At 36.7% G+C, this 72,089-nt stretch overlaps 3 protein-coding genes across 4 annotated transcripts; 2 read left to right on the top strand and 1 right to left on the bottom strand.

The window, feature by feature from the left end:
• Nucleotides 1-12,811: 12,811 nt before the first annotated feature.
• On the bottom strand, nt 12,812-21,828 carry pcgf5a (polycomb group ring finger 5a). Its single transcript, XM_081347664.1, has 9 exons — nt 21,630-21,828; nt 19,750-20,009; nt 16,933-17,029; nt 16,781-16,836; nt 16,517-16,576; nt 16,255-16,400; nt 16,055-16,153; nt 15,647-15,736; nt 12,812-14,307 (listed from the first exon to the last, which is right to left on the bottom strand). Exons 2-9 carry the CDS (start codon nt 19,859-19,861, stop codon nt 14,260-14,262), a joined length of 708 nt encoding a protein of 235 aa, XP_081203790.1. The 5' UTR covers nt 19,862-20,009; nt 21,630-21,828; the 3' UTR covers nt 12,812-14,259.
• ankrd1a (ankyrin repeat domain 1a (cardiac muscle)) lies at nt 21,364-45,426 on the top strand. Of its 2 annotated transcripts, none has more exons than XM_081347663.1 (9): nt 21,364-21,419; nt 41,166-41,345; nt 41,446-41,571; nt 41,668-41,775; nt 42,599-42,697; nt 42,807-42,905; nt 43,139-43,237; nt 44,344-44,442; nt 44,740-45,426. In XM_081347663.1, exons 1-9 carry the CDS (start codon nt 21,417-21,419, stop codon nt 44,851-44,853), a joined length of 927 nt encoding a protein of 308 aa, XP_081203789.1. In that variant the 5' UTR covers nt 21,364-21,416; the 3' UTR covers nt 44,854-45,426. The 2 variants fall into 2 exon arrangements, with proteins under 2 accessions (XP_081203789.1, XP_081203788.1); XM_081347662.1 differs by lacking the exon at nt 21,364-21,419 and adding an exon at nt 39,874-40,090.
• A 538-nt stretch (nt 45,427-45,964) lies between these two features.
• kif20ba (kinesin family member 20Ba) lies at nt 45,965-71,711 on the top strand. The gene is made up of 34 exons (XM_081347922.1): nt 45,965-46,054; nt 46,360-46,473; nt 46,570-46,659; nt 46,767-46,886; nt 47,072-47,210; nt 48,341-48,525; nt 48,601-48,646; nt 48,751-48,963; nt 49,610-49,721; nt 49,816-49,887; nt 49,977-50,123; nt 50,200-50,356; nt 52,805-53,065; nt 53,749-53,888; nt 53,994-54,123; nt 54,233-54,440; nt 54,845-54,894; nt 55,068-55,187; nt 56,086-56,233; nt 57,005-57,962; nt 59,367-59,505; nt 59,632-59,754; nt 59,854-59,914; nt 60,047-60,172; nt 60,454-60,572; nt 60,660-60,815; nt 60,903-61,079; nt 63,020-63,154; nt 63,678-63,767; nt 65,106-65,318; nt 69,544-69,618; nt 69,921-70,023; nt 70,135-70,271; nt 70,702-71,711. The coding sequence occupies exons 2-34, from the start codon at nt 46,366-46,368 to the stop codon at nt 70,777-70,779; spliced, it is 5,136 nt and encodes a 1,711-aa protein (XP_081204048.1). The 5' UTR covers nt 45,965-46,054; nt 46,360-46,365; the 3' UTR covers nt 70,780-71,711.
• The last annotated feature ends 378 nt before the right edge of the window (nt 71,712-72,089 follow it).

The following is a 72,089-nucleotide window of genomic DNA, read 5'->3' as shown; positions in this document are numbered from 1 at the left end:
CACTACACTACACTACACACTACAGAAGACAGCTGTCTATACCCTCACCAGTCAGCACTTACACTGCAGTACACACTACACTACACACTACAGAAGACAGCATACCCTCACCAGTCAGCACTTACACTGCAGTGCACACTACACACTACAGAAGACAGCTGTCTATACCCTCACCAGTCAGCACTTACACTGCAGTGCACACTACACACTACAGAAGACAGCTGTCTATACCCTCACCAGTCAGCACTTACACTGCAGTACACACTACACACTACAGAAGACAGCTGTCTATACCCTCACCAGTCAGCACTTACACTACACTACACACTACACTACACACTACACGACACAAGACAGCTGTCTATACCCTCACCAGTCAGCACTTACACTGCAGTACACACTACACTACACACTACACACTACAGAAGACAGCTGTCTATACCCTCACCAGTCAGCACTTACACTGCAGTGCACACTACACACTACAGAAGACAGCTGTCTATACCCTCACCAGTCAGCACTTACACTGCAGTACACACTACACACTACAGAAGACAGCTGTCTATACCCTCACCAGTCAGCACTTACACTGCAGTACACACTACACACTACAGAAGACAGCTGTCTATACCCTCACCAGTCAGCACTTACACTGCAGTGCACACTACACACTACAGAAGACAGCTGTCTATACCCTCACCAGTCAGCACTTACACTGCAGTACACACTACACTACACACTACAGAAGACAGGTGTCTATACCCTCACCAGTCAGCACTTACACTGCAGTACACACTACACTACACACTACAGAAGACAGGTGTCTATACCCTCACCAGTCAGCACTTACACTGCAGTACACACTACACACTACAGAAGACAGCTGTCTATACCCTCACCAGTCAGCACTTACACTGCAGTACACACTACACACTACAGAAGACAGCTGTCTATACCCTCACCAGTCAGCACTTACACTGCAGTGCACACTACACACTACAGAAGACAGCTGTCTATACCCTCACCAGTCAGCACTTACACTGCAGTACACACTACACTACACACTACAGAAGACAGGTGTCTATACCCTCACCAGTCAGCACTTACACTGCAGTACACACTACACTACACTACACTACACTACACACTACAGTGTTCAACACAGGTGTTATAGATGTGTAAACGCATGAATAAATCATTTACAACCCTTTCTGCATCCCCTAATCTAAAGTGTAAACTATTCATCACTTGTAAATGTCTTACACATCATTCGTAGATTACCACTTCAAGAATAAAAAAGGCATAAGATCAACGAATGTTATCTACGAATGTATATGTAACACATTTACAAGTGATGAATAGTTTACACTTTAGATTAGGGGATGCAGAATGTGTTATAAATCAGTTACAACACTTTCTGCATCCCCTAATCTAAAGTGTAAACTATTCATCACTCGTAAATATGTTACAAATGATCTGTACATGTATTCAAGGCATTTACAACACTTTCTGCACCATCTAATTGGTACATACATACATACAAAAAATACATTATTTATTAAACATTTGTATATGATTAGTTAATCATTTACTAATCAATTGTAAATGACTTCTAACTGAATCTACAAAACATACATACAATAATGAACATTATTAATCATTTATGAATGCATAGTCATGTTTCGTAAATAATTAAATAATCATTTACTAATCACTAGTAAATGACTTGTAACGGAATTGACAAAACATACATAAAATGTTAGTATATCACTTGCTAATCATTTATGAATGTTCTGTAAATGATTAGTTCATCATTAACTAACCACTTATAAATGACTTACAACTGAACGTTATTATAAAGTGTTACCAAATCGGGTATTTCTGTAAGATTTGTATTTATTTAAACCTCTTTTTATACAATGACATTAATCAGTAAAAAACAGAAAATTTAATTTTCACAAAAAATTTCACATGAATTTATTTCTTCTGCTGAACAGGAAGGAAGGGGGGGTGCAACTGTGATGCAATTATTAATAATTGTAATTTTTGCATCACAATAAGTGTATTGTGATTGTCAAAACATTTTAGTAACTAAACTGAATTTTATTAGGTTTAGTGACAACTTGTTACAATGTTTACATGGTTCAATTTCTGGTAAGCTACGCTTTTTTATTATTTCAGTTCAATTCAATTATTGTGATTTGATTTAATATTGACTCATTTGGATAAATATTAGATAGGCTACACAAGATAGGCATTATTTTTTCTCAAGAAAAAAACAACTCACCTAATGCTGTAAACATACAGAGCCCTTTTAGCTGGCGGTATTATTTAAGGTTAAAAATAGCACAAATTAAATATAATGCGTTTTTTTTATTATAATAACAACTTTATTTAATGATATAAGTAAAAATGTAACAAACATGCAATATAGTACACATATTTAGCAAAATACTCTATAGCTCTTTTTTTCTAGCCAACTAACGTGCCTATATTATGGTCATTAAATGGCTTTCCTGAGGTAAATGTTATGTGACATAATTGTTCTCCAACTATTTTATTGACCCCTTTGATTGATGGGTCGATATTATGTATGAGGAATATACATTTCGGTAAGTTGTATTGTATCTTTCAACAGTGTTCATTCGTGTTTAACGTTATTTACTATCAGCTAGAGATGATCGGTTCACGTGCCGCTTGGGATCTGTCGTCACATTTACAAGCGCCAAAACGGTATTTATTGTCTGAATTTCGTAATAAAAGTGACAGAATCTGAGAGCAGAGATTTTTTTATATCATAAGTAACCTGCTCGTGCTCTGTCTAGTCTGTCGGTCTCCGTGTCCTCTTTGCTTCGCGATTTTTCTGTGCGTGAGAAAATGGATGTGTGGCGTGAGAGCGTGTGAAAGTGTCAATTGCGTGTGTCTCACGGTGAATGCGTGAGAGTTGGCAGCTATAAGGTACATCCAATAAGGTGCTTATTAGCATTCGTTCAAATTCGTAGCATGCGTTGTTGCTTGTTGCTTCATTGGTTGTCTTGCAATGTGCCTGCTTAGATGCTGTCGAATCAAAATAACGTGGGACTACAGTGATTGGATGTCGTGCAGGCAGCGCGCGTGCTCTCTGCATACATACAGGTGGTGCACATTTTTTCACAGATGCAGATAAACTGAGAGCGGCGCGGCCGTGTGAACGTTTTTTCCCCAGTTTTCATGGGAAGTAGCAAGTCTACTCGAGTCAAAAGGCGCAAGTCCAAGTAAAGTCACGAGTCATTGATGTTAAAGTCCAAGTCGAGTTGCAAGTCTTTGTACATTTTGTCGAGTCGAGTCTGAAGTCATCATATTCATGACTCGCGTCTGACTCGAGTCCAAGTCACATGACTCGAGTCCACACCTCTGCTGATAAACAACCTGACGTTTCCTAGCTTCATAATGGCAGTGAATTGCAACCAGATTTAAGCTAAAAAAAGTGCATCCATTGATCATAAAAGAACTCCACATGGCTCCGGGGGGTTAAAAAGGCCTTCTGAAGCAAAGCGGTGAGTTTGTGTATAAAATATTCATATTTAAGTATAAAGTAAAAAAAATAGCTTCTGGCCAAACGAACACAAGCATTTGACTTAAGTGTAAAGCACAACTTATGGAGTAATACACTGCTGATATTTATGCTACGCCATGACGCACTACGCTACTTAGAATTGTACTTTGTAGCTTGTTAAATATGAATGGATGGATGCATTTTTTTTAGCTTCAATCTGATGGTTGCAATCCACTGCCATTATAAAGCTTGGAAGCGTCAGGGTGTTTATTAATATAACTCCGATTGCATTCGTCTGAAAGAAGAAAGTCATATACACCTAGGAGGCCGGGTGAGTAAATCATGGGCTAATTTTCATTTTAAAGTGAACTACTCCTTTAAGGACTCAGGACTGACAACAATATTCTGCTGCTGTGTGAACGGCTTCAGTTCTCATCAATGGAAGAGAGCTACGGGGCGTCGTCCATCTTTTTTTACAGTCTATATGGTGTGAACGTAGACTTATTTTAAACAGCAGGGAGCGCCACACATCACCACACAGACTCCACTCTCTCTGTCTCTCCTAATTAAGATTGTTAAGATTTGTAGGGGTCCAAGCACTAAAGGTTCTGGAACCCTGTTGTGTTTGTACTGATTTTCTTCTTCCTTATTTTTCTGCCCTAAAAGTATATGGTCGCCTGAGGTCGTAAATTGCAGAGAACCCAAACTCAGCAGGATGGTCACCACTCCAATTTCATTTTCTCTTGGAAAATCATTTGGATTCCTTCTTTTTTTAACTCCTCCTTAGCCGTTGGTTGATTTTCACCAAAATAGGCACACAGCAGGGACGGTGCTGGCAAAAAGTTATCAAAAGAATCTTATTTGTCAAAGCATTGCAAAGATATAAGTTAATTAACTGATAAAGCAATGCCCATTTTTACAAGTTGATAGCTGTCTCAGTAAGAATCAATGATACCACAACATTATGAAGCTTCGGATTGAAACCGCCAAGATTTAAATTCCCGAAGAGATGGGATAACCTTTTACTGGTGAGAATGTGTTGGTTTGTGTTTTTATGTATTAACTCAATTACATGTTTTTATATGGTAATTGTAATGTTTTTACTTTTATATGGTAACTTTGTTATGTCAGCTGCTGACGCCTTCGTCTTGCTGTATTATGTTAGTTTAGCTAAATCATCTGCTGAAGTCTATTTCATATTCATACATGCGTCTAACTACGGTTGCAGCAGATGCTCAGTCAACTCGCTCTCTTAATGTTCACGGACCGTTCGAATGTGGCGGACGACTTACGTGTAGCGGCCACTGATCTATATAATGTCATTCTAGATCAGAGGCTAAACTGCCGCTAATGAGACATCTATGTATCTATGGTTGTTCTAACATATCCTCTATGATTTGCACACTTTAAAAAATATGGCCACCAGCAGCCAATAAAATTTCAGTGGCTAATAATATAAAATCTGAATAGCCCACTGTTACAAAAATGTATATATTTGTAGCCAACATCTTATGTGTAGGCTACTATTGTGAAAATCACCCACAAGGTGGCGCTATAATAAGCAATTTTACATTTTAGCTAACTCCATAACCGGTGTGTAACAGAATCAAAATTCTTGTTTCTTCTGAATCCTTGCTTTGAGCCCGAACCATAGAAATTTAAACTTATCAGCCATTTTAATTTGTTAAAAATATGTCTTTTTCGAACTCCAAGGTCGTTTGTCCGCAGTTTCACTGAAAACATTTCATGTAGGCCTATTTAATAAAAAAAAAAGCACAGCAATATTGTGAAATATTACTACAATTTAAAACAATTTAACTGTTTTCTATTTTAATAGCCTATATTTTAAAATGTAATTGTATTTCTCTCATGGCAAAGCTGAATTTTCACAGTCCGCAGTCTTCAGTGTGACATGATCCTTCAGAAATCATTCTAATATGCTCATTATAACCTACTTATAATGCTAAATAAGTTAAAAACAGCTGTGCTGCTTAAAATATTTGTAGAAACTGAGACTTTTTTTAGGATTCTTTGAATATGAAGTTATAATAAATATGTTCCGACCTTTGGCACAGTTGTGATGTCATCAGTGAAATGTAACACACTGGGTGTCCTTCCCAAAAAATAAACTGTAGTGATGTCACTCCTATATATGATCCTATTGGTGCCATGTGGCTTGTTCTTGAGGTCTAAATTTGGAAGGTCAAGATACCACTGACATTAAACTTATGACTTCATGGGAAGAAAAGGTGAGAGAAATAGAGAAAGAAGGTGACTGACAGCAACCTCTTGGATAGAAGTTCAAATTAGATCATCCATGCTAACAAGATCCAAATGAACACAGTGCTACCAGAATACACCCAGTGATCAGCTTATCTGGCCAGTGACAGGTCTAAAAGAGAACAGCTGTGTTATTGAGTCATTGGACAGCACTCAGGAGGGACTATGACTGTGACTCTCATGAATAATGCAATTAGCCAATAGATACTAACAGACTAATACACATGGCAGCAGAATGATGCAACAAAACAGCAAGTGGAGAGGATAACAATCAAACACTATTTTGTGTCTCCCTGCCCTCTCCGTATCCTATTTTTAAACATTTCTTTTTAGAAGGCTTTTTGATTCACTGGCTAATGGTGATGATCAAAGAACAAAAATAGGTATATGAAATAAAGTACTTGTATATATGGAACTAAGAGTACTGTTAGTGCAATATACTGAAATTATAGTTGTTGTAATGGAGAATGAAGATTCTGTCCCAAGAAAGAAAAGTGACTGAATTGAATCATGAACAGTGTTGTATTCGAGCCTGAACTTATGAAGCAATGCTTATATAATCATTATTTACATTTTTTTTTTTAAGTTCCTAATGTCTGTGCCATTAGTTTCTCCAAATGGAATCAAAATAATATGTTTGACTTGAAGGGGCGAAGCGCAGACCAATCAGTGTATGACATCAAAGTACCATGAGTGTGCTCTCTAATTACTATTGCAGTACTTTGATGTCATACATTGGATTGATCTGCAGCGCCGCATCAAGTCGAACACACCTCTCGATGAGTTTTCCCAGAACATCCCCTACGCCTTTTATTGGTTGGATAAAGAGATAGCCCCACCCATTTGGTTCTGTTAAGAAACACCAACTATAAGTTGTCTGGCTTTCACCAGACCAAGCTCAATCTTTTAAGATTGAACATTAGTTTGGGGAGTTCAAATGACTCTGTGCGCAATTGGATAGTCCTTCAACCAATCAGACCAACGATCCGGGTGATGTACTTTACAGCTAAAACTCCAGGCAGAAAACGTGTCAACAGACAACAGACGTTGGAGCATTGATCAGCGGTTTGCAGAAGCAGCAATGGAATTGAGCGATTTTTGCAGGTTGTGCAAAAAAAAAATATATGGAAGTGAGTGTTAGTTACACACACTCGAGCGATTTGTTTGCTAAACTAAAGAAGCCATTGAGCATCGGCGAGAGGTTAAAAGGAATTGGATTGACGGTCGTGCGAGAGACTGCTTGCCGTCGCTTCACTATCGTCATAGTGTTAAACCCATCAATAGCGCCAGGTGGATAAGCCAGTTTGTGATTGGTCCCTGCAGATTTGTAACGGAAGCAGGATAGAAAAATGTACAGGTTTCCAGCCTGAGCAGCAGGGCGAAATCAAATCGCCGGCAGATCGGGCTGGGTTTACCCAGTCTAAAATAGAAGGACAATTATAGGTCAAATGTTTACCAATCAAAAGCCTTAGGCGGCCCTCTGTCCACATCAGCCAATGGTGTGAGGTGTTCGCCTGTTTGAAAACAATCATTAAATTCCATGTTTTGCTGCTAAGGCTTGTTTGAGATGTGCCTTGCCTGGCCTCACCTGAAATGTAGGTGAGAGTAGGCGGCAGCAGTGAGGGGAGGAGTGAAAAAAGTGCAGGCAAGCCGGAGAGTTCTTTCTCCTCGCAGAGGATCAGACATCTGTGAGATAAAAGATGGATCACAGGATTCATGCTCGTGCACGTGTTGCTAATAAACTGGATGTAACTTAAGTTCTGTTGCTTTTATATGAAAATAAATACAGTGCTATGCATAAGTTTAGACACCCATGCTAAAGTTGACTAAAAAGAGGAATAAAAAAATCATCTTTTGGAAATTGAACTTAATGCCTTAATTAAAAAAAATAGGAAAAATCCAACCTTTAAGGACACCAATTTTCTTTGTGAATGAATAATGTATCGTTCGTAAATAAATAAATGTTCTTCCTTAAAATACAGGGTGCATAAGTTTGGACACCCCTATGTTAAATTCCCATAGAGCCAGGCAGATTTTTATTTTTAAGTTTTTTTTTTTTTTTTTTTTTTTTTTTAGGATACTATGCATCCTGATAAAGTTCCCTTGGCCTTTGGAATTAAAATAGCCCCACATCATCACATAGCCTTCACCATACCTAGAGATTGGCATGGGGTACTTTCCATAAGATCATCTCTCAATGCAAATCAAACTAGCTATTAGGCTAACTGAAATAAAACCAAATACGCGTTTATCAATCATTTTTACTTTAATACAGACATGTTTATATATATTATTTTTTTAAATAAAATGACATCACATAATGCATTGATTACACTGTCAGAAAGTTGGGAATATTCGATCATAATTTATACATATAAAACATGATATCAGAGTTTTAAAATCAAACATTTTAAAAGAGAACAATACATCACAGTTGTTTAAACCAATGAGCATTAAAATGTGTCGTCAGCAAGTCGTTTCCCATCATGCTTTTGATCGACTGCAGAATCCGACACGTCCGCCTTGCGCTCGCGAGAGTTTCTGACATACATCAGCATGACATCAGAGCAAGGCACTTGTCTCGGACACATTTCTAACCGGCATGCATCTCGCGCTGATCACCGGTGATCGGTTCTGCGAAGCATGCAAAAACAATGCAAAACCAAGTTTACTTGGACATAGTTGAATAACAGCAGCTCGGTGGGTAAAATGGCGATACACAGAAGTTCACCCAAAACTGAAAATTCTGTTATTACTCACCCTCATGTCTTTCCAAACCTGGCCTTTTGTTCATCTTCGGAACACAAATGAAAATCTTTTTAATAAAATTGGAGAGCTTTCTGTCCTTCCATTGATGCTTCAAAACATTCATAAAGAGATTGTAAATCAAATCTAAATGTATTGAATGGTTTAGTCCAAATTTTCTGGAGAGACACAATTAACAGATTTAATTTCAGCTTTTATTGACATATAAATATTAATCAACTCACACATAGATCTGGTAAACGGAAGCTCAAGTATCTCGCGTGCAGGAACAAATGAGGTCAAGCAGGTTCTGTTGAGCTTCTGTTTACGTTCACTTAGCAATAGTTATATGTGAATAAAAACCTAAATTCAGTCTGTTCATCAAAGCAATCTTCTCTCTTCAGAAAATTTGGACTAAACCACTTAATTCATGTGGATTAGTTTTACGATCTCTTTATGAACGTTTTGAAGCTTCAAAGTGGTAGTTGCAGGCAGCTGTCAATGGAGAGTACAGAACTGGCTCAGATTTTGTTAAAAAGATCTTCATTCGTGTTCCGAAGATGAACGAAAGTCTTACAGGTTTGGAAAGGCATGAGGGCAAGTTATTGATGACAGAATTTTCATTTTTGGGTGAACTATCCCTTTAAACACCAGATATGTATGCTTGTGGATGAAATGGGATTCCTGCTTTAAACCATGTAAATTGAATGAAAACTACAATCTGCTTCCATTCCTTTTTTCTGTAATGGTTTAATGTTGAGGTATTAGCAGGGGGCGGAGGGATTCAGTCTCACTTTCTCTGTTTAACAAATGAGCTGTGAATTCTCCAACTCATCCTGACTAAAAATAGAGTTGTTTGTTACATTCCATGATGAAAGGGAAGACAAAAAAAGAGAGACAGTGGCAGACTTTCTTTGTTTATTTACATTTGTGGGATGAACGTGTGTTTTGAACATATTTATATTCTTGTCTATGTTGACATTAACATCTCATTATGTAGATTTCACGTTTAAAGAATTTTGGGTCACTGATTTATTTCACGGTTTACAAAATCTGCAAACACTTGCAATGTACTGTAAACATCCAAACAAACTTATTGCTGACAGCTCTTCCAAAATCCTACAGCAAACATTTGAACAACTTCAGCTCATAACTACAATAAAATAAGTGTTGCTGCATGGGCATGGACAAATTTGTGATTAAGTGTGTGTTGCCTTTGCCCTACATTAAGTATTTTTGACCTTCTCTTTTGCAAAATGAACGGCAGGGCAAACAGACAGCTGAACAAGTGATGCACAGACTAAAAGAAGAATGCATGTCACATTCCACTTCCTTTTGCATGAGTGGGGGAGAAAGAAAGTGAGCAAGAAAGAGAGAGAGAAGCAGGGAGCTGTGCATAGAAACAGTCTAAAAGAAGGCACATTCTTGTCTTTGTTTTTCATTGTCAGATTTAAACTCTCACACACTAATATCATCACACACTTGAAATGGTGGTTTCGAAGAATGGCTTTCAACAACTTCAAAGGTTTAGCTTCTCTGTTTTTAGGGTCTGCTGCCCTCAGTTTATTTTAATATGAGTATTTAATGCAAAGACTTCTAAAATTCTTCAATCTAATAAGTCTAATAGATCTAACGGCAAGTTATACTCTCATGCAAGTATAATAGGCAGCTTTCAGAATGTTTACAGAAAAAATAAAATGTTTCTGGAATACAGTCGAAGAAAAGCCACTGTTTTTTGTCAAATTTTAATGTTCATTAATTAAATAACAATATGTAATGAACAGCATTAGGTAGCTTTTCATGTACAGTGCCAACATTTACAAGGGGGACACATAGCAGGCGGTGGGACGTATAAAAAAAGAATAAATTACCCCAAGCAGCATCATCTATTAGGAAAAAGACAAGCATTGACAAAATCTTTTGATTATAGGTTCAAGTGCGTCAACATACAAAAATACATTGTATTTATAATCAGAGCTCAAAGACACTTCATATTTGATTTGCATGTTTTCTTAGTGGGGAGGAAATTGGATTTGGGAGTGCAGCCAGTGGCCTTTGTCCTAAACAACAACGTCAAGAATTCCACTGAACTGACAGACAGTGCAAATGATTTTTAAGATTCAGTACAATAGATCATGTTGGTATAACATGTTTTAGCTTGACATAAGAAACATTTGGACAAATATATTTGTACTATTGGTAGACAGGTACAATCCACTTAAAACAGTGTTGCTGAGCAATTCAGAATCATTCTATATTCATCTTTTGATTAACTGTAATGACTTACAGCACTGAAGCGACTCTAATTTCAAACACCCATTGTTAAGATTCCTTGATTCCAAAACTGAACTGGAGAACACAGAACAAACCCTTCATTTCACCCGTTGTCACCCCCTGAGATGATCCAAATCAAAGGTTCACGTAATTATTCACGTAATTCTTTTCTACTTTGAGTACCATCACATAACATTTTTGTGGAATATAATCTGGATTGGCAAAGCTCCATGTTTTGAACCCTTAATTCTCAAAAAGCATTCTGAGAATGTGCATGAAATCGGTTTGGCAACTTTATCAGTTTGGCGATCATTTGCTTGTAATTATGATTTTAAATGATTCCTAGGCCACTACACATACAGTAAAGATTTACACTGTCATGTAAACAAACTTAGAAAGCTAACCTATCACCTTATCTGAACTAATGCTCCAAAAAACACCCTTAATATTTAAAACGTGATGACTGAATTTTAAACTCTCCTTATAATCATGTCCATGACCAGAGCCGGATTAACGCAAAGGCAAACTAGGCACGTGCCTAGGGCTCGATTGGCGGGATGGGGCCCAGACAGAGGGACAAAAAAAAAAAAAAAAAAAAAAAATAAATAAATAAATAAATGTACAAATGTCCTATCTACAATTTATTTCAAAATTTATTAATTAACTAAAAATAGTGACGATGTTTATCTTAACCATAGACTGTTACATTACGTCACATTAACGCCAGCCCATGACTGTACAAAAGTCTACATAGGCACGCAAAGAAGCACAGCTCGTAATGCAGGTCATCGATTTTGGAGTGATTGCAATGTATTTTAAATATAAACGTGTGGGCTACTGTAGATCAGCGTCATTTCTGGAAAAATCATTCACCGCTTTGTTAGTCTACGAGTTTAAAAGAGCGCGAGCGTCATTAACGTGCCCAGACGCGACGCTTTGAATTTGCGCGTACAATGAATAACATCGCGTTGGGAGCTGACTAGTAAAAAAGCTACAAAAGTAAAAGATAAGACGTTTGTATTCAAAGTTAAAAAACCAACACACTGCAACATTTTTAAATGTTTCAAATAAAGGATCTCATATCTATGGGTCTATCTTCTATATTCTGCTGATGATTAGATAATACCCTGACATCATAGCCTATACGAATATTAGTTTAGATTTTTTTCCCTGCTCAGTAGCGATCGTATCTTTCTCTTCCACTTGATTTGTGTATAGCATATTTAAGGTAGCAATGCAATATCTGCCCATAACGCAGCTATGAAAACAATTATAAAAGCACGTTTATGTTCATCTACTGAAGTGGTATTCTGGAACTGTGAATAAACTGAATACACCAGCAAAATAACAACAAGAACAATAACATCTTCATTAAACAAAAAAGAGATTACCTTAGATAAAGTTTGATGTAGTAGGCTACCAGTAAAAAGTCTGGACCCATTACTATTTTTATTGTTTTTGAAAGAAGTTTCTTATTATGCTCTACAAGCCTGCATTTATTTGATCAAAAATACAGAAAAAAAAAACAGGAATATTCAGCGAGGATGTGTTAAATATATAAAAGTGATAGTGAAGACTTTTTTAAAACAACTTTTTAATAATCAAAAAATCCTGAAAAAAAGTATCACATGTTATAAAATAAATATTAAGCACCATTTCTAACATTTGATAATAAATCAGAATATTATAAAGTTTTCTGGAGGATCACGTGACACTAAATTCAGCTTTGCATCACAGAAATATATTTTAAAGTATAGTAAAATAGAAAACCATTATTTTAAATTGTAATAATATTTCACTATATTATTTTTCTGTATTTTTGATAAAATAAAATCCAGGCTTGATGAGCATAAGAGACTTCTTTCAAAAACATTAAAAATAGTAATTTGTCCAAACTTATGTACTGTGTAAGTAAAAATATACTAAATTTAAAATGAAATGTTGTATAAATAAAAAAGTTAGGAATCATATTTGTTTCAAGTGTTTTTTATTGGGGGTGGGGGGCCTCCAACATGAATTTTGCCTAGGGCCTCCAAATGTCTAGAACCGGCCCTGTCCATGACTTGATACAGTGTAGTAGAGGACCACATTGAGAAATATTGGATTTGGACTTTTCTTCCACTTTGTGTAAACAAATGCATTATTGCATGTCCCTTGCGCAGTTGTTTTTCCAGACATCACAAATTTTTAGAAAGTGCATAAAATAAAACACGTTTTGCACTTAATTTTGTTTAACCAAACATTGTTGCATCAGTGTAGCGTTATTTTGCTGCATTACACATTATTGACATTCTGGGTTTTAAAATTCAAACATCTGATGAGGTGGATTTGATTGGAATGTCTCAAATATATTTCTGATTAAACAGGAAACAACAGAATGTTTACAACTGACAGACTGTGAGCCAAAGCAGCTCTTAGAGAGATGCAGCTGGAACCCTTCAGTCATTCCCCATTCAGCTGTTTTTAAAGATGAGAATTTTCAATGAATTAATGCATTAAGCATATCTGGCATCAGTTAATCTTATATCATTTCTATTAAGAAAACAATCTGGTTTGGGTAAATGTAAGACTTGGCCTTCACAGTGTGAAGGAAAAATGCTTACCCAGAGTGCCTTTCAGTGCTGTTATTTTGGGACATATACAGCGCTCTCATTCAATTCCATCTGAATGAGATCCATCAATACTTCAGACTAGAGCCAAAAACACCATTGGAGAAAAATGAGAGTATGAGGGAAGATGGAAATTGGCTGAGAAAGAGGGAGTGAGTGTGCGTGAGCGAAAGAAAGAGAGAGAGAATGATGACATGAAAAAGAGTCACTGAATTTATGAGGGACAATGTGGGCGGTTAGAGCAGGAAAGAAAAGTAACTAAAAGTAAAGAGAGAGAGTGTAAAAGGTAAGACAACAGGAACACTACAGTGAGACATTTGGATTTGCCTCTAGTGCAAAATCTTGGATAAAAACACCTAATAAAACATTCTAAAATCTACCTTCTAGCAAGACTTCATTTTAAAAACGTCTCCATTTTCTCTCTCTCTCCTGTCACCTGGCCAAGACGCAGCTTTGCGACGAGTTTTAGCTTACTTTCTGTGATTGCTAGATTGCTATCAGATAATCCCAACGGGCCGCTGAACGCTAAGGCGTTGTCATAGAGACAACATGCAGAGAAAGCTTTGGAGGAATATAATCATCAAACTTGATACAGTGCCAGTGGGCGGAGCCACAACTGTCAAACAGGAACATGAAGGAGGGAGGAATGGAGGAGTAGAGGCTGAAGCAGTGCACAGGAAGGAGAGTAGTCCTGTCAGTCATGGAGCTTTGTGTTGTTGACTTTCAACAGACGCACAATCATTCAGTTTTTCTGCTTTTTTTTCCATCTCTTGACATCAGTCTGCATGAGATTTCCACTAAAGCTGTAAGTGCTGTTTAACCAAAGTCAATCCTCGGACGGTATTCGAGAACCATGGGATAAGCCTGGGGTGAAAACGAAAGTAAAGAATGACTTCACATTTTCTGATGTAAGCACCATATCATATCCATTATTATCATAGTTCAACTATTGTCATAGTTCTCTCCTATTTTCTTGTGGTGTAAAAGGCAAGGACACAAAACTAGGGGCATCATTGTGTCCTCTGATCTGAATTTGTATCAATCTCTAGTGTGTGTGTGTGTGTGTGTGTGTGTGTGTGTGTGTAACTGGAGAAATATGACTCATAGATGTGTCAGTAGCTGTGAGCAGGGTTTTTTTTTTCTTTTGCCTCTGCCCCCCCACAATCACCACCAACTCAGAGACAGCTGTTCACACTTCTCATGAGCACACACCCACATTTTCAGGGTCAAACTAACTTTTCAATAATTTACCTGTCAATGTTTCTAGTAAAGATTTTCAAACTTTTTAATGCCAAAGATTTCAAATATAATATGATGATCCCTGATCCTAAAATATAAATGCAGCTATATATTTTAATAAAAATAAAAAATAAAAGATTTATACTGTGTGAACAATTAAACAAAAGTAGTAACAGTTTTTCTTATTCCGTATTCATTGTGATGTATATCCAAGTGAAACAGTTAATCGAAAAAGCAAAAAATGTATGGTGGGTCTTGGTTCTATCCATATGTTGTTGATTGGATGGAGGCAGATCTAAATGTAAGCTTGCAGTCGATTGTAAGAAAGGTGCTGGGTTTAAGTAGACTAAATGAGAAAAGATTAAAAATTACAAGTTACAAAAAAAATTAAACATGCATGGATGAATCATTTATAATTAGATCAATAACACCCATTTAGATGTGCAATAGATTTACCATTTCCATTTTATACTGGCTTAAAAAAAATTATCTGGGAGAAAAATATACTTTTTAGTCTGTGTGTTTTGGTGACAAAACAGTTTTGTTTTTGTTCTTGTTCTTACTGGTAAAAACTAGAATACTAGAATAAAATAATCACAATTAATCTCATGATTTATTAGCAGTCTTCAGACAGTAATATTATCAGACTTGGTGAATGTGACTGTAAATGTAAAAATCTGTATCTTAAGTGCACAGTAACTTTGACAGCCCAAAAAATTATTTGAATTTGCTTTTCAATAATAGTGGTGACTTTCCAATAACTTTGATTGTTTTAACACTGAAGTAATGATATTTTTCATCCCCAAACCCTGAAGAAAATATTAAGCATGTTTATGAAGCCATTTTCCTTCTGGGGATGATAAGCTGGTCCATATAATGTAAGTCATTCTGGTTTTACTATCCTTGGGGGGCTTTCAGTCCAAACAATGTTGGTAAAATTTGACCCACACACATACAGACTTACGCTGTCACCCTGAAGTCTCCAGCGAGTGCGGTAGATGAATTCCAGGGTGTGGTCTTTGCCCATGATCTCCCCGTTACACAAAACGTCGAGCTGTAAGAAATACGGACAAGCATCTTTTCTGAGCTTTATGAAATCAAATAATAGGCATGTTTAGACTATGGCATGCTGTGTGTTACACATACACTTAGTCAAACATCATGGAGAACAGTCGAGGCTAAGAAAAACAACCTCAGAAACAATTTTCATTGAATATTAAGTTTCACAACTGATGGGTAAACCCATCAAGAGCTTATTTATTAATATCTGTATTGAACTGTGAAAGAAACCTATTAATTCTAAGTACACTCACACAAATGCAGTTTGCCTGCATTGACAGCCCAGTGATACTGTAATAAAACAGTATTTTACCTCATAAGAGCTTGGCAGCTTCAATTTTACACCAAGGAACTTCTTAATGGTTCCCACCGTAACACGGGTGGAGCAGCGGATGAATTTCTTCATTAAACCCTGTTTCAGAGAGACATGGGGTGCAAATTATAAACACACGCACACAAACATACATCTCAACATATACACACAATATATTAAACTATACTGTCTCTGTGCACCTTAACTGTGCTTTCTCCTGATTGGCCATTGTTACGTAGACAGTCCAAACAAATAGCGATCTGAGGATCACTCCTGTGGTAGTCTCCACCTTTCCCATCATCATCCTCTTCATCACTCAGGCGAGCTTTCTTAGCCCTAGGGCCATCTAGAAGACAAAGGAAACCTGACCTTTAATCTTAAAATATATCTGTATATTCACTGTACGTGTAGTACATGTGACTGTGTGTGAAAGGGGTTGTGTATGGAATGGTTAATTATTACCTTCTCCATTTGCTTTGATTTTATTTTTTCTCCAAAACTCACTTTCCTGTTGTTCCTCCTCTAGTAAATAAACACAATAATTTAAAGAAAGTACATTAAGAAACAATTTACAGATATAGAAACACTTACCAACTAAAGCACAACTACATAACCTACAGAGTGTATCTCTGAAGTGCATTATAAAGCATAAAGTATGTATGTCTGTCTCTCTCTCTCCCTCTCCATACATACACACACATATACATATAAATATGTATATCTCACTCTCTCTTAGTCCAGGCACCAGCTTGAAGATGATCTCCTCCAGGGTTTTATCTAACCTTCAAAAAAGTGCAAAATACCATATAAAACACAGAGGACTTGTGTGTGTACTTAATCTGTGCATGTGAGAAATTAGTGTGGGTGAGTTTGGTTACCTCAGCATCTCTAAAGGGTTGGTTTCATGGACCTGTATCCCACATTCTGGACACTCATTACTCTCCTCAAAGTGCTGAACGATACAACTCTTACAAACTAGAGGAGAATGGAATAAGAAGAAAAGGAGGAACAGAAGAGGGACTTAATGTACTTTCTAAATAAATGAACTGAAATGGACAAGAGAATGAGAGAATCAGGGCAAAGTACTCTAAAACCATAAAGTTTGCTGTTAAAATTATTGTTAAATTTTTTTTTTTTTACCTACTACATAACTATCAGATTATATTTTTTGGTTACACATTATTTTAAGGTGTGATTGTTAGTGTAATTATATATTTAAGTACTGAGTAATTTTATTTAACAACATTGTAATTATGCATAATTACTGTGATAAGTACATGCAACATATGTAACAAGGACAGTGTAAAATAAAGTGTTACTTTTTTCATTTAGAACAGTATTTATCTGACAAAAACAATGAGTGTCTCAATAAAAGTACCAGCATTAAACAGCATTTGAACAGATTAGATTACACTGCCACCAACAAAACTAGAAAAAAACACTATAATTTAGAACATTTAGTAAAAACTCTAACCAAAAGCAGCATTAAATAAGCATAATATATTCTGTATAATTATTATACATTATACATCACTGCATTTAAATTATGTTCAACATACACTACCGTTGAAAAGTTTGGGGTCAGTATGATTTTAAGAAATTCATATTTTTATTCAGCAAGGATGCATTATATTGATCAAAAGTGACATAATGTTAAAAAAGATTTATATTAAAAGTTTCACTGTTTCCACAAAAATATTAAACAGTGATAAGTATAAAGTGTTTACAAAAGTGACAATAATAATAAATAAATAAAAATTTTGAGCACCAAATCAGCATATTAGAATGATTTCTGAAGGATCATGTGACACTGAAGAGTGAAATAATGACTGCTGAAAATTCAGCTTTGGCATCACAGGAATAAATTCATTTGAAAAAAAATTTAATATATTCAAAACGTAATCTTTTTTTCTTTTTTTACAATATTTAAGTTTTTAACTTAAGTTATGAGTACTGTATTTTTACAGCTCTTTCACCCCTAACTTTTAAATAGTAGTGTACAATACAGTTTTCTTAAGACTTTCGAGTCCTATTTAGACACCCAGACACAGCAGCTCTGCCAAAAAAAATCATTCAGGTGGGTCAGACAAAGATGGAAATTTGAATGTTAAGCAGAGTGTGAAACAAATAGGTTTGATATGAGATATGAGACAGCAGGTCAGGCAAGCAGGTATGGGTAGGTCTAAGAGACATCCAGATAGTTGCAATTTTTCCATTACATATTGACAATAATAGCAGCTATTTTTGGTGCTATAGCTGAACCATACACATTTTTTTCACAAATCTTGCTTATAAATAAACTCACCACATAATGAAACAAAACAATTCTAGAAAAAGGCCATTCTTATTTCTGTTAATGAAGATTACAACACAGGGGCGTAGAATTTAGTAGGGACGTAGGGACATGTCCCTACCAATATCCAGTGACACTGATATGTCCCTAGCAATAATTTTGAGCAAAACGTAAAATATATTTATAACCACTGTTGTCCGGTTGTGAAATCCGAAGGAAACCTAGATGCAGTAAGCTAGGGAGAAATCAACAGTTCTGTGCACAAAAATGCGGGGCAAATCAGTTTTTACTACTGTATCACCATCGCGGGATAAGTGGCAAACAATCGTTAGTTTTGTGTGTCTGTGAAAGAGAGAGAGAGAGAGAGAGAGAGAGAGAGAGAGCGAGAGAGAGAGAGAGAGAGAGAGAGAGAGAGAGAGAGAGAGAGAGAGAGAGAAATTGTGTATGCTTAAGTGTGTGTGTGTAACACTACATTACAGGGACAAAATGTCACCACAAAGATGGCAATATCCGAAATACTTGTCCTTGTGGGGATTTTTTTTTGGAAAACAGCTGAAAATGTAAAAATGAAAAAGTTTTCTGTGATAGGCAGGGTTAGTGTAGGGGAATATAATATACAGTTTGTACAGTATTAAATCATTATGTCTGTAAAAAGTCCCCATAAAACATAAAAACACAACATTGCATGGTCTTGTTGAAATGAGAGGACTATTTGATGAAGTTGAAACTCTTGTCATCCCAGTCTCATCAGCTGAGGCTGAAAGAAGTTTCAGTGCTCTTAGGAGACTGAAAACATGGCTCAGAACAATGGCACAATGCCATGTCCAACAGGACAAACTGGACATTATTGATTTGAAACAAATATGCCAACAGTTCATTTCTGTTAAAGGGATAGTTCACTTAAAAATGAAAATTCTGTCATCATTTACTCACCCTCAAGTTGTTTCAAACCTGTATGCATTTCTTTCTTCTGCTGAACACAAAAGAATATATTTTGAAGAATGTCGGTAACCAGTATTGAGTATTTGTTTCTACTATGGAAGTCAATGGGGATACCGACATCAACTGTCTGGTTACCGACATTCTTCAAAATATCTTCTTTTGTGTTCAGAAGAAGAAAGAAATTCATACAGGTTTGAAACAACTTGAGGGTGAGTAAATGATGACAGAATTTTCATTTTTGGGTGAACTGTCACTTTAATGACAGATGCAGCTCAGCTTCTGGGGATGTCCCCATCCCCACCAATTTCAAAATCAAACCTACGCCCTTGTTACAACACCAAAGAAAGAAAAAACTATTTGGGGAGAAGAAGGACCAAAATATTTGGTTTGCTGTTATCATGAGAAAAGAGAGATGGTCATAGAGAACATAATGCGGATTAGCGAGACATGAATGACTTACAAGTGTGCAGACATTCCGTGACAGCGGTGGGCTTGATCAGGTATCCATGGCAAATTGAGCAGGTAATGTGTCGGTTAAAATCTCGGACCAGGTGCTTTCGGTGGGTTGCCATCTCGACTCACAGAGGTCAGGAGATCACAAGCTAGAGTCACAGTGCTGCCTGTGCTCCCACACAGGGTTGCCACGGTGATTTCATCATTGCCTCCGTTTTGAGGCAGTTGTAACACTGATCTGAAGACATTATTGGTGAGAGAGTGATCCTAGAATAAAAAAATAAAAAACATATATAAAGGGTTATTGTAAGAATTTTCAGTTACATATTATGACTCCACACGACAAGCTAAGTATCAAAAATGATTACACCACACATTCTGTTTTGAAACCAGTCCAACTCAAACCAGACTTGAGCTGAGCCTGCTTTCAGTCTGAAAACTTTTAGGAAAGTCCCTGTCGGGAGTGACGGGAAAAGCGAAGGGTGCGTCATTTCAAGAGTTCTTTTGAGTTATCATTGGCTTGGCCACAATATAACCACCAGATCCAGCAGGATATTGAGGCCCTCTTTCTTTTGCATCAAATGCACACACAACAAAGTCTTGCCTATTTAAAACTTAGTCAGTACTGAGCAAAGCTCCCAAAAAGAAGAATATGAATCGATATTTTTAGTGGGCCAGACTCAGTACTAAATATTGTACATTAGCATCATATCAATCGCTTAGAGATTATTAGAAGTGTCGCACCAAGGCATGTAGCCTAGCTAAATTGCAATGCTTGATTAAACAATTTATTAACACCTATTTATTTTAGTTTAGAGTAACACTCTGAACTGTCAAAGCAAATGTTTTGGTGGGGAAAAACTAAAATATCATACAGCTTTCTAGAGTCACACAACAAGCTTACTGCCTATTAACACAATTGTTAACTTTTTTGTAACATATAGCCTATTCATTTTTCAAGTAAACATTTGAACTGTTCTTTCTTAATTATGTTAAGCAAATGAAAAATAGACTGAAAATCAGTAAATCAAAGATAAACTACTCCAAATGATCAGTATAGGCCTCTAAACATGACATGAAAGTATGTCATTGCACACATTGACCCCATTGTGACAACATGCCCCAACAGCATGGCACTATATGAAGTCCTCACAGTACAAGGAGCCTGCCTATGATCGTAAACAGTTGTGAAATTCACATCAAAAACAAAATATGCTTTAAATGAATGATTTTTATAACTAGCAGCTTTTTAAAGCACTTTCAACACGGAAACGATAACATAAAATTGTAAGTAGGCTACTTGGGTCTCTGAGGGTTAAACTTTTTAACAGATTTACACATTTACATGCACTGTTACTGTGTTTCAGAAACAACGCCATCGGTCAATCATTTCTAACGATGACGTACTCCTTACGATGTTCTCTGCCTTTTATGTAATGCATATTTGTATAAGAGGAAAACAGCAACAAACAGGCTGCTTTGTGAATAATAACTTACACGAATGGATTGTTATCGTCCCTTTTAAACGCATTATAAACCAATAACCTGTTCCTATGAAGCTTTTAGTGTGCATCAGAAACGCGCAGTGTGTCAAAGTCCCGTTATCTCATCAGCACAAGCTGCGCGCACGGCGTCAAGGACTGCGTGACGTCATCCCCATGGAAATTATAACACATGGTAAGTTGAGCTCGTCTCGCGCGACGTCGTTTCTACATTCTATAATTATGTATCTGTCTGCTCCACTAGAGCGGACTGGCGGGCACACAGCCTCTGTCTTACCACATGACACAATTTCTCCCCTCCCCAAACTTTACACACATTCGCTGTCCCCAAACCGATAACGTAGCGCAGATTCCCACGTTCAGTGGCCATCCGAAATACACTCACCGTTACGAATCCCCTCGCCTCGCTCTGTGCTGGGCCGTTAATGGAGACTGAAAAGGGGGGGTTCTGGAAGCCAGAGAGAGTCACATCGTTACAGCCCGGCGGTGGATTGAGCGCGTGCAGGCAGTGCGTGGCTGGTAAACTCGCGGCCGACACGGAACTGGCAGCAGCACGCGCAGAGAGAGGAGCGCTCGCGCAGAGAAGGGGCGGGGGATTCACGCGCTTGTTTACGCGGTTCTGTAGATTGATACCAGCGGAGGGAGAGAACAGTTTAGAACAGTTTCCCAGCATTCGTAACATTATTAAGAGAAAAGTCATTGGGCCAAAAGACAGACTTAATTGAAAATTATATAAATGATATAAAGAGAGCACTAATATGTCTATAATTTATCTTATTAATGTGTTATCTGAATTTTCTCTTATGAATGTTTTTTTTTTTCTGTGTAATCTGAATTGGATTTAATGTTTTGGCTACACATCGCAATATGTTACAGAAGCCTGAAATGTAAAAAATATCCCACATTAGGGCATTTCACCCTATAGTTGTCTTAATTTGTTGTCTTGTCAAACAGTTGTTGTAACTTCAGTTGGACCTTTATTCAACTTCCTTAGTATTTAACACCATCAAATGAAAGTTTCTGTTAAGGTTTCTTAAATATCTCTTTCTTTTTTCCATTTATTGTGTTAAAATATTAAAATATTAACTGACTTACATGATATTATGCCTGATTTAAGAATATTGGTTATATATGTTTAATATTAAAAAGGAGGGTAGAGAATAAAGGAATGACCCGGAAAAAAAATGTAGACAAAAATGTAGACAATGTATTTTTTCACTTATGAGCTCCTTTACTGAACCCCATTATACATAACGGACGACTTTACATTTTTGTTGGATGAATCAAATTAAAATAGCATGCTTTTTAATGCATCTGATGAAGTTGACACAAATTAAGTTATGAAGCGAATAAATGTAGCCTACATTTTTAGAAAAAAACATTTTCAGAAAAACCTGTTCCCTTACATTCTTTAGCTGAGACCTTTGTCTACAAATATATCAGTTTATAATAATGTATTATTAAATAATAAAAAATTAACTTCTTTTGTCCCTTATCTCAAGAATCAGTGATATATTTATATTGGTAATATAACACATTGACCTTTGTGACCTTTCTGATATTAATATATAATATCAAACCAAAAAACAATTATGACACACATCATAACTCAAATCTAAAATATTGTAATTTACATTTATGCATTTTAATTTATTGAAAATAAGTATTAAATTATATACAATTATTTTGTAACAATTTGAATAAATATTACAATTTTGAATATACATTTTTTATTAAATAACATTTTAAAACATAGGCTATACCTTTGTCCTGCATGAGAACAAACTTCAAACATTTGGTTGAAATCTACCTTATTAGTTGACGCATTCATGTATTTTACTGTGAATTTATGTTCACCTGCTTGCACTATTACAACAAAAAAGTTTAATTTAAATAATTTCAGTATTAAATTCAGTATTGAGCTATTTTTAACCAACAGGCAAAATTACTGCTAAAGAGGACATCAATTATGACTCAGAAGTGTTGCTTTTGACTCAAAACCATACTGATATGAGACTTCCCCTGTGTGACAACTATAGCCCTTGTATACTTTACTCAAACCTGTTATCTCCGTTTCAGCCCATGCATTCTATTACTGTTTAAGATGCTGGGAACCTTTCTACTAACATTGCCCATGGATAGTAGGACCTTGCTCTACTCCTAAGTGTGTGGGTGAGTCCTTGAGTGGGTGATACCACAGGCTCTGATGGGTGAATGGTGATGCATGTACATTTCTTAATGAGACACACATCTGTGTGTTATAGCTTTGAATAATGTAAACACTCTCCATCCGTATGTTACCCTAGCAACAGAACATCAGTGCTGTGCCCTTTGAACTGAATATCCAGCTCCTCAATGAAAGATCCTCTGACATCTCTGCTCCCTCATGCATTTTGATGTCTTTATTCAGATGTGTATATTAATGCATTGTTTACATGGATGCTAAAACTATGCGTGAGCGCCCATCGACATACAGAACAATATGTAATTTTCTTTTCATTTTCTTTAGGTGCGTGCAACTGCAAACATGCACAGTGGAAAATGCATTTTAGAGTGCGTAAAAAGGGTTTTAGTGAGATTTTCTTTTTATACCGCTGGCGCTGGCTGTCCTTCAAATCCGTATTTCACTTGCCATTAGATGCCACTATTTATAGAAAATTAAATAAATAAAAACAGTGAGATGTAAGGAAGTGATCACCTGTCATTTCAAAGGATTTTAGAGCCGGAGTTGTTAACACGCAAATAACATCTTCAAGACCAGCTAGATGTTCAAAGCATTGCACAGATACATTATAACATCAGAGAAGAGTCTCACCAACAGTGCATAAAGCTTGAGGTTGCTGTGTCTATTGAGTCACTCTGACAGCTGGGTTGCTATAGCCGTTTGCTTGTCAAAGCCTATCATGAGGAGGAATATACTGCAATAAAAAATACCTTTGGATCACCCTCACATAATAAGCTATAAGCTATAAAAATGTTGCACATGGTCACTGAGAAATTACTTAAATTAAACTTTAATAAAAGAAATTGCTTTAATTAAAGCTCCTCTTGAACATTTTTTAGTATTGACACAATATGTTATTTATATCAACAAACTCAAATGCAGACCAAAAGAAAGAAATAGAAAGAAAAACGCAGGGCCAAATATTTAATACAATTCTTTTTTATCAATGTATTCATTATTTATTCAATGAATTTTCTTTCTTTATTAATTGTATTAAAGCTACACTGTGTAGGATTTTCTCCCATCTAGCGGTGAAATTGTTTATGACTACCAACTGAATATTACTTTCTAGCCCCTCCCATTCCGAGGGCGTTTTAACTCCTACGGTGGCCGTATTATTTCAAATCTGCCGGCAGTCGCGAGTAATCTCCCCCTCGCATTCGTCACGGTGCCACTGAGTGTAAAAACGCGAAAGGCGAAGCTTGAATTTCCAGGTATGTCCCTCTTTGGCTAATGTATTTTCAAGATGGAGGCGCAACATGGCTGCCGCCATTCGAGCGACTCGCTCGTATGTATTCTAAATGGCAGATTCTACGCTTACGAGAATACTTTATTAGTTGGTAGAAGTAATTACACATTAATGAGCACGTATATTTTTGAAAGAACAAAGTGTTTTTTTGCTAAGAATCAACTTAAAAAATTACACAGTGTAGCTTTAAGTTAAAGATTATAAAAAGGAGTGAAATACCAGGAACTGAGTAAACCTATACTGACAAATGAAGCATTACATTACATTAAACCTGATGGTTTTCTTATACTTTTTAAAGCTACTGTCCCCAGCCAACTTTTTGTCATGCCATAATGATGAAGCAATGGAAAAATCTGAGATAGAAATGTAAAAAATAAAATAAAATAATAAGCGAGAGAGAGAATAACTGATTCATTAGCATGCATATTTTGCACACTTATACTGATTGATGACATTTACCAAGATATTTTTATGTACCCTCTCTTGCTCTTCTCTGCTCTGTCCTGCTCTCTCACATCTTTTTTCTCATCCTCTCACTTTTATCCCCTCACACAATGACTGCCGAAGCAGATAAGATTCTGTTGCTTTGACTAAAAAGAAGGGAACAATGAACTCTTTGCCTTCTATTGATAGTGCTGACTTAAAATAGAACGGGAGAAAGTAAGAGAGAGAAATACTGCTTGCAACATAGTATTGCCTATGTAAATAACATAATGCAAAACACATTCTTAAATCATAACACATAGACTCATAAAAGACACATTTGAATTACTAAGAATCATTTCAGCTAAAAGTGAACAACTGTGGGAAGAACCTGTGTACCAGGTGATCACATTATGACTGTCTGTGAAAGAGTGATCAAATTTGGCACAAAGAAGGGAAACAGAATACAGTCCCATGAAGAATTATGTGTATGTCCATGTAATTTATAACATTTCAACAGCTGCAAGAAAGGCCATAAAAATACAATCTTAAATCTCAAAACCAAATGTTCATACCAGAGCGTGACTGCATTCTCATATGTCTGCAGTATAGGCAAACACACAATCCCTTTTCCCTATAGTGTTTATGGCTGGTTTAGTGTTTAGAGACACAAAGCATCAGACAATCATGTGGAGTCTCAGAAACCTTCTGCAAAAACCAAACACATTCTAAAATTCTAAATGCCATTGGTGGCAACAATAATGGTTCTACGATCTACTTAGGCTTACAATGCTTTTAGGAAAGCAGCCCCATATGTTTTCTGACTAAATACACCTCCAGCATTGACTTGATTTCATTTTTGCCCATTTAGTTTGAGGTGAGCTCCATCCGTCCTGCCATGACAGTCTTGTCTGTCTTGTCACTGTTTAATGTTTCCTTGTTTGTCATGTGCCTGAGCACATGGCTCTGTCTTTGTTTGTGTTGGCCATGTGCTCCTCTTGTACCACCTCCTCATTTCCAGTTAAAGCAAAGGAGTACTAGACAAGAGGCTTGTTCGACTTGAATCGGCGCTGCACATACCGATCGTTGAATGTACCGCGAGAGCGATTAGAGAGCAGACATCTCTGTATGCTTTTCAATGGCTGTTTCTCAATTCCAAGAACGCAGAGAATGGACTTGTGTTCTCGTGGAGACCGGTCTTGCCAAGCTTCCTTGGAAGAACGAACTCGGAACCGGCCGCAATGACTTCTGGGACACCAGGCGAGTACTAGCTCAAGTCTGCATTCGATGCATCCTCGGTATCAAGAACACATCCGGGTTCTTTCATGCGTCCTCTACTTGCGTTCTTGAGAATTGGGTCTGAACTTCGACGGTTATGATGGCGTAAAACGAGAACACAAGGACGCAAGATCGCTGAAGAACGCATATTGAGAAACACCCAATCACTCTCGCGGTACTTTGATGTCATAAACCGATCGGTCTGTGCAGTGCCGGTTCAAGTCAAACAAGCCTAACAACTAAACAAGGGGGCTTGGCCCTTGTTTAATCATTGTCTAGTACTCATTTGTTTGATTGTGTTCACCTGATCCTCATGTGCTGTTCCCTTTATATTGTGCCCCTTCCCCTAATGTCTTTGCTGGTTTGTTTTGTGGTGTGTTCATGTTGGCGTGCATGTATCTGTAGTGTATCTGTAGTGTATCTGTAGTTTATCTGTAGTTTATCTGTAGTTTATCTGTAGTGTATCTGTAGTGTATCTGTAGTTCATCGTTTCCAGTTGTAGTGTATCCTTGTTTCTATTTTGTTTTTTCCTCTTCTCAGTCTTTTGTTTTTCTATTTTGATTTCATTTCTACTTAAGATTTTCATCTCCAGTATCTAGTTCCCTGCAAGTTTGTTCTTTTGTTTCATTTTTTGTTTCCAAGGTCCAGTTATTTCTAGCGTGTTTAATTTAGTATCTTCTCTCTTGTCTTGCTTTATCTTGTGTCTTGTCTTGTTCATCGTGTTTGTCCCTGCCCTGCATCCTGAGATTTCCTGGCCACTGACCCTCACTGCCTGGCAGCTAGATGGGGTAGCAGTCTGATTCTCAAGAGTCAAGCCTCTGGTTCTGTGAGCCTCTGCCTGGCAGCAACATTGAATAGATCATCAAGCCCTGCCCTATAGTTTGAATGTTTTCACGCCTCACTCTCCTTGTTCCCTGTCTACAATCTTGTCAATAAAACATCACTGCTCTTTCTGCATCTGGGTCCTCTCTCTTGCAGAACCATAACATTATTGTCATAAAATGTATTTATTCATGAACCAACCCAAGTTCATGCTGCATCCACCCTTAAAATTAGGTCTCCATAGTTGATTCCATTGGCTCAAAAATCTTTTAATGGGTGCTCTTTAGCACTCAATTACAATTCAAAAGCATGTTATGATGTTGTTTGATCTATGTTTATAATGACCATTAATGTCTGTTTAATTAGAATAAGTATAGCATAGCATACAGATAACCTGATAGCTTAGGTCAGGGGTCTTCAACTAAAATCGCTTGAGGTCCAGTAAATGAACCCTCCTCACCAGCCGAGGCCCGGACAATTATATATCTAAAAATATGAATTGATGGGTTTTACCAGACTAAAGAAATGAGTGTAGATTACTTTTTTTTTATTGAACAAAATATAATGTTATGGATAAACATATGTCTTTTCATATGTATAAGCAGCCATAAGTAATCCTTCACAAAACTGATCTAATTTTAATGCTGTTCTGTTATGTCCTTTAAGTTGATTTGGTACAAAATATCTGAATTCAACCAGTAACAATGTCTGACAAAAAATATGATTAAGGAAACTGTGCAAAATGCCTTCATCTCTAAATGTGCACTAAACATACATTAATTTTAACATTAACAACTTAAAAGGAAAACTAAAGTGCTTTTTTCGGCTGAACTGAGATTAACAATCACAATCAACGCAAACCTCCTTGTATTGTCTCTACTTAACTAAATCAATGTATCTAATGTTGATAATCAGCAATATCATTCAGAAACACATATGCAAAAAATAGTGCCACCAGTGTTGGAAAAATTAAAAAGTGCAAGAAACCCTTTATCTCTTATTTTGTACAGTCCATAAAAATGTAAATAACCTCTTATGAAATTTAAATAAAATTGTTTAAAATTCACTGTATTCTCAGTGAACACTCATATGCTCGATGTTGGGCGGCGAATGAGTGAGAGAGGACGACCCGTGTAGATCGCTCATACTGGGCTTTGAGCTCATTTATTTTCTGCGCCCTTACCTCGGACTGCTGAAGATAAGTTTATTCTAATAAGTGTCTATGTTTAGCTTCGTAATGACATTTAATGTTTCCACTTTGAACAACCGCGACAGACTCGGAGCAAATGAGACACACAGGCCTTGTAACAGTTACAGCTCGATGCAGGAAGAATAAATGCGTATTTTCCCACCGGAAAACTCGGTTTTCAGCGTCAACTTTACTAATTTTTGAAAATGCCATTGTTTTTCACTCACTGAAAGTTTTATCTCTCTGCGTTTTTCACTCGCTGAAAGTTTCATCTGTCTGCGCGCTCTCTGCTCTCTTCATTGCACGCAATGACTGCGCGTCTGAACGTAGCAACAGTGAGCATAGTAACTGTAGTAGCAACCATCTATGGCAACCATAGCAACCCGTTGCGCTGTTGGACCCAAACGGCTCTACTGAGCTGACTTTGATGTGCCTGATATAAATGTGTTTTTATTAGAAAATAGCGGTATTTATTTATTTCATTATGTCAAAAGGCTTCGCGGTCCGTATGGACGCATTTTGCGGTCCGGATTCGGACCGGGGTCCGCCAGTTGGTGACCCCTGGCTTAGGTTATCCACCTCAACAATATTTAATGTAATTACGTGTTAAATGTCCAAATATTTCAGTTATAAAAAGAAATTAATGTTCAATTATTAATTTATAAATTTTTTATAGTGTACGAAATTATGTCCAATTTGTTTTATAAAGTGCAGTATTCTAAGATATTATATACATACAGTATTTTAGCAGGCCTTCATGCAAATGTTTTTTTTTTCTTTACGTTTTTTCATGAGATCAGGTTGTTGATACCATGGCTTTGCCTTATAGTTAATTCATTAATGTGCTGTTGTCATAATATCTCACACTATAAACTTAGTAAAACTTAAAAATCCAAGGCAACTTAATGCGTTCAGATTTTTTAAGTTCTCTCCACTATTGTACTAAGTAACACTTTGTTTTGTCAATTAGAATTTGTTTGTTCACTAAATGCAAAAAAACCTCATTCAGCCAATGAATTAATCAATTCATCAAATGCAAATTTTCATTTAGTAACACAACAAATTCATTTATTGTTTTGATTGCAGTATATATAGTCGTAAAGGAAATATTTATATAAGTCAGTAAACAGCAAAACAATAATCATATAACAGTAAACATAATTTATTCATGCTGTAATGGATGCTGGGAATGCACAAACTCTTATTTTAGCAATATGAAGTTCTTTGTTCAGACAACTGTGTTTGGTACAACATTTGGGGGAATTATGTTGGTCTGTCATCGGTTTTATGTAGTTTCAAGAAAAATGTTTTTTTTTTGTATTTACTAAATGTTTCGTTTACTCAAAAATGTAGTTGCTTTTTTACAATGAAGGGTAGAATAAAATAAATATGTAAATGAACTAATTCATGAAAATAGTACCTCTTATTAACAATAAAACACATAATGGTTCATGCATGCATGATATTGTTTTTTTTTACTTTTTTAAAATTGTTTTAACAGACTGTGCCCATTCATCACTAAGACCTAAATGTGGAAGTATTTAATAGATGTGTTGTAAATCAGCAGAGAAAAACGTTATCATAGAACCTTGTCAGGTGCTCCTGGAATGGTCAGGTGTTGAGGAAATATATTTGTTTTGCACACATTGAGGGATCAAGTGATTCGCATGCAAGCTGTCATGTGAACCAAGAGGGGAGATAAATTATCTTAAAACAACACATATGGCCACAGCTGAGGACATAGAATCCTAAATCCCCTCACCATTCCCAAAACTTCATAGCACTTCTGAATCCTTGTAGCATTCCAAGCCCCTGCCATTGTGAGAACATGATTCCAACATTCTTGTTTGATTTGTTGGTGTTCTACTGCCCCTGTCCCAGTATGGCCTGGGCTGGGCCCCCTAGTCTGTTTTTTTTTTTTTTTTCTCTCAGTTCTGGGATTAAATAAGAATTCCAAATAGCCATTTGTATTGGGAACTGATCTTTTTTTTTTTTTTTTTTATCAGAACATTATGTGTTATTTTCTTATTGTGCTCAATCCATGCATGCATGTGGGCAAGGAAGAGTGGGATGTTTGTGTACATCCTGCTAATCTAAACTCTAAGGATGGCCAGTTATTTTGGTGTAGTGCCTGTTTGGATCCACAAAAAAAAAAAAAAAACATAATAAACTAAGGCAGCTGTTGCATGTGCAGCACCTATGCAATCACTTGCCAGAGAAGCCATTTGCCAAGGTTAGTGGGTTAGAGCTCAGAATCCCTACAAGCCTTCAGTAATACTGAAACATATACTCTTGGTAACACCCCGTAAATAACCCTAATTAGAGACACCAACAAAGCCAATGGCTAAATTTAACTAAACCTCACAACTGTCAATATACAGACACACATTCCCAATTGTGTTTGAAAACACGTGGGGTTATGCCTTAAAACCCTATATAAAAAAAAAAAATACATGTGAAATCTACAGTAATTTACTGTTTGTGCACAGGAAATTACTGTATACGAGTTCACAGTAGAATACTGTGTAAAGTATTCTGCAAATATACTTTTCACAGTATTCAAAAAGTGTAAATATACTGCAAGTCAAAAATTGCAGTAATGAAAGAAGTACTGCATAGTCACAGTAATCAGCAAAGTCCTGTAAAAAACAACTCAGGACTGAGTTTTATGTCTCTGGGGGAGAGTCAGTAGCAGTAGCTTGCCTTGCTGTTTATCAGGCTTGCTAATGCTACTAGTATCTCTGTGTGAGAGGAACGAGCTGAGGCTACAGTTAGCCAGTGCTCTGATATTTATACTTGGCCTGTTAGCTGATATGAAACCAATAACATCACAGTAGGGAGAAACTAGGGTGACCAGATGTCCCGAAAAAATTCGGTTTGAGTGACTAATCAAAGTTTAACCTGATAGAAAAATATTTATTTAATGTTATCTGTGTTGTATTTAATCTGCAATAACAATGTGGACTTTTTTAAAGCTCCGTTTGGCCATTAACTTTTAAATGCATTATTATGCATTAATATGAGAAGAGTTCTCTGCATAAAAGACCCGCGACTGCAGATCAAAGTGCTACTGCATTTCTCTCCGATACAGTAGGAAACTAAATGTGGAGGAATTTATATTTGACAAGATGATTGACAGGTCAGTTTGCATGACAGGATGCGTGTAACTAAGCAACAGAGAGCAACCGTTAAAGACACAAATGTATGACGTTATAGTAGGCCTATGTCCCAAAGCTTGTCTACTCTTCTGCACACACTCAAAAGTATGCACTTTTTCTTCACAAAAAGAGTACATACTTTCAGGGTGTAGTATAAGTAGGCGAATTGAAACGCAGCATAGGTCTCGGCTGGGAGAAAATATCAATCATGAATAGGCAACTTCCACCTGCTCACCCTTCAAACGTGAAACCACCCATAGCTGTGGCCAATGATAGCATATGGAGATCACTATAAAACCAGGAACCCTCTTGCACTCAAGGTTGGTTTGTTCTGGCTACAGATTGCTGATGAGGTGCTGAAGATGAGGATGGCCCAGAGTGTGACATACTGAAGAGAGTGAAGTCTATATAATCCCTGCTAACTCCTCTGTGAAGTATTGCCTTTTTCCTGTCTTATCTTTACTTTTGACGGTGGCATAGATTTGGTTCAGGCATGTGGAAGAAGCTGCCATGGATACCCCAGACCAGCAAGAACCTCTGTTCTCACGTTTTTTTGTCTAAATTAAAGATTTGTTAACCATATTCTGCTATAGGTGGTCTTGTCTTGATGCAGCATAACCTCTCTTTGCCTGGGAGGCGTATAAAAAAAAAAAGTATCTGCCATCACCATACTGTGTGTGGTAGCATGGTATGCTCACCCAATAAGAACAAAAAAAATGTTGTTACTGTTCAATAATTAATAATAAATATTGTTTGCTGGCTTTCTGCAGTTATTGTTGAACCCTAATACTGTTTAAGAAAATCTGTAGTTTAGTTAAGGTTACATTACTGGCACTGTAACTTAGGGTTGTTTACACGACACCGTTTTAAATAAAAAATATAAAACTTGTGCATTTTGGCCGTTCATTTACGACAAGGGCGTTTTGGGTGCCTGAAAACGCAAACTTTTAAAAACGTGTTTCAAAGTTTAAGTTTTTGAATGTATGTAAACAACCAAATGTAAACAACCAAAAACGTGCATCTCTGAAAACGATAACGTCATGCACATGCGTATTATGTGTTCAGTCTATAGTGTTTCATCGTCATCTAATGGCCTGGCCGCAGAATACAGTATTTTTAGTCGTTTTTCAACTAAATCTGTGTTGATCTGTGTGAGTGGGTATCGTTTTGACAATGGTGTCGTCTGTACACGGAAAATTCAAAGGAAAAACTTCTCCATTTTAAGCATAGTGTTGTCGTGTAAACGTACCCTAAAAAATACAGAATTAAACTTTATATTTTACAGTAAAAATCAGAAATTACTTTTATTTTAAAGTTAAAACACTACTTCTTTAAAGTAACACTTCGACTTTTTGGGACTTAAGCTTATTCACCGTATCCCCCAGAGTTAGATAAGTCCATACATACCTTTTTCATCTCCGTGCGTGCTGTAAGTCTGTTTGCCGCACCCACCGCTAGCCTAGCTTAGCACAAAGACTGGATGTAAATGGCTACAGCTACCATACTAATCCCAATAAGTGACAAAATAACGCCAACATTTTCCTATTTACATGTTGTGATTTGTATAGTCACAGTGTGTACAAATAACAAGGTCATATGAGACACAGCCATTTTTTTAAACGTTTAAATACTGGGAACTATTTTCTCAGAAGGCGAAGCACTGCTACTTGGGCGGAGTCATTACTATGCTAGCAGTAGCCATTTACATCCAGTCTTTGTGCTAAGCTAGGCTAGCGGTGGGTGCGTCAAACAGACTTACGGAGATGAAAAAGATATGTATGGACTTATCTAACTCTGGGGGATACGGTGAATAAGCTAAAGTCCCAAAAAGTCGAAGTGTTCCTTTAACCAAAAATACATTATTTGGACATTACTATTTTATTTTACAGTGAAAACATTATTAGGCTACCATTAAAAAAGCAGTACTTGCAAATTTGTGTTTTTATTTACAGGAACATAGTCACTATTGTAAATGAAAACAGCAAAATACAGTTATTTCTTCTACAGTAAGTTACTTGTCAATAGCTGCCAGTTAATAACTGTTTTTATTTTACAGTAAGTTACTTGACACTTGCTGCCAGTTAATGACTTTTTATTTTACAGTAAGTTACTTGACACTTGCTGCCAGTTAATGACTTTTTATTTTACAGTAAGTTACTTGTCACTTGCTGCCAGTTAATTACTGTTTATTTTACAGTAAGTTACTTGTCACTTGCTGCCAGTTAATTACTGTTTATTTTACAGTAAGTTACTTGTCAATTGCTGCCAGTTAATTACTGTTTATTTTACAGTAAGTTACTTGTCACTTGCTGCCAGTTAATTACTGTGAATTTTACAGTCAATTTAGTGTAGTTTTACAGATCGACAGCTATCATTAAATGAGCAGTTCAGCATAGAAAGCATTGTGAGGGCTATAGTCCATTTGAAAATTAACGCTTTTTTCATGCAGTCTAAATTTCATTTTGAATATCGAGAAAATACGCAGCTTTTTTTTCAGTGCTCCATTTTATACCATTACCATGTTGTTGTTTTTTTTACATGACCGGCTGTCCCATAAAAGAGTTTAACACCACCACTCAATTTATACTACTATTATAGGCATATAAGAGTCCTATTTCAGGGGCTGCTGTCTCAAGGGATGTGGGAGCACTCCTCTCCCACACCCTACAGAGAGCTAAAACTGATCTCAGCCCCACAAGTGACTTTCCTCTCTGCTGTTCAGACCATGTTTCAGGCCATTAACCAACTATATGTTACTTAATCGTTTGTTGCTAATATATATATTAATAAATATATTAACCACTGTCATTACAAAATATTATAAAAGCTTCTTTAAATTTTATTATAAATGTAATAAATGCAAATTTTCCACAAAAAAACAACAACAACAATTTCCTCCGTAGCATTCAAATTAATAGTCAAGTCAAGTCAAGTCATCTTCATTTATATAGCGCTTTTAACAATGTAGATTGTCTCAAAGCAGCTTTACAGAGATAAGCGTATAATTTAAGGTAACAGAGATTGTTTCGGCTTTACAGCAGAGTTAAGTTATTTCCATCTAAAGTTAGTTTTAATTGATTTGGTTCCGTCGCAATGATCATTTGTTATTAAATTAGGGGCCGCTAAGACGACACCATTCTCTCTACACAGACTTTAAACGCGAACCTGTGAGAAACGCTGATGGCGTTCACATGCGCATTTAGAATGGGTTCTATAGTTATGTGCGTTAGAATATACGCAGGTTTGGAATTCCCTACAAGCCAAGCCTAAACAAAATACTTGTCTTTCCTTATAAATTTTGATAAGGAATTTTATTTTATTTGTTGCTTTGGGGTAGGACCGCAAGACAAATTTTCCCGACAACGCCTTATCTGTAGAGTGGTAGTGGGATCCTCCATAGGGAGAGACTAGTTGGCACTTCAGCACTGCGTTGTCATCGGTCCAGGTGAAGGTCCTTCGTCAGATCTGGATACGGCCTGGATCCGGCAGGCTGCAGGAAAAACCTTGGGATAAACACAGACACTAAAATTAGCGTAGATGCCATTCTTCTCATGATGTAACGAGTACATCAGGATTTTTGGGAAGTGTTCCCGGTTCCGGCTGACCTAATCTATGCAGCATAACATTAAATTATAGAAGTCTATAATGTATTATGTGAAAGCTAGGTCAAAGAGATGTGTCTTTAATCTGGCTTTGAACTGACAGAGTGTGTCTGCTTCCCGGACAATGGTAGGAAGACTGTTCCAGAGTTTTGGTGCTAAATAGGAAAAGGATCTACCGCCAGCAGTGGATTTTGATATTCTAGGTATAATCAACTGGCCGGAATTTTGAGATCGTAATAGACGTGACGGACTATAATGCGTTAAGAGCTCGCTCAAGTACTGCGGAGCTAAACCATTCAGTGCTTTGTAAGTAATCAGCAATATTTTAAAATTTATGCGATGTTTAATAGGGAGCCAGTGCAGTTTTGACAGAACTGGGCTAATATGGTCATACTTCCTGGTTCTGGTAAGAACTCGAGCTGCTGCGTTTTGGACCAGCTGTAGTTTGTTTATTAAGCGTGCAGGGCAACCACCCAGTAGAGCATTACAATAATCTAGCCTTGAGGTCATGAACGCATGAACTAATTGTTCCGCATTTGTCAATGAGAGCATATGACGTAATTTAGATATATTTTTAAGATGGAAAAATGCAGTTTTACAGATACTAGACACGTGACTTTCAAATGAAAGATTGGTATCAAAGAGCACACCCAGGTTCCTAACCAACGACGAAGACTTAACAGAGCAGCCATCAAGTGTTAGACAGTATTCTAGATTATTACGTGAGGAAGTTTTTTGTCCAATAATTAGAAACTCTGTTTTTTCAGAATTTAGAAGTAGGAAATTACAAGTCATCCAATTTTTTATATCCGCTATGCATTCCGTTAATTTTGTGAATTGATAAGTTTCGTTAGGTTTTGAAGAAATATAGAGCTGAGTATCGTCAGCATAACAGTGAAAGCTAATTCCATGTTTCCTAATGATATCTCCTAAGGGTAGCATGTACAGAGTGAACAGCAGCGGTCCTAATACTGAGCCTTGTGGTACGCCATACTTAACCTGTGATCGATGAGACATCTCATCATTTACTGCTACAAACTGATAACGGTCAGATAAGTATGATTTAAACCATGCTAGTGCATTTCCTGTAATGCCAACATAATGTTCTAATCTATTTAAAAGAACGGTGTGGTCGATGGTGTCAAATGCAGCGCTAAGATCGAGTAACACTAATAGAGAGATACAACCACGATCGGATGATAAGAGCAAATCATTTGTGACTCTAACGAGAGCTGTTTCGGTACTATGGTATGGTCTAAATCCGGACTGGAAATCCTCGCAGATATCATTTCTTTCAAGAAAGGAACACAGTTGTGAGGATACTGCCTTTTCTAATATCTTTGACAGAAAAGGTAGATTCGAGATCGGCCTGTAATTGACTAATTCTGAAGGATCAAGTTGCGTTTTTTTAACAAGCGGTTTAATCAAAGCCAGCTTAAAGTTTATTGGTACGTATCCTAGAGACAAAGACGAATTAATGATATTAAGAAGAGGATCTATGACCTCTGGAAGTATTTCTTTCAGTAGCTTAGTCGGTATAGGGTCTAACATACATGTTGTAGATTTAGATGATTTAATGAGTTTAGTAAATTCTTCCTCTCCTATAGCAACGAATGAATCAAATTTTTCCTCAGGGAGACTACAATGCACTGCCTGATGTGATACTGTAGTAGACGGTTGCATAGTTATAATTTTGTCCCTGATATTATCAATCTTATAAGTGAAGAAGTTCATAAAGTCATTACTGCTGTGTTGCTTGGAAACTTCGGTGCTTGAAGCTTTATTTTTCGTTAGTTTAGCCACCGTTTCAAATAAATACCTAGGATTATGTTTATTTTCTTCTAATAGGGTTGAAAAATAAGCAGATCTAGCAGCTTTTAAAGCCTCTCTGTAAGTAATTGAGCTCTCTTTCCATGAAATGCGAAATACCTCTAGTTTTGTTTTCTTCCAGTTGCGCTCCATTTTTCTGGCTGCTCTCTTAAGGGCCCGAGTGTGCTCGTTGTACCACGGCGTTGGACTATTTTCTTTAATCTTCTTTAAGCGCAACGGAGCAACTGTGTCTAAAGTGCTGGAAAAGAGAGAGTTAAACGTTTCTGTTGTAATATCTAGTTCTTCTAAGCTATCTGAGATGCTGAGATGATGAAACTGATTAGGAAGATTATTAATAAAGCAATCTTTAGTAGCAGAAGTGATAGGTCTCACATATTTGAAACACGGAGTCGGCTTTGCAGCCTTGGCTAAATGCAAATTACACGAGACTAGATAATGATCTGAGATGTCATCGCTCTGCTGCAGAATTTCAACGGCATCCACATCTATTCCGCGTGATAATATTAGATCTAGAGTATGATTACGACGATGAGTAGGTCCTGACACGTGTTGTCTAATAGAAAATTATGTATATTATTCAGTTTAGTACTAATAGAAAGCTATATAGACCAATATGCTTTCTTTTTAAGATCTGTTTAAATACCAAAGTCATGTGTTATTTGTGGATAAAATATTGTGGATTAAATATTTTATTGTATTTAGTTACAAAGGAGACTTGGAGCTGGCCGACAAAGGAGACCTGGGGCTAGGGAAAATCAATGGCAGAGACAAGGCTTGAATGTGGGCTTGGATCAGGGAATTCAGGAGTTCACACGGTCTGGGAGGAATCGAATTCGGAGGAAGAATGGAATTTTTGGTCAAAATCTTGTAATGACAATGCAAGAGTCAAGCACTCTGTAAAGTCTGTTCCAGCACATCCCAAAGACTTTCAATTAATTTAAGGTCTGGACTCAGAGATGCCAGTTCATGTGTTAAAATGATTCTTCATGCTCGCTCCCAACCATTCTTTCACAATTTGAGCCTGATGAATCTTGACATTGTCATACTATATATGGCCATGTCTTCCTACATGGTTGTTTAAGAAATTTAAAGCTACATATTCCATCAATTATGGTTAGAAGAACTGTTGCCAAACATATAACATAATAATCACTGTGATAATGCAGCAACTTTTTTGTCCATGCAGACATTGTATATATAAATAGGCTTACCATTGGGGAAAGTAAAAGTAACCAAACGCTCTTTGATTATTTTTTATGTACTCGCTTAATTAATTTTTAATGTTAATAACTGTAGAAATTATGGTATTTATTCAGTTTATTGAGATTGAGATTGGTGAGAAGGAGAAGGTTTGAACCTCACAAATGGCATTCCAGCCCTGTGCCCTTAAGCAATACACTCTCATTAGTCATTCTTTCTTCATCTTACAAAGTCATGACCTTTGGTATCTCTCAGATAAAGTGTCTAGTCAAAGTGCCAGTCTAGTGTCCTGGCCTGAGTGTCTCCTTTTAAGGAAAACTCCATTGCAAATAATCTTGTGATTGATTTTGATTTATGTCTGATGGACTGGTTGAGCTACTCTTTACAGTAAACTTCATATCACAGAGTGATCACACTTGTGTGCAATTCTGCACCTGCTCAGCTTGTGGTTGAAGGACATGAGCACCTTGCAGATACATGCATCTGCAAAAACACTGCTGTTGATGGATGACATCAGCTCAGATTTATCTGTACGTATTGCTCTCTGTCCATAAGAGGTGAAAAGGTGTCTCAAACATGTCACTCTGTCATTACCATAAGGCTATTAAAAGCCTATGTTACTGACTGTCATCAGACAGTATTGCCATGTGAAAGGAAGTTCACAGACATCATTCCATACCTGTCATGCTCACGCCAGACTTGCAACTTCACAGACTGGCACGTTATTTTTGAACTTTTGTTACAATGGAGTCTTTAATTATAACGGCCATTAAATATAGTGAGTGTTTACAGCTCTTGATTGCAAAAGGACGCATGGTGACATGAACACTAAAAACGAGCCCATGTGAAAACGGAGAGCACAAAAATAAATAAATGTCCTTGAATATAAATGTAATCATCACAGACAAACATACAAAGAAATTGTATACTGTACTGTAATAGGTCTACTGTACTGTTCTATGGGGGTGACTGGGGCTAGAAGTTATTGCATCTTTGTCATACTGTATGTATTTACATATTATCTTGACCAAAAAGATGATATATTTGTGTTATCTTTTTTAAACGAACAGAATTTTGTAATTATTTTTAATCTTTAAATTGAAATAAAACGCCTTTAATAGACAGTGTAGCCTAATGGTTACCATTTGTGACAACTATCCCCATGTAGTGTGACACTGTCTTTTTATCCGGGGCAATACCGGAAAATATCCGGGGAAATACCTTTTTTTAGGCAAGACTTTATCATATGCGCCTTAACAGAAGCTGAATTAAAAAATAGACCTACCCTGAGAAATATTAATTGGAGCAGCAGGCCTGAAAAGTGTGATAACTAGTCTCCCTTACTATTGATTGACAAAAAAGACACGTCACACACTGCTTTATTGCTTTTCTCACGAGAGGAATAGACTATGCAGTCATGCCGTTGTGCACCTGTTGCACACGTGTCACTGGTCGCAGGTCAGTCCTGTGTAAGTCTAGAGCTAGGCTACATACCAGAACGGAAGCCGCGCGTTCCTGGCTCGTGCAGTCATCGTGCGCGCGAGATTCATCAGAGGTTCGGGAAGAATGAATGAAGGTGTCATTGGAATTTTGTGGGCGGTGAAAGAGCAGGAAAGTAAGGGATATGATCTAACTTTTTTATGGTCCGCGCCAGAGTCTGGAACCATATATATGGGTGGTGATGGAGAGGAGATGCACAGATCATTAGGGAGCTGAGCAGGCAACACCGATTGCTTTGGGACTCTTAATTTACCATTAAAGAGAACTATCGCCCACCACTGACAGGCAGCCTTACAGCAAAACTCACAACCGAGAGTTGAAGACACAAACTCCAGATCATAGACATGGGACTGCTGCGTGTTGAAGAGCTGGTAAGTTTTGTGGTGATGCATGCGCGTTGTTGACACACTCTAAACATTAATGTGTTGGCTAAACAGTTTGCATCTCTTTTTCTTTCTTTCTTTCTTTTTTTTTTTTTTTTTTTTGAGGTATGAATGAAATTATGTTCAACCAACAAACTATATTGAGTTAGTTAGAAGAACTTAATAATTCGTAATTAAACAAATGACAGCATTAAACACTTAACATGTATTTCCCTTTACTTTTAACATTTATTCTCCTTATCCAGTCCTGTGCAAAGCATGCTGGGAACTATAAATCCACTATACCCAATTTCCAAAGTTATCAAGACAATTTCATTATTAAGTTAACTTAATTTAAAAAATAATTTAATGCAAAACATTTAATTTAAATTACACAATATTAAGTTAATGTAATCAACATTACTCAACAAAATAATGTTTGCAACTTAAAATGTTTAATTATATGAATACGTTTTTAACTTGCAGCCAAGCATTTATTTAAGTTGTGGTAACCGCAGGTTCCCTGAATTACTTGTGCATGTATTGAACTAACTTCAATTTTACTAACAAAATTTATATGGATAGAATTTATTTTGCTAAAGAAATGCAAATATCCAATGCAAATACGTGTCACATTTTTTAAAGAGAAAAAAAAGAGATAGAAAGCACACCCACACAACATTGTATGTTTGTGTGTGTATATAGAAAGGCATAAATGAGAAAAAAAGAAAGGGGGGGGGGGGTCGGGTGATGTGGTGTTATTAAATATCTGTCAGCGATTAAGAAGGTTCCAGGATGTCTAGAATAAGCCAACTGCATTGGCCTGTCTTCCTATTTTAAACAACAGAAATGTGTGTAATTATTTTAGGTTCTCAAAACAGCTGAACACTCCCTTCACCCCACCCACACAATCACTAAATCAAATTACATCTACTTTAAACTACACACTTGTTCTTTCTCTGGAAGCTGTTCAATCCTTGAAAAAAAGCTGTGGTCACACTAGACCACAGATGCTTGTGCTACATTGACTTCCACTCATATGCATACAATATCCAAGACTTATGTGTGTCACATCTAATCACAGGTCACCGGGAAGAGAGGTGAGGGGAAGGTGGCAGGAGGTGCCTGTGCAGAGGCGTTCGCTGCAGGAGAATATGAGACCAGCATCATTCAGGAGAAACAGGATGGTCTTCAGACACAACAGGACCTGAATGACACCTCGCAGAAAGACATCAAACTGAGTGAAGAGAAGCTCAAACTCAATGTAAGAATGAATAGGCCTACAACTTGATAAAAGAGAACATGCCTTTACATTTTCGCACAGTAGCATAATGAAAAAACATCTGTCTTTTTATTTTTCTTAGGTTGACCGGTCAGGACATTTAAAACTAGAAACTGTAGAAGACCTCTTTAACATTTTGGAGTTGAGGAAGAGGAGAAAGGAAAGGAAGATTCAAGTGCTAAAGAAACAGCCAGAGCCTGATATCCTGGTAAGGAACTCTTTCCACAATAAACTACAGCTATATCATTTTAAACCCCTAAAATTTACAGATTTGAGGTGTAATTATTGGCTAACATTTTTTCAGCCTGATACAGTGGACGAGGCTTTGTTCCTAAAGGCTGTCACAGAAAAAAAAATACTTGTTGTTGAGAAATATTTATCAGATGGTGGAGACCCTAATGCCTGTGATCATGTGAGTGTGCAACACAAAAACACTCACACACACATCTCACACTCTCCTTCAGTTGTGCTGAGTGTTCCAATACACATCTAACCCTTGTAAACTAGTGTTATTTCAGTACATATATGTATAGGCCTATATATATATATATATATATATATATATATACAAATCAAAATTTATTCAGACACCTTCAACATTTCTCACATTATCACAGTGTATTCGCTATAGTTTAGAAAATAGTAATAAAATATGACAAGAACTCAAGAGTTATCAAATCAGTTGATATTTCACTGGTTTTGGCCTTCCTTCTCTTAATGTCTCACAAATGAATTAAGTTTAATAGCATACAATTAACAATTAGCATACTATATACAATAGCAATAGTAAACAATTTTGTTTAGTCTGTGGAGTAAAAAGATCACATTATAATTAAAGTCACAAAACATAGTCGGGTCAAAGTGTCTGAATAATTTTTGGTCCCACATTTTTATACATTTTACTGGTAGTCCACTGTATGAAGACTTTTTGGGTATAATATGTCACAGTTTACTTTATTTTGCTATCCTCACTTACATAAATGAACTATAGTGTCCTGCACTCACTAGTAAAAATACGATCAAAAATTATATCTGGTGTCTGAATATTTTTTAGTTAGACTGTATATTTCGATTCAGCTTTAATTTATTTTTATTTCAGCTTTAGTTTTAGTAATATTGGTAGTTTCTTTTTTTTTATCTGATATATATATTTTATATTTTCCTTCTTTATTTCAATTTGTTTTTATTTTTAGTTAACAGGAACAACACTGACTCTCACTTGTTCTCTCTCTCAGTTTAAACGCTCAGCTCTGCATAAAGCCAGTGCACAAGGTCACACAGAGATCATGCAGAAGCTCCTGGAGAGTGGAGCATCCATGGATCAAAAAGACAAGGTAGCACAGATGGCTGATGTGACTTTTACACCAGTGCTACAAGATTATTTCCTCACATTTATTTTATATTATAATTCTGAGATTCAATTTTTTTTAATCATAATCATAGCTGGATGCCTCAGCTGTGCACTGGGCTTGTAGAGGTGGAAGCCTGCAAGCTCTGGAGCTGCTTCTAAATAAAGGAGCCAAATTCAACACCAGAGACAAGGTAGATATAAAGCCCCTGTGAGCATATGACACCAGATGGTCTTTGGACAGTGATAATAACATCCACAAATCATTCTAATGCTTTACATTCTAAAGTTTCTGTAGCAAGCAATGATAAAGCATAATGTATCCTTCTTGTGCTTAAAGTTTTCAATTTGCGCCTCTGGGTTGGCACTGTAATTTGCACTCTAAGCACTAGGTGCACTAACTAAAACTCTTCTTGTGTATCTTCAGCTATGCAGCACTCCCCTCCATGTTGCAGTTCGGACGGGACATTACGACTGTGCTGAGCTTCTCATTCACTGTGGAGCGGATGTCAATGCTAAAGACAGGGTAAGAATTCATTTTGCACATTATTTCCATAACATTCAGAAGCTTTAAAGTGCCATTATTATGCTTTTTCAAATATTACCTTTCATGCAGTGTGTAATATAGCTGTCTGTGAGTGTAAAAGGCCTGCAAAGTTTCAAGATCAAAGTGCACGACAAATAAAGTTAATGTCTCCTAAAAGAAAGAATCGAGTCGTCAGCAATTCCAGTCTTACTTCCAGTTATAAACCTACTTAACAATGTAACACATTTGCATATATTTGCATATGGTCTTCATTGGCTAATCATGCGAATCATGTTTACTTTGACCCACCCTCAAACACTGTAGTTGTAGCTGAGTTTGGTTTGTCGACATGTCAGAAGACGCTGTTTTTTAGCTCTGCAAATCCACTTTGCATGCACTTCCAAAGAATGAGGACTCAGGCTCGAATTGATATGGTAAAAACCAACTCCATTATTACTGTTCTTATCACGTTATGTACAAGTGCTGAGGCAGATCCGGAGCTAATTGGCGTTTGGTTTCCAACACGCACTGTAAGTGGTAGACAAATCACAACAGACTGGGCTGTCTGACCAATCAGAACAGAGTAGGCTTGCGGAAAGAGACAGAATGCATTTACGATGCATATACAATGCAACGTATATTATGAGGATGCATGTAACCCTATTGTAGGAGACCTACAAAACAAAATTAAGAACCTTTAAAACAGCATAATAGGGGCACTTTAATATGGTAATTTTAATATATAATGTTATAATATTATAATGTTAACATGACACTATGGTCTTGAGGAAAAGTGACTAAACTCATCTCTTCCATGAGCACTTAACCTCAACAAAAAATGTTTTATTTCCTTTTCCTTTAATCCTTCGTCATCTGGTTTATGCTAATCTGAGCAATGCCTGAACTTTGTATTTTGAGCACTTCTTGCGTTGTTTTTGCCACTTTTTACTCACTTAATTTAGTCCTAATTTGTAAGTCGTTTTGGACAAAAGCGTCTTCTAAATGACTAAATGTAAATGTACATTTTGTTAAAATTTATAACATTAGAAATGCATTGTCCCACATGTTGCTTTCTTCTCTAATGCTAATTTTTTGTGCTTGTGTAGGATGGAGACACACCAATGCACGACGCAGTGAGGATAAATAGATTTAAAATGATAAAATTGCTGATGATGTATGGAGCCAGTCTAAATGCCAAAAACAAGGTAAGTTCAATCAGGGTACATACAATCTTTAGTTTATGAGTTGAAGGTTACATGGTGCCCTCTAGAGACAGATTCAGTCACTACAGGATTATGTTTAATTCCCCGATGCTGACTCTCTAAATAAAATATCAAATTTAAGAAGCAAGATATGCAAAAAAAGATGACAGTGCAAATGATAAAAGAACAATGAAATAATTATCTCATACTGTATTCCTTGGAAGTCTTAGCTGTACAAATATATGTTTGAATAGGTATATTTTTAATGGATATGTCCTTAAAATGATCTGTCATTTACAGGATGGAAAGACACCAATGGAGACTCTGCTTTCATGGCAAAAAGGTGTGAAAAACATCCTGAATAACTTTAATGAAGAGGAAGCACCAAAGCCAGATGAACAACTTTTGTTTTGAATGTTTTCTATCTTTCTTTCTTTCTTTCTTTCTTTCTTTCTTTCTTTCTGAACAGTACTTTTCAATTTACGTAATGATGACGCTAATTGCTGGCAATAGAGCGTCCGAAATATTGATGAGGTTATTTGTAAATATTGTTTTCTCACTTGATTTTGAGAGAAAAAGAAGCTTGAGGGAGTGGCACAAGACATGAACATGTGTGAATGGTTGGATGTTTGTTTGCTTGTTCAGTGTATTTATTTAATATTATTTTAATTTCTTTTCTATACTTGTGACAGCATTTGAAAAATGTCCATGACCGTTTGATCTACTGGGAAAATGTCAAGACAGAATAGAGACCGAACTATAAGTTTTCAGAAAAGGAACAGAATGTGAATGCTGGTCTGAGAATGTTTTATTATGATGGATATTATTATTGTAATTGATTTGTGATTTTGGACTGGATTTGTGAAAGACTTGATACCGGGTTCACGGGCATGTGCATTGATAAATGTGTTTTGTAATTCTTGCACTTAAATGTAATTTTGAATAATATGAATCATATGTGAATAAAGTGTTCTGGTATGTGTCACCATGTGTTTCCACCTTCTTCTTTTTGTTAAACAAACATTTTAAATTATATTAATTACAAAAGTATGGATAAATTTGGCATAAGCATTTTGTTTATTGTGAAATTTTACAAATACATTTAAATACACAAACTGAAAAAGCCCATTTTAATATCCTCAAGCAGGAAATCAGGCAGTTTTCAAGGCACAGTCTCAATATCTATTAATAAGAAAGTGATCAAAACATCTAGAATAGGCTATGTACGATGTTTGACATTCTTAATGTTTTCATCAACGTTAGGGGGTACCCTTTTTTCTTATTTTATCTTCATTTGTGACTGACGAATTACACTTTAAAAGCGAAATACAACATAGGAAATTAAATAACCACTCTAAAAACCAAACCAAACAACTGTGTAAAAAAAATGTATAATGAGAAATGCGCATACAAATCTAGCTTCTGCGCATTTATAACGCCACAATGACGTGCACGAGCACGCGCTCCCAGCAGCCTTTGCTGCTGCTCTCGCTTATCCGATTGGTGGAATTTGAAAATAAGAACGCGCGACAGTTTGGGAGATGAGACAACACAAATAAAACACAGTATCGAAGTCAAACATAATATAGCACACATTTTATCCTTTGACAGCCCTGTAAGTCAACTAAATTAACTTGTTTTAATTCGCATGCTTTGCTGACCTGTTTTTATTTGCTGTTTTTATTCAGTGAACGTGTGAGTTTGGGAGGGTCCTAGTGTCATTTTTTCCCCAGATGTAACGTTACTTATACAATATCTGTAAAAATTGTCTGTTAAAATGTACGTAAGATAATTGAGAAAGTGTAAAAATAAGTAGGATCTTTGAAATGTCAAAGGGTCTTTTTATCATCAGATGTGATAAAAGGGTGGACATATATCATTTCGTTTTCCTGTTTTATGTCTTCTTAAATGTTTCTTTAGAGCAGAATGATGGAGTCAGGGCTAAAGGATGATCCGGCGAGACCGCAGATGATGGTCGTGGAAGATCTAAGGAGAAATCTGTCCTCCGAGTTCAGCGAGTGTTCGGATTTCCAGGTAAGATGACAGACTTCATGAACAAGTCTGTTCATAAATGTATGATTTTTGAAATGGTCAATTGAAATGGTTGGAGCCTTGATGTTTCTTTTGTAGGACCCGTCTGACCTGGAGAAGGAACATTTGAAGGTGTATCTTCGAATAAGACCATTTTCAGCAGCTGAGATGGTGAATGGAGAATCACAGGTGAAAATTAGAAAGAAATGGTTCAGGGGTAGTTCACATATTTCAAGCACTCCTAAAATGCAAACCCTCATGTAAGTGTTGTGTGCCTTCTCTCTATGTTTTTTAAGGAATGTGTGGCCATTCAGCCTCCAGAGACTGTGCTTCTCAAAGCTCCACGATCATCTCTCTCTGCCAGGCTCAGTGATAAATCAGTGCCAGTTACAGCTCAACGTTTCCAGTTCTCTCAGGCAAGCTGATCCATCAGCACACACAGTCTAGATAGTGACTGATTGTGTGAGCCAGTGTTTTTTTGACAAACAAATTTGTAAATAAAATTATCTTCTGTTTGGAAATACTACTCTGTCATGAGTCATGGTCAATAACTTGCTCATGAATGACATACAATGTTTATATTATTGTGTGTTATTTTTAGGTTTATGGCCCAGACACTACACAGAAGGATATGTTTGATGGCACGGTGAAGGGTCTTGTAAAGGATGTTCTAGAGGGACACAATTCTCTGGTCTTTACATACGGTGTCACCAATGCTGGGAAGACCTTCACATTTTTAGGTTTGTATATTTTATGTTATTGCATTGAGAGACTTAATTATTTTCTAAAAAGAGGTAAAAGTTACTATATTTTAATAAAAGATTACAAAGATTTTATTTTCATTGAAGCAATTTAAACCTAATGAATGTTTCGCAAAAAGGCCAGGAATGTATATTAGGGTCAATTAATTAAGATCCGTTTTGATCAGAACAACCTTGTAAAGTAGGGTCTGTATTGATGATCTTGGTGATTTAAAGGCACAATGAAACAGAAGTAGCGACAGATCATTTCTTCCATATTGAAAATAAAAAAGCGGGGTGAGGACTTGGTTATATCTGGTTGTTGGTTGAATATAGACAGATCTGAATGCAAGCTTGTGGTCTACTGTCTCCCGCAAGACCTTTGTTCATCTTCGGAACATTTTTGATATTTTTTATGAAATCCAAGAGCTTTCAGTCCCTCCATTGGGTGCAATGCAATTTACACATTCAAGGTCCAGAACGATAGGAAAGACATCATTAAAGTAATCCATGTGACTCTAGTGGTTTAACCTCAGTTCTATGAAGCGACGCAAGTGCTTTGTTTGTGCAAAAAAAAAAAAAAAAAATTATATATTTATGATATAATATTATATTTATAAATATATTTACATAAAAATATTATCAAAAGTGCGTTCACGGAACAACTTCTTGATGTCTTTCCTATCGTTCTGGACCTTGAATATGTAAATTGCATTGCTCCCAATGGAGGGGCTGAAAGCTCTCGGATTTCATCAAAAAGATCTTCATATGAGTTCCGAAGAGGAACGAAGGTCTTACAGGTGTGGAACAACATGAGGGTGAGTAATTAATGACAGAATTTGTGTCATTTTTGGGTGAACTAACCCTTTAAGCAAACTAATTGATTGGAGAAGACGGGTATACTCCATCAGTGAGAATTATGTCGTTTCACTAAATCGGGCTGACATTTTGATTAAAAATTATGATGTGTAAAAAAGAAACATAATCATGGATTATTTGCAATAAGATCATTAGGATGCCTTTAGAAAATAGATCGGGTGAATTTCCTTTTCATGCTAAATTTAACAGTGCTTTGCTTTTGTAAAATATTCAGATTTAACCATAATGTCCTGATTGTGTTTATGTATTAGGTCCAGATACAGATCCAGGCATCTTGCCACGTTCCCTCAACATGATCTTCAGTAGTCTGGATGGACGCATTTTCACTCAGATGTGCTTGAAACCCCAAAGGTGCCGGGATTTCATCAGACTCACCAAAGAGCAGCAAAATGAGGAAGCAGCTGGCAAACGCAACCTGCTCAAGCTTTTCAAAGAGGTACAGTAATGTCATAATGAGTTCAAGACCCTCAGTTTTTACAGGAGTGTTCATTTGACTGAATCTTCTCTTTAGACTGATGCGCAGAAGTCTTGCCACAGCTCGCAGTCTGATCTTGAAGGTAAAGAGAGAATTTTTCAGCTAGTGTGCACATCTCTAAGTTTGTGCTTGGCAGTCTGTTTATATTGTTTGTCTGGCTGAAACTATTTTCTGGTTGCCTGTTAGATGGTTCCACTCTCTGTGATATAAGCTCTGCAGCGAATGAGAGGAGTTTGGCTGTGGATATGGACATGCACACTAAGTTTTCTATATGGGTCTCATTCTGCGAGATCTACAATGAGAACATCCACGACTTGCTAGAACAGCATGCGAGCAATGCTTTACGGAGAACCAACCTCCGCCTTTGTCAAGACGTCAAAGGAAACTCATTCATCAAAGGTAAAGGAGCATCTGCTTCTGTAATTAGCTTTTTATTCGGTCAATAAATTAATTTACTGTTTATCCTTTCAATAAATTAAGATGGAGCTCATGGTGCATCCAAGTAAAATATGAACCCTGATAATCTGATATAATAAAGTTTTGCATGTAGCAACAAAAATAATCCAGCTTGTAAGGCTGGGATGGGAATGCAATAATGTGCGTCTTCATTTACATTTTACCTTTTCTGCATTTTTTTTATTTATTTTTTTATCTAAAGCATATTAATTTCCCATTTTATCAGTTCATGCATTCCCTAGGAATCTAACTCAAGACATTGGCCTTTCTATTGCCATATACTGTTTGAGCTACAGGAGTGTGAGACACTGCAGCATACACTAACATTTCTTCATTAAATCATTCCAAAAAATAATTACATATAAGTTAATTTGAATGTACTGGAGTGACTTTCAGGTTTGTTTGGAAATGATGTGTAATAGCTAAAACTGGCCAGGTGCTGGTGCTAGAGCAACAAGAAAAAAATGTAGCAACAATAGCATTTCCATGGGTGATTCAGTTGGTTGATTATGAAAACTGTTTATGTTGCCTATGCAGATTGCGTTGTTGCTCATAACTGTTTTTTTTTTTTTTTTGGTCAATTTTCCAGATCTGAAATGGGTTCAGGTGAGCAGTGCTGATGAAGCCTTAAAAGTGATGAAACTGGGGAAAAGGAATCAGAGCATCTCCAGCACTAAACTCAACCTGCTCTCTAGCAGGAGGTACAAATTCCTTCCTGGTGCTTATCTGTTTTAATGTGGTGGATTCTGTATGGAACTGTTATTCTGACTTTGTCCCTTTTTGTTTGGTTTTTAGCCACAGTATTTTCTCTGTCCGAATCCTGAAGGTGGAGGATGTGGGAATACCCAGAGTGGAGTCAGTCAGCGAGTGAGTCTGTGTGTTCTGATCTGAGCTCTCTGCAGGGTGTTTGTGTTGTGTTTCAGAATGTTTTGTAAAAGTATGTACTCCGGTTCCAGGCTGGCATTGTGTGATCTGGCTGGATCGGAGCGATGTGCTAAGACACAAAATAAAGGTGAACGGCTGAAAGAGGCTGGAAACATCAACACCTCTCTGCTCAGCCTGGGAAAATGCATCAATGCACTCAGAAATAACCAGCAGGCCAAGTATGCTAGTGCCTTTTTCTTTTCTTTTATTCTCCCTTTTCTTTGTCGTTTAATCACTCTTACTTTGTCATTTTAGACAGCACGTTCCATTCAGAGAGAGCAAACTCACTCATTATCTGCAGGGATACTTTACGGGCCGGGGCAAAGCCTGTATGATTGTAAACATCAACCAGTGCGCCTCCATGTATGATGAGACACTCAATGTGCTCAAGTTCTCCGCTGTTGCTCAAAAGGTATGTAATGTCCTAATATGTCTGTATCTCACTCATATAAGTAGAGATGCACCGATTACAATTTTCTGGGCCGATTCCGATTTCCGATTTTTCATTAAGTTTGACCTGCCGATACCGATTTTAGCCGATTCCGATTTCATTTTTTCTAACCACTTTACAGCACACACAAATATTTATTTTATATCATTTCTGTAATAGAACATTTTACAATTTGCATAGTTCACACACATCTAAAGTGCAGTGTTGTGGAAGAACCATTTCCTTTTCACATTCAATATCCAATAATTTTTTATATATATTTATTTAGCAAACGAAACGTCTGTATGGAAACAGGGAATGGCAATAAAATAATATATAAATAAAAAATAAAATAAATATAGCCTTGCAGTATAAAGATATTTATCAAAGCACACACACACAGGCCTATTGCAATCACTTCAAACTGAATAATAAAACAAGTTTAAATGGGTACATTTTCTATAAAAATATTAGTCTTTGTTTTCTTTTCTGACATAGCCTACTCCAGTTCTTGTTAAAACACGCAAATTCTGTGCATTTTGGGCACTTTTTTTGTGAAACCCTATTTAGGCTATTTTCAACCAAAAGTGTGAAGATGAAGCTCGCGACGCTCCTGCTTGACGCTCGCGCTGCTCCTGCTCCCGTTGTGAATGCACTCATATTGATTAACATATGCACGCCGAAAAAAAATATGCGCTTGCGGTCTGAACGGACGTAATTCACGAGGTTTTCTACATGTGCTCTGTGTGCACGTGTGATGCTGATGTTGCGCAATGTTAATCATGCGGCGCCCGAGTGCATTTGACCGGCATAAAATCGGCATTTGTCAGACTGACCGGCCGGTCGCCGGTTACGGCCGATCACGTGAAAATCGGCCAATTCCGGTCACCAGCCGATCAATCGGTGCATCTCTACATATAAGCATTAATTCTCCCAAAAGTGAAAATTCTGTCATTAATTATTCACCCTCATGTCATTGACCTGCGACTTTCGTTCATCTTCAAATTTTTAATGTTACCTGAGTGATTTCTGTCCCTCCATTGAAAGTCCATTCCAAAACTTTAATGCTTCAAAAAGTGAATGAAGAGGCACAGTTACCTTGTACTGCTTTACTCGCAAACTACAATTCCTGTTCATCAATAAGGCGAGAACCAGACTAGTTATAAACCCTAAATATACTCAAATTAATTGAAACATGTACAGTCCGAGTAGTAATAGAAGATTATTGCTGTCGTAATGATGACATTAGCGCACAAAAGTAGCTGTTCCGTGCTCTGGCGCTAGCCCAACTGAACCGCGATCTGGCACTGTACGTAGCAATTACACTAGTCAAACGAATCAGACTTTGGGGGTCAAACGCTCCCAAAGATCTCTTTGTGTGAGTACAGCCTTTAATGCATTATTGAGATGTTTTAACTGAAAGCTACTTGACTTATCTTTAAATATGTCAGTGCCATTGTTTTGTCACAAGATGCACACCAGTAATGTTATTTTCTAAGGCAAGTTTATAAAAGCTACTTCAATGTTGTAATTGAACTACGGCCTAATCCTCTAAGCTCTGTCTGTGAAACCTAAGCATCAAAGTTTCGGTCGAGTAGACTTTTAATGGAGGGACAGAAATCTCAGGTTTCATTAAAACTATCTTGGTTATTTTTGTTGTGAAGATTAAAGGAGAACTTGGTAGCTTTTTTAACTTAATAAAACTGTCTAGAAATCATTTGGATGGTTAAACAACCTGTTCTGGTGATATTGGTGACTTTCCCCGCTCCCCCCAGCGTTCCCAGGCGGAAAACCAACCTTGCAACTTGTTCACTACCGTCCCGGCAAGATAGAAATTGGAAGTCTCGTGAGAAGCGAAAGCGAGAACGAGAACGAGCGCGAAACACAAATCGCTTTACGGCAATTCGACATAAACACACACGCATGTATGATGTATTACCAGATTACCCACCTCGATAGACATAGCTCCACGCGATACAGTTGGCTTGCTCCGATCAAAACAAACGCACATGAGCAGCGGTAGAGAAGGGGAGGAGGCCGCCGCAAGTGAGTTTTTTACGACTGTGTTGTGAAATATACGCCCCACCACAGCTGTAGGGGGAGCTCGTGGGGAAAACATGCGACAACAAAAGGGAAAATCAGCGAAGAAGTGACTAGAGTTCGCTAGAGTTGCCGAGTTCTCCTTTAACAGTCTCATGGGTTTGAAATGACATGAGTAATCAATTTTCATTTTTGGGTGAACTATCCCTTTAAAAGGGCTGTATTCTACACAGTGTACACTTTTGGACCATTTTATTGTTTTCCCATCATGTTTGTTTGTCAAGTTTCTTGACATTACTCAAACTTTTTTTTTTTTTTTTTTTTTTTTTTTTTTCTCTGCTGAAAGGTTACTTGTAGTTATGTTATGGACAGTTCTGTCTTGTTTTTCAGGTTGTGGTCATCACCACTAAGAGCATTCCAGTAGTGGTGAAAAGGAGTGCTAGAGAGGTGTCCTTCATTATCAACAATGTTGATCGACGGGTAATGCGACGCAGCTCGCTTGTACGATGGGACACCAGCCTTGAGGATGTCCGGGAAGATTCTGACACTGAGGAGGGGGAGGATGAAGAGGGGAGTGAAATGGAGGACACCATACTGGACGCTGAGGAAGAAGGGAAAGAGACTGTGCTGCTTGATAAAGAGGTTTATGAGGTGAGTTTTGGCACCTTCTAGGGCTGCACGATATTGAAGAAAATTGCGATATGCGATAACTCATTAAATAATGCGATACGATAATGCTTAAAGTTTGTAAAATAAACTTAAATTATCTTTAAATTATATTGAAAATGATATAACCTACATGCATGTTTCACATTCTTTTTGTGACAAGAAAACATCCCTACAGCTTCTGAAAGCGAACATCAGTGTTTTACTGCAGCATAAGTGTTATTTTAACATCAGTGTAAACCACAGGGTTTAGGGTTTCAGAAAGGCCTACATTAGGATTATTTAACAACAGAAACTGAATAATCAAATGTAAAAATAAAACACTGCTTAATTTTCACTGTATGAGTTAAATATATACTGATTATTATAAAAGCTACAAAAGTTATTTAGCCAAGAGCAGTGAGTGATTTTCTTTTTGTCTTTTGTTCATGACCCCAGTTATTGCAAGCCGTTGCGATATGTACATTGCGATATTTCGATAATTACTCTACTGTGCAGCCCTAGCACCTTACACAGTAAGTCACATCTATGGTAATTTTAGGTTTTGTCCAAATCAATCATAACTTCAACAAGCATCACACAAGATGTTTTTAAGAATTATTTTTGCTGCGTGATTTTGTTTGTACAACAATGAGGCTTCTGCATTATGTTTTGTGTTGTATGTAAAGGCCCAGCTGCAGTTTATAGAGGGGATTCAGCAGCAGTTGAGGAAGGAAAAAGCAGAACACTTAGCTCTCGAGGCACATGTTCGAGATGAGGTTACAAAAGAGTTCTCTGAGCTGATTTCCCAAATGCAGGAAGATTACAGGTCAGAGATCACAGGCTTCCGTGTTCAATTATGTGAAATTATTACAAATTACAGGTCCTGCTTTATGATGACTCTGACGGCTTTCTGTGTCTTTTTCTATTTTAGTGAGCGCATATCCAGAGAGAGGGAGCTGATTGAAGAACGGTGTGAAAGGAGACTGGAGATTCTTAAAAACTTGGTGGGAAAAACAGCTGCGGAGGACGACAGCATGGTTTCAGCTGCGACAAAATCCGAGGTTCAGATATGCTTTCAGAATAGATATTCAAGGTTATATAAATACTTCCTTTGAAAGATGATCATATTTCATTTGGGAATAGTAATTGTAGTTGTGAATTTGTGTGTAGGAGGAGAACCATGTTTCTCTAGACAGCATGCTTGACTCTATGAGCAGTAACCTGGCTGAAATCAGACAGGATGCCCAAGCTGCCCAGGCTTGCTTGGTGACCTCTGACCCTAGAGTCTCTACAACGCTGCATGACCTTGAGAGAAAGGTCACAGAACTTTCAGAACTGCTCAGTGAAACTCAGAATCAGCTGTCACTCAAATCAAAGGGTGAGAAATCATTGCAGATGAGCTGACATGCACCAAATCTCCACCTGCACACTTCCACAGATATATGCTGTGCATCCCCTACCCCTTGTTTGTTACATTTTTTTTTTTTTTTTTAGGGTTCCCACTGTTCTGGAGAACCTGCAAATTTCTGGGAATTTAAAAAAAAAATATCTTAAAAGGTTTAAATTTTGATAAAATTTTCTTCAGCAAGAGCAAAATTTCCTTTGGAAAAGTCATGGAAATTCATTGGCCAGAAAGTGTGGGAACCCTGTATTATGAGACACGGATGCTTTTATTGTAAAACTGTAACTGCAATAGACTTGCTTAGTGTTCATACTCCATACTCCAACTTACCAGGCTTCCTAATCACTTGATCTAACATCAAGCCCCATACTCCCTCACAGAGCTGGAAACCCAGAGCCGAATGTCAGATGAACTGGAGGAGGTTAAGAAGGTAAACCTGACATTGTAAAATGCCTCTGCCATTTTAACACGCAATATGAAGTCCAGACTGTGAGGTTATGCTATGCATCACTGCGGGTTTTGCATAAGCAAGCGCCGCTTTTTTTTCTTCAGAAATTGTAAAAAATCTTGTAGTGAAGCTGTGACTTGTTCTGCTGCTTTTAGGCTCTGGAGAGCCATAGGCAAAGGGAATGGGATCTGAGTGAAATGTGCAGACAGAAGGATGAGATGGTTTCTAAACTCCAGACAGCTCTTGACCAACATGTAGAAAACACGGATCAGGATGTGAGTGTGAACATCTAGACATTGTTTTCCAATGTTCAAAATAATTTGATGTACACTACCTTTCAAAAGTTTGGGGTCGGTAAGATTTTGAAATGATTTTGAAAGTAGTCTCTTATGCTCACCAAGCCTGCATTTATTTGATAAAAAAAAAAAAAAAAAACGTAAAATTGTGAAATATTGCTTAATTTCAGCAGTTTACTGTTTTCTAGTTTAATATATTTTAAAATGTAATTTTATTCCTGTGAAAGCAAAAAGTGAATTTTCAGCAACCGTTATTCCAAAGTTTAGTGTCACACTATCCTTCAGAAATCATTCTAATATGCTGATTTTTATGCTAAAGAAACATTTCTTATCAATGTTGAAAACAGTTTTGCTTCTTAATGTCAGTTGTATTGATTTTTTTTTTTTTTTTTTTCCTGGATTCTTTGAATATAAAGTTGAAAAGAACAGCCTTTATGTGAAATGGAAATCTTTTATAATGTTCTAAATGCATAAAGGTGAATAAATTAAAAGTATTAATACAAAATATAAAAAATACAAACTTTTGAACAGTAGTGTGTCTTTTGGTAATGGTTAAAAGGATATTTTGTCAAAAAAAAAAATTCTGTCATTATTAACGCATCCTTTCATGGTGTTGATCCTATTTGGAGCTTGTCAGCCCATTGTCACAAAGAACTGTTGTGTAGAAAATATCTATATGCAATCTAAAATAATTTTTATTAATAATAAAATAAACTAATAATTTTTCCACAAAACAAGTAAAATATTGATTTAGAACAACATACGGGTGAGAAAGTGATGACAGAATTGTCATTTTGGGTGAACTGTTCCTTTAATGCAGTTCCTACCTGATTCAAATTTTAGCATTTTTTCTTTCTCTTTTGTTGCGGATATCTAGAGAACTCAAATTGACTCCATCAAAAAGGAGATCATCCAACTTAAACGCAATTGTACCTGCTCAGAGCAGCGGCCCAGCGCCCGGACTGAAACCAGAAAGCGGCGTCAGGAAGGGGAGGGACTTGATGGACAGCCCCCACTCAAGAAAGGTATAGACTCCGTCCCAGGTGCTGAAAAGTGCCTCCCAGCTTTTGTCACAACCAGAGGGGCCGGCCGAGAGAATCGGGTCAAAGGACGACGATACCTCCACAGTCGAAAAAGGCTATCAAGCATAAAGAAATAATCGTTAGAAATGTTTTTGTTTTTTGTTTTTTTTTGAGAAAAAGTTACCACAGTGCATGATAAGCCCTGTATCTCAAAGTACTTCTGTGAAGTGTATTGTTTTTATGAGCTCAACTGAATAAAGAAGCATATTCATTTTACACATGGAGAGCATTGCACAAAAATAAAAGCACTCTAAGCCATATAAGGGGGGCAAAGAATGTTTCACTTTAACATAAAAAAGAATGAGAGTAAAAGAAATGTAATTATAGTATCAAAGCATTCCAGACACATGAGGTGCTTCCTGTGCATAAATGGGAGGCTCTCAAGACTGTGATTTCACATTTAAATGCCCCTCTTTCATCTTCAGAATGAAATCAAATTGAAAATTAATTTTATGCTCCATGTGTAAGTAAAGACTAGTGCAATTTAGATAAAATAATTACTGGCTTTGTTGCTAGGCCAGTAGCAATACATTTTAAATACCTGGTTGTACCAAACTATTTTGAATGTTGAAGCAATATTTAAATTAAAACAATTTATATTAAGCACACACACAAATACTGTATTATTGCATGTCACAGACACTTCACAAGATTAAATTAAAAAAAATGTATATATGACTTTTAAGTATTTTCAAAGCTCTTCATTCTTCATAGGTCCCCTGGAGGACTTTAAAGTCCAAGATGATGTTGCAGATAATGAGTGTCAAGACTCCGCCCTTCTTGAGGTCAAAGGTCAGCTGGAGTGTTGCCTTGCTAAATCCAAACAAAAAGACAAGCAGATCACAGAACTGGAGCAGGAATGCCACACATTAGAAGTTTGCATACAAGATCTGAAGTCTAAACTGGAAGAGAGAAATCCACAGGAACATATTTCATCAGAGAGGCTTTGTCAGATGTCCTTGGAAAACAAACATATGACAACGGCAATGGATTGCAGGAATATGAAGGTAGAAGTTGTGTCCAGTTATACCAACACTACAGAACTTTTGCAAGGTGTGTATCAAGAACTTTCTGCTGCCAAATCACAAATGGCTAAGCAAGATCAGGAACTGGGAGAAAAGAACAAACACATCTTGACTCTTGAACAGGAAATTACACTACTAAAACAGGAGGCTGAAACCTTTGCTTTGCTTCAGTCTAAAAATACATCAGCTGATTGTGATGACCTCAAAAAAGTCAACTTTGACCTGCAGGCTGAGGTTGCCACCCTTCGTGGTGTCAAAGCTGAACTAGAGAAGAAGATCGGATGCCTTCAGAAAAAGGCGGAGACAGATACGGCACTTTTGTCTAAAGATGGGGAGGTGGGGCTGACAAACCCTAACACTCTTGGATCTAAAAGCAGGGAGATCGATAGTGAAATAAACATGCTGTCTGAAAAGGAGGCTGAACTTGCACAGAGGGAGAAAGCCCTAGCATCAAAGGAGGCTCAGCTTTCAGTTCTGCAGAAGAGACTGAAGGAAGCACAGGATCGTCTGGAGGAGGAGGAGACACAAGCGGTGCAAGAGGCGCGCAGGAGGGAGGTGGAGAGAAGGAGAGAGCTGCTGGCTGTGGCAGAGGAGGCCATCGCTCAGAAAGATGCAGATCTACTGAAGAAACAAGAAGAGATTAACCGGTCAGTTATTTTCCTCTTGAACTATAATACCGTTTCCTAAAACACAAGTCACATTAAACCACCATACAAAATCAGTCCAGTTTTATTACTGTTTTCAAACATATAATTCATTATTTTTGTATTTTGCATATATTTTATTTATATCCAATACCATTCAAAAGTTAAAAGAAATGAATACTTGCCATTCAGCAATGATGCATTAAATTGGTCAAAAATGACAGTAAAGACTTTTACATTGTTACAAAAAAAAAACTATTTCAAATGAATGCTGTTTTTTTTTACTTTTTATTCATCAAAGAATCCTGACAAAAAAAGTTTCATACTTTCCACAGAAAATGTCAAGTAACGCAACTATTTTCCACATTAATAATAATATAACAATTATTTCTGGATGATCAGTTGATACTGAAGACTGGAATAATGACTGTTAATCAGCTTTGCCATCATAGAAATAAAAAATAAAAAAATTCACACATTAAAATAGAAAACAGTTGTTTTACTGTTTTTTTTATAGTTTTGATCAAATAAATGCAGCCTTGGGTAAGCATAAGAGACCTCTTAAAAAACTTTAGAATGGTAGTGTAATTTAAAAAAATATATATGTAAAATACAAAAAAATTATTATTATATTAGGACAACTACCACTAGTGGTGCCGAAATTAGACAATTCACCTGTAAATGTTCCTTAGAATTTAAATAAATTCCTTTTAATGTTGATTCCTTGTAAAACAAAGATTTATGTCTTTGGAACTGACTTTAATGGTGTTAGGCATTAGCAGCTTTTGTAAAAGCAGTGATGAATTGTTTGATTACCAAGTGATCAGGAAAGCATTAAACGGTTTGAGAAATTTTTGTGCTCAAGATTGCTGCTTTTGTTAGATTAATTATCATCCCATTCCCACACACAAGAAGACATTGATTTATTTTGGTAGTTTGAAAGCCTTTTTGTTGTTTGTTTGTTCTTTCTGAATAAGCATGAAAAGACGAGTATATTCGTAACGGGGATTATGTGTACACTATTCTGTCAGATTAATGGTCTGTTTTTTAAAAGTTTTTAAGTAGTTGATTAATATATATTTTCATTAGCTGATGCCAATATCTAGGGAGCAGGGTGGGTGACATAATACCAATATATAAATAATACAATCCATTAGTAGAAAATGAGATGTACACAGCCTTGTGGAAGTAAAAAGAAAAAACTTAATTGGAAAAAAGTAGAATCTGGAACTAACCAAAATGGAAAGATACGGCAAATAAATATTTTAATTGGCCAAGAAGACAGTTTGATGATGCAGAAAAAAATGCCCAAAAACTGGCCAATTAATCAGACAACAATTTATACTTTTGTATCAGATTTTTTTTATTGTTATTCATTTTGTGTGTATGTGGTTTTTCATCTCTCAGATTAAAGGAGGAGATTAAAACTATTGAGTGTAAGATGAGCAGTCTGGCTGTTGATCTACGCAGAAGGGAAGATGATTCATCTGATCTTCGGGAAAAACTTGGTGACTCGAAGAAACAGATTCAACAGGTCCAGAAGGAGGTGAGAACTCACTCTTCACTCATTCAAACGTCTTTACTGTCCGGGCTGAAACGTGTCATAGCAGAGCTTAAATTGAATCTAACTGTTGCTGACCTGTGCTACAACTGCTTATGTTGTTTGATATAGATCTCCTCCATGCGAGATTCTGAGAAATCTCTACGACTGAAGCTCAGTGATCTAGAAAAGATTAAAGCGCAGCTCCAGAATGAGATCGCCAACAGGGACCGCATCATCAACCAGCTGAAAGCTGTAAGCACCATCCAGCGATGAATACCTAAAAGCTCAAAGAGAGAAACATTTACTGAAATTGCCATGTGACCTGAATATTTTCTCTTTCTTCTAAAACAGGAACGATCCTCTGAATCTAAGTCAAATGAGAATCTCCTGCTCCATCAGAAAGCATGTAAAGGTATCGTTTGTTTACTTCCATGTATCTGCATGATGAGTGTGAGCAATAATGGATGTCATTTATTTTGAAGTGCTTAATTAAATGTGTGGCAACACAGTAATGAATGTTAATTTTTGTTGATGGTTTCTGCAGATTTGCAAGAGCGTGAGCATGTTATTGAAAACATGCGTTTGGCTCTGACAGAACAGGAGGAAACACAAACACAGCTGGACCTGGAGCTGGACAACAGAGAGACTCAGATAAATGAGCTCACTCAGGGTATGTGATTACATGGACAATATTGCATTCATGATACATTAATGTACTGTAATAATATATCATACAATTAAAAAAGGATTATACACAGAAAAAAAGTTATATTTCTGAAAAAAAGTATAATTGTAAAAAAAAAGAAAGAAATGCACATTTTATGTAACAATTTAAATCAAGTTAAAGATTGTTTAAATTAAAAACCTTTATATTTATGAATTCATGATAGATATTGAATCCCTTTTTTCAGTATTGTCTCAGATTTTTGACATCACTGTATTTATTTTCAGAATTGGTGAGGTTGAGAGCAATGCTTCCTGAACAGAGGAACAGGAGAGATTCTAGACCGATCTCTGATGACGTTTTACAGGCCAAACAACAGACCACTCAGGCCCAGGAGAGCTTGCAGGTCTGGTGTCCAAATTTCTCTTCAACTGTAAGAGAAAATGTGTGCTCATGGTCTTATAGTGTGGTTGTTTGGTGTTCATGTTTGTAGCTGGCCAATGAGAAGCACCAGGCAGAGCGCAGGAAGTGGATGGAGGAGAAGTTGGCTCTGATTGGTCAGGCTAAAGAGGCTGAGGAGAGGAGGAACCAGGACATGAGACGATTCGCTGATGATCGAGAACGACATGCCCGCCAACAGGTTGAAATGGTAAAGAGCAGTGTGTGTTTCCAGAGACAATATAAGACAAGTATTTTAGTTAAAGAGAGAATCATTCTCTTGATACATGTCAATTAGGAGTCTCTGGCTGCATGTCTTGCTGCTCGTGATGAAGAGATGGATAGCTGGAGAAAAGAGAGAGACACACTTGTCTCTGCTCTGGAAGTTCAGCTGAAGAAACTCATCGTGTCCAATGCAGAGAAAGACCAACAGATCAAGATCCTACAGTCCAGTAACACCCCCCAAACACCAGAGGTCAGTGTCGGTTACAGATCTCACCATCTACACAAACTCTTTAAAAAAATGTGGGTCAGTAAGAATTATTTTTTTTTTTTTTTAATAAATAAATATTTATTACAGCAAGAATGCATTAAATTGGTTTAAAGTGGAAGTTAAGACATTTATGATGTTCTATGTCAAAAAAATTAAGCGTAATAGCGTAAGTTCTGGCAGGTCAAGTTAGTCAAGCTCGCATCAGCTGATCCACATCTACCTATATGTATACGACGCCTGTCACTGTATACATATATAAGCTCCTTCAGCATTATCAGCAGCTATCGCGTTTCTCAGGAGTTAATTACCCTCCTCCATCCCCAGCTCCTCCTCGTCAGTCAGGATTTGGCATTCTGATTACCCCTGAATCAGACTAAAATTCTCTAATTATTTTCTAGATTAAAATTAATTAATGATATTTGCAATACATTCATGTTGGTTCTGTTCTCTTTACCCTAAGGGGGGTTATTGCTGCTCTCCCTGCTCTTATTCATGCTAGGCTGCATGGATGCGCAGGGAGTTCTTGCCCAGAACAGAACCATATACCGCCAATCCTTAACTGTATGCTAATTGTCAACCGTATTTGACGATAGTGGTCATGACAGAAATGCTGTTCTTGTGAACTTTTTCTGAACGTTTTTCACTTTTTACAGTTTCCACAAAAATATTAAGCAGAACAACCATTTTCAACATTGATCATAATTATAAATGTTTCTTGAGCACCAAATCAGCATTAGAATAATTTCTGAAGGATCATTTGACACTAAAAACTGGAATAATGGGCTTCTTTATTTATGTTTAAATTCACCTTTACCATCACAGGAATCTGATGAAATATATTAAAATGGAAAACATTTAGGCTATTTTAAATTGTACTAATATTTCACAATTTTTCTGTTTTACTGTTTTTTGATTGCACAAATGCAGCTTTAGTGAGAATAACAGCATAAATTAATTTTTTTAAATCTTACAGACATTCAATTTTTGAATGGTAGTAAAATGGTCTGATACATAAAAGCACATTTTAAACCTAATTGAAACCGGTAGATGCATCAGCCCATTTAAAGTCGGTTGCAACTTCTAGTTCACTCAAACTATAACGTTTACACATAAAAATGAGCAAAAATCGAAACATTTTATTGATTGATATTTATCATAATATGCACCTTTTAATGAAAAATATTTATTTTAATGTCATGTACATTACAGTGAAACATCTTTATCAATAAATAATTATTAACAATTATATTTACATGGAACTTCTCCACGTTTGTTTCATGCAGTTTATACATTCATTTGTTTATAGCTAAAAATAATATTGCTTGGTATGAAAGCATGGTTAATTTAGATATTTAATAATTCCTGGGGCAAATAACTCAGTGGCAGTTCAGGTGCATGTAGGAAAGTGTGATAGCAGTGCTGTCATTTGTTCAGCGATGCTGAATAGTTGATTCTGATTGGTTGACAGACGTTCTAAGTGTTAACTTCCTATTAACTGTATGACTATTAGGCAGTCCAGATTTGTTTACAGCATTACAGTTTCATTTCACTCACATCAGCAGAACTTCAAAGAGCCATACTGCTCTTTTGAAGCCAAGCAAATCTAATAAAAATGACACAATTCAGAAGTTATTTTTAGCTGGACTAAAGCTGAATGGGATCTCTGTCCAGTCGGAATTAGTTTTTAATAATATGGAGGCTTAATAATGTAGCCTGTATGACTATATCATCTGGATGTGATGTATACACGCAGAACCTTATAATTGTCAACAATAGTTTTACTGAAAATGTAGTTTCTGAAAAAGGTAAACTGCAAAAGCTAAACTAATAGCTGTGTTACCGATTGATTGTTTGCTATATTTTGGTATAATTCATTCCTTCATCAATTTTCCTTACATGAAGTGTTATTTTAACACTCTTAGGAGGTCACTGAGGACAGCAGGACCGAGGCACTGCAGGCAGAGCTGACTGCAAAGGACGCAGAGATCCAGAAACTGAAGGAACTGCTCAGTGTCAGTGTCATGGACGGCAGACTTCGCAGAAACTCATCAACCCAAGTCAGAAACACGTGTTTTATTACTGCCAATTCTCCCGTTGCCTTTGATGATTCATTAGAGTCTGCATATGACAAATATAATCACTGTCAAAAGACCGAAGTGGCTTTACTCTGAATGTTGGCATTTGTACAAAACACACTGTTAAGTATAGTGTGGCCTTTTTCTTCAAACAATCATTTTTATTTTATATAATTCATCTCAGATAAGCTGAGTTGACTGTATGCTAGGAGGAACTGAGAGTTATATGAATTGAGCTTTTATATGGATTGTATTTGTATAATTATAGTCAGAATAGAAACTGCCCTTTATTACATTTTACTTCTTGGTACATCAATGCCTTCCAAAGAATCGTCTCTCCAAACTGATTTGAACACATGCAATCATTCAGGGAGCTCTCAATCTATATTTGTACCAACCTGTGGTGATATGTGTTGTTTATTAGACATAGCTGTGTAATTAAATTGAGTTGGGAATTATAAAGAGAATGAGGAATGTTTTTTGACTCTCTTAATTGTTGTGCTAGACGATGGAAGAAGAATTGTCTGATGTGAAGCCTCTGAACACCAGTACGCTCAAAAACACAAGCAGAAACAGAGGATCTGTCACCAGTCAGGTAAAACAGAAATACACCCTTCCTGGTTATCATTTCATTGTGAAAATGGTGAATCACAATTACATTCTGTTCCATTTTTTATTTTAGCTTTTCATTTAGTTGCTACCCGTTTTATGCATTTAGCAGATTGTATTATTATTTTTTTTTTGACAATTCTAAAACAAACCTGCATATTCATCTCTCTTAGTTTTAAATGATCCATCTGTAACAAAATAAAATTGGGTTACACTTTAGTTTAGGGTCCAATTCTCACTATTAACTAGTTGCTTATTAACATGCATAATACTAGGATATTGGCTGTTTATTAACTTACCTTACTAAGAATTAATAAGCAGTAATTAGGTGTTATTTGAGGCAAAAGTAGTTAATAGCTAGTTAATAGTGGGAACTAGACCCTAATCTAAAGAGTGACCGAAAATTGAAACAAGGAATATAATCCTGAAATGACAATTAAATAAAGTAATTTATAATTTGTTACAATATATTTCTAATTTAAATAAATGCTGTTCTTTTGATCTTCCTATTCATCAAAGAAACCTGAAAAAATGTATCTAAATTTCCACAAAAATATTAAGCAGCTCAATTGTTTTCAAAATTGATGATAATAATAATAATAGATGTTTCTTGAGCAGCATATTAGAATGATTTCTGAAGGATCATGTGACACTGACTGAAGACTGGAGAAATGATGCTGAAAATTCAGCTTTGCATCACAGGAATAAATGAAATTAAAATAAATAGTATAATAGTAATATTTCACAATATTACAGTTTTGCTGTATTTTTATCAAATACATGCAGCCTTGGTGAGCATAAGATACTTTTCAAAAATGTAAAAAACTGACCCCAAACTTTTGAACCATAGCATAGTTTAATAAGTGCTGTTAAAATATTGTTCACTGCTATTTCATGATAATTAATGTGTTAACCAATGTTAACAAATGTCTCAAATCTACAGACCTATCCAGGTCATCTTGTGGATAACCTTGTCCAGATCATCTATCCAGGCTGATATTTGGCTTCTTTAGGTTATCAGCATTTGGCCAATGATTGTGCTTGATTGGCCACTTAACAATGGTGGTTATCCCGTGTCAGTTCTTACAGCCTTGCCATTAGATCTTTTATTTACACATTTTAGTGAGATTTCAGTAAATAAATAAAAAATCTCTTAATATGTCATCATTAAATAAAAAGTTTACTTTTTGTGGCACCTCTCATGTTACATCTCGTTAGATTAATTTATTGTGTTTGCTCATTTTTGATAAAAAGTGATAAATAAATGCACATATTTCTCAGTCCATTGATTATCAAGTTGATGATAATAATCTTCATATCGCAGAGTTCGTCCGCTAGCTGTCCGCTGGTGCTAGATTCCTCAGTGATCTCCACGGAAACAGGCAGACGTTCCAGGTTTCCAAGGCCTGAGCTGGAAATTTCCTTCAGCCCTCTGCAGCCGGATCGTTTCGCTCTCAAGCGGCAGGGAGAAGACTCTGCCGTTACTGTTAAAATCTCCCGACCCACTCGCAAGAGGAAGAGCGGGGAGATTGAGAAGGTGAGAAATTAATCCGATGGGGGGTTAGAAAATGGTTCTTAGTTCACATAAAATGATATAAGTGCTGTGACTGGAAGGACCTGCAATCATCTTGTGCTTGAGCGAAATGTCTAATCTTTTCGATTTCTAGCCTTAAAATCATGGGAAATTTTGTAGAATATTAGTTCAGATTTATCACACAAAGTTAACTCCTCTTTCTGTCTAGTTGATGTTTTACTTTAATTTAAAACCTTAATTATTTTTAAATTATTATTTTTTTTAATATAAAATCCATTGACCATCTGCTGCTGACCTAATCTGCACAGCCAGTAGCCCTTTAATTGTCCTAATTAGTCATTAACAAGGCTCCAATTGTGCTCACTTACACTTAACAATCAGTGTTCATTGTGCATGGGCAGCAAAATGGCAGTCCTATTAAGCATAAAGTTCTGAGTGTGAGAATATATTTATGTGTGTGGTTGAGTATGCCTTGGCCTAACCTCACACACTCTCTCCAGGCAACTTAAACACTTGCGGATACTTGCTCTGGGAGCAATAACAATAATTATAGAATACACAGTAGGTTTATAGATTTTTAAAACCTGTTTATGGAAATTTAATTGAGTGGTTCAGACAGAGGGATTACCAATGCACAAATACAAATCGACCATAAATGCTGACTAAACAGGGTGTTAACATTTTATTATAACACACTTGAAAAGGGTAGCCATGCACAGAGTCTGTAGTCTAGGTAGGTTGTGCTATTCTCTCAAAACACTACAGTGAAGATGTAATGTTGCACTCTGAAAGAATGCTCTTCACTCGAAATAAGTGACCCCTTATTGTCAAAGAATCTTGTGCTCTTACGCCGGTTGCCCCTGGCAACAGAGTCACTCTTCCACATGTTCTGTAGCTGTTAATTGTTGGAGAGTTTTGTAATTGAATGGCACAAACCATTTTTATGGCGCTTCTATTCATTTGAAGCAGAAAGGAGGCAGGAGCAGCGTGGTGAAAAAGAAAGCTTTCTCTGAACCCAATCCTCAGGTACCCTCTTCCTGTTTAATCCTACTTCAACAGCTGTTCCACCTTCAGGACTCCTAATGGTCTGGAACCAGACATTCACAGCCAAGACACTAAGGGTCATGTTAATTTTGTAAGGTTAACCCACAGAGCTGGAGATTAGAAGTATAAATCCATAAATTATGTGACTACTTTTTTGCCCTCTGAAATTTTCCTCCACACCAAATCAATTTGAGCAAGTGTGTGTGATGTAAGTGTCTCATTAAATAAGATACTGGCAGAGCTTGTCCTTAAAATCAACATGAAACCCAAATTTTGAATCTTTACTTTCTTAAAAGATGCGAAAATGAAAGTTCTGTTGTTATTTGCTTGTCCTCATGTCGGTCCAAACCCATATGCTGTTATCTTTTCAGTGGAACACAAAAGGATAATTCTAAGGAAATTTAATGCAGCTGCTCTTCATACAAATAAAAAATGTTAAAAAGAAATAAGGATAAAACTGTATTCCAAGTCTTTTGTGATGCAGGTTGGATGTGTCAGTAACAAATGTCATTGGTTCTTGCACTTATTTGACCAGAAGTCTTATGTCAGACAAATATGCATCAGGTTTAACATACATCAAAATCTTCAGCATCGAGCTGCTTAATGATTCCTCAGATATTTTTTTAGTTCCACAGAAAGAAAATGACATGTGTTATGAAAATTTTAGTTGCTGAGTCTTCTATTCCTTTAATATACATTCTTGGTTGGTTCACAATTCACTTATTAAAAGCAGAACATGGCCTAGTCCAGACGTCTTTAACAGAGTACCTATAAAGTAGGTAAAGATGCAGAAATTAAAACATTTGCAACTACCAGTAATCTTATTAACCCTTTAAAGTTCCTAATAAAGTTTTTGTGACCATCTTATCCAGGCCATTTGGTTAGAGTTCCTGATGGTGGAAATGCAGCTTATGAGTCATTATCCCTGAAGCCTTTGATGCATCAAAGAAATAATAACATTTCTATTGTGGTGAGTGTGTAAATGAAGCGGGTTTTGCTATGTGGTTTTACAGATCCATTATGGTGATATTGCCTGTAAGAGCTGTCCATGCCCTCAGTGGCAGGGCTTTTTTTTTTTCTTTATGATGCATAAATAACAAAGGCTTTGGGGGATAATGCTCTGTAGAATTTAAAATAGACCTATAATTCATCATTCACCCATAAAATCCTCAAGGTCATGACTTTTCACATATAATTGGGGGAAATCATTGTAATCGTGTGATACGTTCACCCTCGACACCTCTAAATGATTGTAATTACACTTTCCCATTTCACGGCAGGGAAACACCTGCACCTGACTTCAGAACATACCATCACGATGATTTTCAGTCAGTCAGTTTCCCTCCGATGCGATTGAATGGTGAATGACTTGACAGGTTCCTGGGAGTCAGGGCATTAGTCTGCTTTTAATGTGAGCTTGCAAGTCGGAGAGCAGGTGACAGGTGTGACAGACAGAGATCCGCCCCGTTTAGGCTGGCAGGTGTTACGAGCGTGGCATTGGCTGTCACATGCAATGTCACAGATGCAATCTTGTTGTCTAGAGAGAGAGAGAGAGAGAGAGAGATAGTGACAGGAAAGGAGTGATGGAGGGAGAATGCAGAATGGTTGGAGAGAGAGAAAGGAAGAGACTGAAACTGATGAGTCACTGGAGAGAGACTAAGAAGTCTTTCAGACTGAATCATTTATTTATTCTGCAGATTTGAGGTTTTTTTTTTTTTTTTTTTTTCATGCAGCATTTGTTCTTGCGTGTGTGTAAAAGAGGGATCGGACAGATGTTCTGCTGTCTTATTAAAGATGCTTTAATGCACTGCATTCTTGGCACTAGATCTGTCAACTAATCCTCAGGGGTTTGTGCTCTTTTGAGTGTCAAAATTAAACCGCCACTCTTTCCAGCTGACCTGAAACCAATGTGTGTTTTGTCAGTAGGGATTAAAGATTCAGATCATTTAGATGCTGTGTGTTTCTCCATATGCATTTAGCATTGTAAAATTGCCTGCTGACCTGATCATCAGCAGAAGGTTAATTAACCACTGCGACTGGGTAATTGTTTTTTCCTTAACTAGCTCATCAGTGATCATCATAACATCCATCACATCTTATTTGACCAATCACAGCCAAACATTCAGGTTCAACTAAGGCCTGTTTCACTGTCTGCGGTGTGTGTACTGCACATATTAATTTTGAGGTTAACAGCACATTTTCTGCAATTTATGCAGACAGTCATTTTCACATGATTGGAAAAAACCCTTTTATTCCGTATATCTGACTGAATTCAGACTATTTAAGCAATTTATAGCTACACTTTGGAGTTTGGGTCCAGTGTAGATTTATGACCATTTTGAACAACTACTGTTCAAAAGTTTGTAAGATCTTTTTTTTATTGTTATTTTTTGAAAGTAGTCTTTATGCTCAAGGCTGCAATTATTTGATTAAAAATACTGTAAAAACAGTAAAATTGTGAAATAGTATTTCAATTTCAAATAATTGTTTTCTATTTTAATATGCATTTCAATTTCTGCTTTCTTAGCAGCCATGACTCCAGTCTTCAGTGTCACAAAACAAATATGCTGCTGCTCAACTTTTCTTATTATAATTATTTATCTTGTGTTATAATATATATTATTACTTATTATTTTTTTATTTGTTTTGTGGAAACAGTGATATATTTTGTCAGGATTCTTTTAATAGAAAGTTCAAAAGAACAGAATTTATTTGAAATAGAAATCACTGGTAACCATATAATAATTGACTGTCACTTTGGGTCAATTAATGCATGCTTGCTGAATAAAAGTATCAATTTCTTTAAAGAAAAAAAATCTTTCTGACCCTAAACGTTTGAATGGTATTGTATAGAAATCAGTAGTTCTAAATCTGATGTCCATCCTCATGTAAGATTTATCACTTCCAATAACCATTTTACTAAATAATAGGCTTTGACAATAAATGTTTAATCTTGTGAGCCAGAAATCACTTTGTTTTCTGTACAGAGCCATTGATCTGTTACACAGCAAAAACTCTGTTAGTGTGAAAGCACAGAACAAGCCTGCTGTTGAAATTGTTGTTGTTTTGCTCACGCTTCGCAGACACAAATTGTTTGAAACGGGCCTAAAAGAAACCAAAGCATTTACGTTAGCCTTCCTAACTCCAAAATATTTGATTACTCTTGCACTTTGCTATTCCTCAGGATGGGATGGAAAGGGAGAACATTAGGAATACAAGGAGTAGAATGACTCCTCACCTAACACCTCATCAGGAAGAGGTGAGTTACAACACATTCTAACATTGAAGTAAATGCATTAAGAAATGTATTCTATGATAATGACGAGTGAAATCGCTTTCACAGTATGATACCGAGATTCTCGTCTAGAGCAATGTGAATGATAAGGTTTTAATAAAGTAGAAATCAGGTAGAAGTTGGAAGTATGGACAGGGGAGTTAAGAGAGAAAAAGTGGCTCAGAGTCACTGCATCACACACTCAAAGACTTTGATTGAGAGAATCATGATTCCTGATCCTATCAGTATCGAGTGATTACAGTGACTGATGAATTCCCTCCTTATAGCCCTCAACTTCCCAGGAGTCAAACCAAAGAGGGAAAAAAGACAAAACGATCCAGAAGATTGGAGATTTTCTTCAGGGCTCTCCCACCTTTCTTGGGAGTAAAGGTCAGGATTAGAATTATTCCATCATTATTACCCTTTTGCTCATTTCTTGACTTTGTCATATTCGGGCATCCTATTTGTTTATCTGACAATCACAATATTTCTCTGTCTCAGCAAAGAGGATCATGGGATTAATGAGCGGAAAGTCCCCTGATAGCGGGACGATGTCTCTAAAGCTTAAATCCAAACGTGACAAACGGAAACACGACAGACCAGATATCTCCTCCCCAATGGACATACCGGCCCATCAGGTACTGTAATGGTAAAAAAAAGTTTGGGGTCTGTAAGATTGTTTTTTAAAGAAGTCTCTTGCGCTCACCAAGGCTGCACTTATTTGATTATTTGCAGTTGTGCTGCCTAATAATTTTGTGGAGACTGATAAAATCTTTTTCAGGATACTTTGATAAATGAAGGTTCAAATGAACAGCATTTATTTGAAATGGAAATCTTTTGCAAAAATGTGTCTTTAATGTCACTTTTAATCCATGTAATATCCTTGCTGATTAAACTTGTTAATTTCTTCTTCTTTTTTTTTTTTATCTTACTGACCCAAAATCTTAATGACATGATAGTGTACTTTATATAAATATCCATGTTTTCAATGCTTTTAACTGTAAAATACATGAATTTCAATTTAAAATGACATCCTCATTAACAGCTGACATTTGACCTTTTTGATAGATCATTGGCCGAAATCCAGGGGAGAAAGAGAGAGAAAACCTTATCAAGAAACGTCTTCGTACTAGGACTGCTAAATGAGCTGGAAGGAAACGTTTCGTTTTGTTCTTTTTCTTCTTTCTTTTTTTTATGTATTTTAAATCAAACTAGTCTTTATAGTCTTTTTTTCTTTCTATCTGATGCACTTTTCATACATATCTTTTGTTTATTAGTCAAATTCTCTTTTTACTTTTTATCAAATATGGCACCTAATATATTATCCTGGAAAGTAACCAACACTTGTACCGCTTTTAATGTCAAGTTGAACTGATGGACAGTTATCATAAGCTCATGTATGGTGGAATGAACAAATTTTTGCTGCTAGAGTTAGAATGAAAGTTCAGAAATCACTACTGCACATTTCTGACACAAGGTTTCACTGTACAATTAAACCACGGTTATTCGTTTACACTGTGCTTATGCTCCCTGCAAATGAATGCAAAACGGTTGTTTCCCTCTAACCACTTTCTGTTTTTCAAGAGTTAAAAATGCACACTCGCAAAATATAGCACAAAGTTATTGTGGGTTTTTTTCAAAATTCTTTTTTTTTCTGTGTTAATCACCCTGTCACAAACCTTTAATATGTGCCACTCACTTGATAAAGACTCTCCATTACCATGTCAGTAATACTGTGTGCCAGATGCCTAATGAAACCCAAAGGACTATTCGTTTGAATTACTGAACAAATGTTTATGTAACAGACGGGTAATTGAATTTCCCGATTGCAGTTTGCGCCCGGTGCTCTTATCTAAGATGACATGAAAGGAATGAGGGGAAGGGTGAGGAACTGGGAACTGGGAACAGGTCTATCTCTTTGTTGGCACTGAATGACAGGATGTGAACAGGGTGGCTGCTTGCAATGATCATGGTTGTGAGAGTGTCGAAAGTGTGGGAGCATGTGGCGAAGACAAAATGAAGGGGTGAAAACCGACTGTGTGAGGAGGAATAAAGAGAAATGATGAACAAACATACAGAATGAGTCATGTGCAGCCCAGCTGTGCTTGTTGTGCAATTTACTTCTTTTATAATTGTGTGACCGTTAGGAATGAGGTCTGAAAAACTTGATTCAGAGTCTGTTTTGTTTACATGCCCTTATATATATATATATTTCCTTCCTGTCCACTTCCACATCACAAGTGCATGATGTAGCCTACAAATGGATTTGTATGTGCTTCCTAGTGTAGTGTCAAGAGACAGACAGTAATCATAAGTTTTGATTGTACGTGTAAAATGGGAGGTGGTGGGTTGGCACAAGGGAAGTCATTGTCCCTGTCATTTGATTGCGTCACTTAATTGACGCAATGACACAAAGTGTAGACTTTTTATTTTTAGTTCCATTTCCTTTTGGTCTG

Source organism: Scardinius erythrophthalmus (genome assembly GCF_964197995.2).
Source record: "Scardinius erythrophthalmus genome assembly, chromosome: 19".
Classification (NCBI taxonomy): Eukaryota; Metazoa; Chordata; class Actinopteri; order Cypriniformes; family Leuciscidae; genus Scardinius; species Scardinius erythrophthalmus.
This window is presented reverse-complemented; position numbering and strand designations above follow the sequence as displayed.

Excerpts from the sequence above, each read along its gene's own strand:
- kif20ba (XM_081347922.1), top strand. The coding sequence starts at position 46,366 with ATGATGGAGTCAGGGCTAAAGGATGATCCGGCGAGACCGCAGATGATG. Across the intron at positions 53,066-53,748 it reads TTGATAAAGAGGTTTATGAG|GCCCAGCTGCAGTTTATAGA; the intron begins GTGAGTTTTGGC and ends TTGTATGTAAAG. Across the intron at positions 53,889-53,993 it reads CAAATGCAGGAAGATTACAG|TGAGCGCATATCCAGAGAGA; the intron begins GTCAGAGATCAC and ends TTTCTATTTTAG.
- pcgf5a (XM_081347664.1), bottom strand. The coding sequence starts at position 19,861 with ATGGCAACCCACCGAAAGCACCTGGTCCGAGATTTTAACCGACACATT. Across the intron at positions 17,030-19,749 it reads CACGGAATGTCTGCACACTT|TTTGTAAGAGTTGTATCGTT; the intron begins GTAAGTCATTCA and ends ATTCTCCTCTAG. Across the intron at positions 16,401-16,516 it reads AATCAAAGCAAATGGAGAAG|ATGGCCCTAGGGCTAAGAAA; the intron begins GTAATAATTAAC and ends TTTGTCTTCTAG.
- ankrd1a (XM_081347662.1), top strand. The coding sequence starts at position 40,064 with ATGGGACTGCTGCGTGTTGAAGAGCTG. Across the intron at positions 42,906-43,138 it reads AATTCAACACCAGAGACAAG|CTATGCAGCACTCCCCTCCA; the intron begins GTAGATATAAAG and ends GTGTATCTTCAG. Across the intron at positions 43,238-44,343 it reads ATGTCAATGCTAAAGACAGG|GATGGAGACACACCAATGCA; the intron begins GTAAGAATTCAT and ends GTGCTTGTGTAG.